Source organism: Chenopodium album, chromosome 10, assembly GCF_948465745.1.
Source record: "Chenopodium album chromosome 10, dcCheAlbu1.1, whole genome shotgun sequence".
NCBI lineage: Eukaryota > Viridiplantae > Streptophyta > Magnoliopsida > Caryophyllales > Amaranthaceae > Chenopodium > Chenopodium album.
The window spans coordinates 45134438-45206526 of NC_137843.1; the positions used below are offsets into that span (position 1 = coordinate 45134438).

The 72089-nt window shown below is 34.8% G+C and overlaps 3 protein-coding genes across 5 annotated transcripts in view; 1 reads left to right on the forward strand and 2 right to left on the reverse strand.

The window, feature by feature from the left end:
- Window positions 1–5593: 5593 nt before the first annotated feature.
- LOC145565248 (uncharacterized) lies at window positions 5594–31496 on the reverse strand. Its single transcript, XM_081625313.1, has 14 exons — window positions 31279–31496; window positions 30727–30821; window positions 30513–30620; window positions 28506–28616; window positions 27499–27570; window positions 15652–15773; window positions 15026–15094; window positions 13143–13224; window positions 12958–13029; window positions 12448–12548; window positions 11815–11932; window positions 11652–11711; window positions 11420–11530; window positions 5594–6166 (listed from the first exon to the last, which is right to left on the reverse strand). Exons 1-14 carry the CDS (start codon window positions 31370–31372, stop codon window positions 6041–6043), a joined length of 1341 nt encoding a protein of 446 aa, XP_081481439.1. The 5' UTR covers window positions 31373–31496; the 3' UTR covers window positions 5594–6040.
- Window positions 31497–38089: 6593 nt separating this feature from the next.
- On the forward strand, window positions 38090–39178 carry LOC145565249 (uncharacterized). The gene is made up of 2 exons (XM_081625314.1): window positions 38090–38864; window positions 39033–39178. Exons 1-2 carry the CDS (start codon window positions 38090–38092, stop codon window positions 39176–39178), a joined length of 921 nt encoding a protein of 306 aa, XP_081481440.1.
- A 23266-nt stretch (window positions 39179–62444) lies between these two features.
- The window catches only part of LOC145562466 (uncharacterized), a 22041-nt gene continuing 12396 nt past the window's right edge, over window positions 62445–72089 (reverse strand). For 2 of the 3 annotated variants that reach the window (XM_081622758.1, XM_081622760.1), the window contains exons 8-15: window positions 66143–66211; window positions 65525–65612; window positions 65353–65424; window positions 65163–65260; window positions 63755–63872; window positions 63624–63683; window positions 63405–63515; window positions 62445–63198 (exon numbers count right to left, since the gene is read on the reverse strand). In XM_081622758.1, coding sequence (XP_081478884.1) covers window positions 63091–63198; window positions 63405–63515; window positions 63624–63683; window positions 63755–63872; window positions 65163–65260; window positions 65353–65424; window positions 65525–65612; window positions 66143–66211 — 724 coding nt within the window. In that variant the 3' untranslated portion in view covers window positions 62445–63090. The remainder of the gene's footprint in view (window positions 63199–63404; window positions 63516–63623; window positions 63684–63754; window positions 63873–65162; window positions 65261–65352; window positions 65425–65524; window positions 65613–66142; window positions 66212–72089) is intronic. The other variant, XR_014094387.1, reaches the window with a different exon arrangement.

Consider the following 72089-nt stretch of genomic DNA (forward strand, 5'->3'; position numbering starts at 1 on the left):
ATATTTTAAACTAAGAAAACCAAAATCAAACCATATAATCCCTCCGTTTCTTATTTCTTGCAACAAAGGGGGGAGCATGGTTCCCAAGTCAAAACTTTTTAAGCACAATTAATGAAAAACAAGGGTATGTAAATGATGTAATTAAGGAGGAGAGAGGGTGAAAAATTAATCCAACTAAAAAAACAATAATCCAACTAAAAAAACAATTACACAACCTAAAGTCTAGCACACTGACGAATGCATGCCACCCACAACCACACACCACCGACACCACCAACACTAATAAAACCACTAGATCTAGACCCGGGAAACCACCAAAACCACGCCACCAAACCCACAAAACCACCAAAACCCCTCCTCCTCCCCTGTGACACAACCAAAACCACCGACACGACCAAAATTACCAAAACCACCGAATCTAGACCCATAAACCCACCCAATGAAACCGAAAACCACCGACACCACCAAACCCATGAAACCACCGATGAACCACCAAACACGACGAACCACCGACGACCCACCAAATCCACTAGCAATCATATCTGAAGAAAACCCGACGAACCACTAATTTGATTATGAGAGATGAGAGATGAAGAAGATGAAATTAGAGATGGAGGAGGAGAGAGAAAGATAATGGGTCTGATTATTTGGGTGTGATTTCATAGATAATTAAATTATGTGTAGTATTATGTGTTAAAAAATTTTAAATAAGGGAATATTGGGCATTTTGACAGAAAAAAATTTCCAAATAAAGAAAAAAATAAGTTTGTTGCAAGTAATGTGAAGCAGCTAAAAATGGCAAATGTTGCAAGAAATAAGAAACAAAGGAAGTACTTAACCAAAAAAACTAATAGGATGCAAGAAGAAGGCGGGAGGGAAGAGTCTCTCGCAACCACACAAGGTGGTTGGTTGGCTGGGTGGTCGTCGACTAGGGTGGTCGACTGATGACAATGAGGTCGCGCGACTGAATAACAACAAAAGGAGGGCTTCATGCAGCTCCTTCGTGAAGAGGGGAAGTGAAAGGAGAAGGGAGAAGCTGCGACGCCGGTGGTGGAGCTCCAGCTAGTAGTGGTGCCGGTTATGGAGGGGCGGCGGCTGCAGTCCTTACGCTATGGGGCTGTTGCAATTCACGGGAAGAAGGAGGGAGAAAAAAGAAAAGAAAATGAAAAGGAAGAAAAGAAAAGAATAAGGAAAAAGAAAATAATGTTTACCTCTTTGACTTCTTGTGTAAGCAAAATTTGGGGATTAAAGAAATAATATGGAGTAGGGTAAATTAGAGATATTTGGGTCTTATAAGAGATAATATGAAGGAGAGATAAATGATCCAAATAAATAAAAGAATGATTGGTTATACATAAGCTATAATTTGGTAGAGTTTATTAATCGAATATAAACCTTATTATATCTATAATTAAAATATTTTGTCCCAAAAATATATTTTATAAGTAATAAAATGATTTATAAAATATCTGAAAATATGGGGTAATACATTTTATTTCCTTAAACTATTTTCATGATCATCTTACTATTTAACATTTTCCATAATATATTTTCTATTTATTCTTCAAGCAAGCACTTGCCTTAATTTTTATTTTTCCGTCTATTTAAATTTTTAATTACCTTAAACCTACACTTTTCATATTTCTTCCCTCATGACCTTACCATAATTATTGTAATCCTACAACTATAAATACCCCCTCATACATTTCATATTCTTCACACCAAAACCTCTATCTTTCTCTTCTCTTTTACTTTTCTTCTCCCTAAACCTTTTTCTACTTTTCTTTTTCTTTTTTCATACAAATATTATCTCATATACCTTTGAAGCCAATTTTCTGAAACTTTTGGTCACTCTTAGGGAATATGATGTTTTATAGAAGATTATTCCTCTAAAAAAAATCCTTGAGATTAGGCTCAAAAATCACTCAATTCAGAGTTATATTGAAGGAGTTATGGCCTCTGCAAGTTCAGCCTATTTTTCCAACGCGAATTCAATTCTATTTAATCATATTCATTTATCTTTTTCATGGTTAGTTTTCTAAAATTTAATACTAGTACTTATTCAAAATTTTAATTTTATATTAAGGTATTATTTTTCGAGAGTTCGTCTTGTAGTCCATGCACATATAGATTTGAGTTTATGCCTAAAGATGTTGTGATAACCTTATGGTTATATTAATTGCAAGGTATATTCGTAATTGAACTTTGAAAGTACGAAGTGTTGATTTGAGATTGGGAATCAAGGTACGTTTAGATGGATAGATACTTTATTAAAAGTGTTTTGATTTGATCAACATGTTTTATGTGAATTGAATAATGATTGAATTAAATTGAGTATTATGATTTATGAAATAAAGTATGAATTGGATATGGTTGCTAAGCTTGATGATCCTTAGTGTGAGTTGTTATTTCTTAGGGCATGTACCGAAGTTTCTAAATTCTACTTTGTTTTGTGTACTTGTCCTCCTAGTACTTTTGAGGCGGCTCAACGCACATGCGATGGGGATCTTTGATCTTCCTTGGAGGATATTGTTACTGCTTCGGGGCCTGGGTTTTGCGATTGCGGTGGCAGCTTGCCACTGACAGGCTAAAGTCGTAATCACCTAATCAAAAATAATACCTAAATCCACTAACTATGTAGAAAGGGAAGAAGGGTCGAACCACAGGGAAACAAGTCAATTTATTCCTAATAAATCTATATAATCTAGATTATCAAGTAACCAATTTGTTATTATAAAGGAGAACTAAACTACTAGGAGTAAAAGTGGAAAGGAATAAAAGTAGGAGGAAAATTAAGGAATAAAAGACCTAGGGCATAGGTTCACCAATAAATAATATTCCAGGGTAAAACATAATAATCAATCATCATTGCATCAATTAATCAGATCATAAAGGGCTTTCGCTAGGTATTATAATCACATAATTAATCTACCGGTATTAAATCTCATCTCTCGAATCTCGACTTAACCATTTATAAATTAACCTGCCTATTGAAACTAGACCTAAACCTCAATTCTCATCTCTCGAATCTCGAATCAATATTGTCAAACTCATGCATAAAAGATCAGGCTTAATCTAGTCACAGAGCATTAAATCAATCAATAGGAAATTAATCAAGCATTGACAATCAACAACAATAAATTACCCCTTCATATTATTTATGGATCCCCATAAACCCTAGAAAGAAAACTACTCAGACATAATCGAACATAAACTAAACAAAGCAATTAAACAAGTCATGATGGAAGAAATAAAATAAATAGCTGAGATTAAAGAAGAAGAAATCGTTACCAAAGTTGAAGGAAACAAGAGATGGAATTAGACAAAGAGTTGCAGAGAGAGAAAATAATACTAGAGTTTTATAGGAGAGAGAGAGAGAAAAGTTAGAGAGAGAAAGAGAGAGAGAGTAAGGGAAGGGAGAAAAAAGAATACTCAACTCGCTTAACAAAAGCGTATCCTAAAAACTAAGCTCGAAAATCCTAAATTAAAACAACTTAAACGACGCTTAAACTTCTCCTCAAAAACACGCCCCCGATTGGGCGAGGCACCGCTCGATCGGGCCCGCCTTTTTTTTCCTTCGTGAGCTTCTCTTCTCGCGCCCGATCGGGCGCGCCATCGGGCGGAGACCCTTCGGGCTACTTGGACTCCTTGTTTAGGCTTGTAACTCGGCCCAAACCAAATATCCTCCTTGGCGCTTTAATCATTCGGTCCAATGCCTCATCTTCTCATAAGTTGAGCCCTTAATCACCGGTTCGATGACTCTAACCGATCTTGGACTACGAAAGATGGTCATGCTCCTCCAATGCTCGTAGTCGCTCCATAAAATCCCGGGAAAATGCTCCAAGAGTGCAATTCCCTATAAAACTCAACCAAAACTACGAAAACACTAGAAAACACATATTTGTAATAAAAGTGGCTCTAAAGAGCCAAAAACACTACCAATTATGACCAAGGGATGGGGGTAAAATACTATATAAATTGGACACATCAGCCACCTTATCATTTGCGTTTGGAGGGTTTGGTGTTCATTCCACAGGTGATGTTCACCAATTTCTTGTAAATTGTTTGACTTTGTAGTTTTTATGTCTTCAGGCGTGGTATTTGGATGACAACACTATTATTGGTGACACTTTGGTGGTGGGGAAGGTTCTGCAGTTGATTATGGAGGAAGGACCTCGTTTTGGGTTACAACTCAATGTGGAAAAAACTGAAATTTTCTAGCCTTCAGAGGACCCTCAAAGCAGGCTTGTGGGTGTCTTTCCGCCTCAAATTGCTCGACCTTCACATGGTGTTAAGCTGCTTAGTGGTCCCGCTAGTTCTGATCCCAGTTTTGGAGGTGACCTTATGATGTAAAGGGTGACCAAGACCATTTCTCTAATGGATAGGGTTGCTAAACTCGATGATCCCCAATGTGAGTTGTTGTTGCTTAGGGCGTGTACCGAAGTTTCTAAACTCTATTTTGCCTTGTGTACTTGTCCTCCAAGTACTTTTGAGGTGGCTCAGCGCGCTTTCGATGAGGCTCTTCGATCTTCCTTGGAGCGTATCGTTACTGCTTCGGGGCCTGGGTTTGGCGATTGGCAGAGGCAGCTTGCCACTTTACCATTTGCATTTGGTGGGCTTGGTGTTTATTCCGCAGGTGATGTTCGTCATTATGCTTTTCTTGCCTCTCGGTTACAGTCTGTTGGGTTGCAGACAAAGCTTCTACGGCATGTTGGCATTGTTGGCCTTGGTCAAGCCTTCGTGGATGCGGTGCATCTGTTTAATGGAACGGTTGAGTCTGACATTTTGAGTAATCCTAGTGAGGTCGTTGTCCCTAAACTCATGAAGAAATTGCAGATATATATTTCACAAAGGTTACCGCATTTGCAGAATCCACCTTCTCTTTATCTCCTTGTCAATCAGCATTGTGGAAATCGCAGCAAGGAGATCACACCTCTGCTTGGCTTCGGGAAGTTCTTATTTTTGGGTTGGGTCAGACGATGAACGTAAAGACTTACCGATGTGTGTTGTGTTACCGCTTGGGTGTTCCTTTATTCTCTGTCTTGTCGCCGTGCTCTGCTTGTTCAAGGGTTTTTTCTAGGGATATTTTCGGTGATCATGCGGTGTCGTGTGCTGGTATTGTAGGCATTAAACATCGGCATAATATTGTTCGGGATACCCTTGTTGATGTTTGCTATCGGTCTGAGATTACATCCAGAAAGGAGGTGGACTTTGGGTTATCTAGAGGAAATGACGGGGCCTTCAGGCCTGCAGATGTGTTACTTTATTCCTGGGATCGTGGTCGCGATGTCTGCGTTGACTTGACAGGGTATTCTCCTTTGACACAGTCTAGGCTATCTGGCTTTGTTCCTGGACGGGTAGTGACTGATGCGGCCAATCGGAAGCGAGTCAAGTGCGAATCCAGTTGTCGAGCAATTGGATATGACTTCCTTCCTTTCTTTTTCTCTTCTATTGGGGAGTTAGAAAAGGAGGTTGTTGCATTGCTAAAGCGAATCCAGAAGTTCTCGAAGACTCAAGACATTGGGGCTCGTGCTGCAGCTCATATCTTCACTAGGATAGGATTTGCTATAGCTAGAGGAGTGAGAGCCCAGATCGTATCTCGGCATCCCACTAATTTTTTGTAGGTTGTATGACTTTGTCTAATTTTGAGATATAATAAATTAATGATAATAATAATAATAATAATAATAATAAGAATAAGAATAATAAGAATAATAAGAAAAAATAAGTTCACATCAATCATAATAAATAATAAGTTTTCACCAAAAAAAAGAATAAATAATAAGTTCAGATCATATCATATTAGAAAAAATAAGTTCAAATCAGATCAAATTAGGTCAGATAAGTTCACATAAGATCAAATCTGATTAGATTAGACAAAAAGTTAAACTAAATAAGGCTTAACTCCATACAAATGTATGTTTTCCCAATACACGCTTCTACTGAGTCTCCTCAAAATCCCTTCAATTGGTGCCTTGTGCCTATCTATCTCCAAGCTTGAAACATACATTTAGATCCCAATGAAAAAGTAACATTGCCTTCACTCATCAGAGTCATCACACCACTCATTGCCCTGACTTGCTTTTTTAACGATTTCCTCTGTGGTGGTGCCAATGAAATCATTAGCCTTCTTCACATCAACAGACGAGTACCGGTCAGATTCATCCTGCGAAGATATAGATTGAGATAAAATCACTATATTTGTTATCTAATAAAACGATTTTGAAGAGCAACGTCACACTGTCACATGCTTTAGTCATTTACTTTCTTGTGTCTATAGTTTGTTTATTTTTTACATAGATATGACATAAAATTAGCTCAAAATGTATGTTCAAAGTATGATTTGTTGATAACTCATATACTAATCCAAAATACAAATATTGAAATTCATAAAATATATCGGCTAAGCTAAGGTGTCATCACCACAATAGAAAATTAGAATGTTAAATATTACTTTGTGTTTTTGTTTGCAAAATTAAGACTATTGTATTAAGATTTTTTAGATGAATAGAAAACCATTACATTCAAGAGTTATGTTTTGAAATTTATCTTATTTTTATAGGAAAAATTCACATAAATAATCCAAACTATGAGAGGTCTTCTCATATTAATCCAAACTATGAGTTATTATTGTATAATCTAAACTTTAATGTGAGTCTTCTTTTATTACTCCATTAAGACTGATTACCGGTTATGCAAGTAAATAGAAGATGTAGTGCTCAACTCCCTCCAAAAATGATTTACTTTTACATAAAAAAAAAAAAGTAAAAACAAAAACAATTAATAACCTATACTTGCCCCACTACCCCACCGTACAATGTAAAAAACCCCCAAAAAAAAAAATCAAGTTCTTCCATTTGACAAATTTTTGTTCATTCTTCACGCACAACAAAGAACAAATTTTTAATTTCATGGTCTACAATTATGCTTTTTAAAGGTTAGTTTGCAATTTTAATTTTTCCTTTTTTTTTAGTCATTTGTTGAAATTGAGTTGTAAGTTGCTTAAGGTTGATTTTATCTTATTTTTAATTTGCAGGGGTTTGTATTGGTTGATTACGAGTTACTTTGATTCGCTTATTACCTAAATTTCCATATAATTGAGTTTTATTTTTTGTTTAATTTGGTTTGACAATTGAGTAGAACATGGACATTGTGATGACTTTGAAAATGTGGTGTGGTGGTTTATTCAAGAAGGATAATGGGGTATTGCAATATTTTGGGGATGAATGTAGGACCTTTGAACTTGACTCTGATCAATTATGTTGGTTTTGGCTAGAGGAGTTTGCTAAAAGTTGTGGTGGGGAATCAAAAATTGAGACAATCTACTACCTAATTTCCAGGATTGATGGCTTAGAAAAAGGATTAAGGAGGGTTTACAGTGATGATGAAGTCAGGGAGATGAGTAAGATAGCTGTGAGGGATAAATGTGTGGAGTGCTATGTAGTATATGAGAAAGATGAGCTTGTAGAATCAGTATCTCCGAAAAACAGAGTTAGTAAGGGAAAACCATGCACCCCTAGAAGAAATAAAAATGTGAGTGGGACAATATGTGATACTTTGTTCTCAAAAGATGACATAGAGTCAACATTTTTGCACATGACCCCAACTAGCCAAACAGACCCCACCAAACAAAATTGGCAAAATAGTTTTTTTAATTTGCTCACTTGTAACTCTCCCATAAATACCAGCTTTAATGAATTGAACACAACAAAAGATGTTCTTCATTCAGTGAATAGCCAAGCTCCACCATTAACCCAAACACAACTACATTCACCTATCCAAAACAACCATGCAAAACAAAGAGACCACTTTATTCAACCTGTAGATCCTAATTACAGTTGGGAAGATCCAAGAGATGAGGAAGCAGTAGATTGGGGAACCTTTTTTAGTGGATATGAAGTAGATCCTGATGATTATGACAATGATGATCCAGATTATGAAGTTGACTTTGATTTAGCAGGAGGATTGGTAGGTGTACAAGGAAAAGAGCCTAATTTTGAAGAGGATTTTGAGGATGAAATAGAACATGAGGTGGATAATGAAGCTGGAGCTGAATATGAGGAGGAATTAGAAGAGCAAATACCTCCATCTGATGGTGGAACCAGTGATGAAGAGTATGTGAACACAAGAGAACAATTAAAAGGTTGGAATACCAAGGCGGTTGACATGGATTTACAGCTTTAAAAAGAAGCTGAACAAGGAAAGTTAGCTGGCCAAAGACAAAATACTCAAAATAGAAAAGGAGACGGGGTGATAGTTAATGACTTTCTGAGTGAGTATGAAGATTCAGAGGAGGAAATAGCCACACCAGATGAGCATGAGGAGGAAGACAACATATTACTTAGAAAAAGAAGAGTAAGAGTTCTTATTGTTGATAATAGTACAGATTTCAATAAATTACAATGGAAGGTTGGAATTAGATTTGAAAATAGAGAAAAATTTAGAAATGCTGTTGTCAAATATGCTATTGCTCAAGGTAGAAATTTATTTTGGTGTATAAGTGACAAAAAGAGACAACAACGGTTGGGGGCAAGGTGTGTTGGGAATTGTCCTTTCAAGATATATGCTAGCTGGGAAAACAGGAGGTCTTGCTTTGTGGTGAAATCTGTAACACTACAGCATACTTGTAACAGGAATATGGAGTCAAATAGGCAATTAAAATCTAGTTGGGTTGCTGAACAACTCCTTGAGGTTTTCAAGTCAAGACCTCATTGGCCAGCAAAAGATATCATTGAAACAATTAGATTAGCCTATAAGATAATTGTGAAGAAAAATTATGCTTATAAGGTAAAGTACCTAGCACATAGAAAACTACATGGGAGCATGAAGGAGCATTATAATAAGATTGGTAGGTACATTGAAGCCTAGAAAACAACGAGTGTAAGCAGTACTTTCACCATTAAGACTGATCCTTTTCAAAACATTTATCCACCTATTTTCCAGAGAATGTTCGTATGTTTTGAAGGTGTGAAAAAGGGTTGGATTGATGGATGCAGAAGAGTATTGTGTGTGGATGGTTGTTTCTTAAAAACCTTTTTAGGAGGACAACTACTAGCTGCAGTCGGTAGGGATGCTAATGAACAAATGTATCCCTTGTGTTGGGCGGTTGTTGAAGGTGAAACAAATGACTCGTGGAGATGGTTCTTTGCTGAGTTAAGGAAGGTTTTAGATGATACCGATGGGACAAGTATGAATTTTATATCTGATGAAGCACAGGTATATGTATTTTTTAGCTAGTTTTTATGCTTTATTCTAAACACCTATAACATCTTATGTTTGACTTACGCAAGGTTGTATGTATTTTTACAGGCCATTTTAAATGGAGTAGCAAATGTGTTCCCAAAGGCAGAGCATAGACATTGCGCTAGACATGTCTTTGCTCATTGGCACAGTGGTTTTAAAGGTGATGAGATGAAAATGTTGTTCTGGAATGTGGCTAAAGCATATAATAAGGCAGATTACGAAAATGCACTTGTTCAAATGGAGAAGGTAAGTCCTGCAGCTGTTGATGCTTTCAAGTCATACAATCCTGAATGTTTTTGCAGAGCATTTTGTAAAAAAAGACACACGATGTGATGTTATTGTCAACAATATGGCAAAGACCTTCAATGGTTATATCATTAATGCTAGGACAAAACATCTTATTTTTATGCTAGAAGATATTAGATCTGCATTAATGCAAAGACTTGTTTTGAAAAAACAAGAAATGGAGAAAATCATAGATGAAATATGCCCTAGAGTTAGGATTAAGTTGAACAAAGAGAAGGCATTAGCTGTTGAGTGTACTGTAATGCCTTCAACAATCACTCTATTTCAAGTGTCCTACAAGTTAGACACAGTTACAGTAGACTTGGTTAACAAATCTTGTACTTGTGGGAAATGGGATTTGTTAGGGGTGCCGTGTTGTCATGCTTGTGCTTGCATTTTTTTCATTCACGAGGAGCCAGAGAAATATGTGGATGCATGTTACAAAACAGAAACCTACTTGAAAATTTATTCAGCATCAATCCCGCCTAGTGTGGGGGAAAGATATTGGCCTAAAGTTGATCTCCCAATTAACCCTCCTCCAATTAAGATTGGTCCTGGTAGACCGAGAAAGAATAGAAGAAAAACACCACATGAGCATCCTAAAATTCCTAGAAAATTGACTAAACATGGGGTGGAAATGAGTTGTAGCGTTTGTAAATCAAAAGAGCACAACAAAAGAAGGTGTCCAGACAAAGGACAAAGGCACTCAAATTCCACCTCAGCTAAAAAGAAAGAGAGGAAGACCAAGGGCTATGGTAGTAGAACATAGCAGGGATGACAATGGTGAATCAACCCAGAACATGCATCACCAACAAACTGCTGAACCATCTACAATTGGTAGGAATGGGAGGATAGTCATAAGAGGAAGGGGTAGAGGAAGTAGAGGAGGTGGGAGGAGTGGGAGTGTTGATGGTGGCAGGAGTGAAAGGACTGTTGGCAGGGGCGGACGGGCTGGTGGCAGGGGTGAACGGGCTGGTGGTAGAGGCGGAAGAAATGGCAGTAGAGCTAGTAGGATTACTCATCAGGTACTACTCTTATTCCATCTAATTTTATTAATCAGGTTAATTATTAAAGGTTTATCAAAGGTTATTATTTTGGAAAAATTATTTTAACTAATCCTTTTCTTTTTTTATGTATTAAATCCCAAGAAGCGTGGGGGTGCTATTTGATGATGGTGGCAATGTTCTACAAATTGGAAGCAATTGACTTATTGGAATTTTTTTTTTTGACAATCATGTACTGGAAGTAAATGATCAAGTTTTTGGCATGTTATGTTGGTTTTTACGATGCTAGTGATTGTAATATTTATGAAACAAGATACTTGGTACTTTTTTTAAACAACTTTATGTTGCAATGATTTTGATTGTTAATTAAAATCGTGATTGATTTTTCCTTAATCAACTTAATTTCATCATATGCTACGTAATACAACCAATATGTTTTTTCTTAAACAAAATAAAGTTGCGTAAAAAAAACAAAACACAAATAGTTGTTTAAAAGTAGTACATCACAACAAATAGAAAATGAAAATATTGATATACAGCAAGAGCAAAATTAGTAAGAGTAACTAACAAATTTTTTCAAAAAAAAAAAAAAAAAAAAAATTAACTAGCAATTATATTAAAAAATATAAATAACCTGTTATAATAGGTTAAACAAGTAAATGGAGTAATAAAAGAAGACTCACATTAAAGTTTAGATTATATAATAATAACTCATAGTTGGGATTAATATGAGAAGACCTCTCATAGTTTGGATTATTTATGCGAATTTGTTCTTATTACTCCGTATTTCATTTTGTTCTTGGAGTTAGTGCATTTGTTCAAGTTTAATTATGAAAGCTAATTGGTATATAAAAACAAAACAAAAGGGTATCAAATGGATTTCTTACTTTATAAACAATACCTAGTTTCTCTAACTTGTCAATAGCATCATCTACATCAAAGTCACATTGTTCATTAAATTGCTCTAATATCAGCTTCTCACATTTCCGGTCAAGGTCCTGTTTCAACGTTTCATAGTCTAGTCGAATTAACTAACCAAGAGTCTTGAAAATATGTACAAATGATCTAAAAAATAAAATGAAATAAATGTAAACAGATTATAATGAGAATAAATCTTACTTCACAAGTAAATTTCCCATACTTCATCAGCACAAAGAATGCAATAATAACCTCTTTAACCTGTACAAACAACAAAAACCTTTAAAATCTGGGAATATTGATATGGAGTTGCATAAACTACCACAGAAAGCTAATATAAATGTAATATGAATTCACAACTTACTTCTTGTTTTAGAACATTATCACATAGATGAAGTAGAGTGCCTCTCCCAATATCTAGTTGTTTGTCATACATGGACTGGGTGATTAAACTATGATACTCTTTCAAATTTGCTTGAAACCTGAGAGCATTAGACTAGAAAAGAATGTTAAACAAGTGTAAAAGATAAGCATTTATGAAGTATTGTACTCCCAGCGTCCTTTTATTTGAAACCTATTTGTCATTTTTTTTTCGAAAATTAAGGTTTCTCAAGATTCCTTTATATTTCATGATTGGGAGTACAAATATGCATGTAAGGTTAGAAAGAGATAGAGAGAAAGAAAAAATGATGCGGAATTATTAAAGAGAGCGATGAAGTGTTGGGAATGCGATATAAAAAGTTCAAAAAAAGAAAAAATCACAAATCCTCAAAAAAGAGGGTAATATTGTTAAAAAAAAAATACAACTTTTAAATAGAAAAAGTAGTCTGTACTTTTGGACACTCAAAAAAGGAATACATGCTTCTAATAGAAGGACGGAGGGTGTATATTTTTTGGATTAGGTAGGTTACTTCCTTGAGAGTGAATAATTAATACAAGTATAAATATTATTAAAATTCAATAAGATTAACAAGATTTGGATGAACAAGTACTTAACGTGAAATATATCTTAGAACAATAACAAACCACCGCAGAGCAAACAGTAGCCAACACTTTTAAATTAGCTGTAGTCTGGCAAAGTTGAGTTATAACCGTCACCTGAAAATAATAGCACAATTTGTTTGGATGAGCAATGTACAAATCTAACAAGTCCATGATACTCGGTAGCTCACTAATTTATTAGAATTTGTTATATACATCCGAGTGTATCGTACACCCATATGTATTTTGTTCTCATTTTGATGATTGTTTTTCATTTAATAATAATCATCAAATGAAGAGCAAAACTAATCTTAGGTTAGTTAGGTGTACAGTGCACCCGGGAGTATATAACAATCTCTCCTAATTTATAAACAATAATTGTTTAAATTACTTAATAAGACAAATTTGGCAATGATAAATCCATATTTTGAAAGACATGCTCAAATTAATGGTTAAACACTCAAATTTTACAATTTTAACCTTCAAATTCAAATATGGCATATTACAAAGAAATCAAAGAAGTTACCAGTCCAATGGCAGCTGAAACAAGGAGTTTAAACCAGTCATATGAAGTTAATCCTGGACTCTTCTTTTCAGGCTTCCCAAAAAAAAAAAAAAAATAAATAAATAAAATTTGTGGTAGTGTCAAAAGTCATGCATACAACATAATATATATGGTTCAAAACAAGGAAAAGAAACGCTTGAACATACAAGAACAATTTTCATATCAGCCATGGGGATGTGTTTGAAGTGCTTCACATAAATTGCTCTTCCATCTTCATCTGAATTCAATCTGCAGGGTTTCTACACGTAAGAAGTTATATTATATGTTCTTTGCAGGTTACAAGAAAGCAGATTTTCAGTCTTCTTAAGCGATGATTCTACTGTGTTATTTTTCAAAAAATGACACTACAACATGCCAACGTGGCATGTTATGGCTGGTCAATTTTTTATTTATTTTTAAAAGATAAATTATATTATATATGTATTATTATAAATACATGTATTTTTTATAAAATACATAGTTATACAAGTAGTATTTAATTTTTTTTTTTTTACTTTATAAAATAATTTTCGAATCTTCTTCAGTGCACCTTCTAGATCTTCAATTGGAGCACAATTCGAAATGGTTGTTACTATTGAAGGTCGGAATTGTTGTAATTGGGTGGCGAATTGTTGTAATTGATGGTTGATTGGAAGTTCTAATCGTCGCAATAGTTGCTGCGTTTTAGTGTTGTTGGTGAAGCGTGGATTGAAGGTGGTGGTTGTTGCTGCGATTGGAGGCCAAAATTGTTGTAATTGGGAGGCGGATTGATGTAATTGACGGTGGATTGAAGTTCTAATTGTTGCATTTGGTGTTGTGTTTTGGTGTTGTTGGCGGAGCGTGAATTGAAGGTGGCGCTGCAATTGGAGGCCGAAGTTATTGTAATTGGGTAGTGAATTGGAGTAATTGATGGTGGATTGGAGTTTCTAATTGTCGTAATTGCTGCTGCGTTTTCGGTGTTGGTGAATTGATGCGGTGTGGATTGAAGATGGTGGTTGCGTTGGTGACTGAAAATGGTGATGTTGTGCGGTTGAGGGCTGGGCGCTGGTGATATATTACGGAGCTGAAGGATGCGGCAGATTAGGCTGTTGTAGCAGTGCGGTGGTTGGAGCGGCGAGATGGCTACTGGTGGCTGCTCTACTATCTGACGGTTAGAGGTGGTTGTTTTGCTGATAGGTGGTGCGACAGCGGTGAGTTGTTGGGTTGCAAGTAGCCTGGTTTGGTGGTTGTTGTTGTTGGTGGAAAGGTAGGGACACAAAGGTATTTTCATAATTATGATTATGTATTTCTTAAAAATACATGTATTCTAAAGAATACATAATATAAATACAATTTTAATATATTATGGACTTTAAAAATAATTCAAAATAAAAATTAAAATACTAAATATGGGCCAATCAGATTTCGCCACATCAGCATATTGTGGTGTTATTTTTTTGAGAATGACATTGTAGAATTTTCACTTTTTAAGGTCCCGTTCATTTCACCTTATTTTTACTGAACTGATATTATTTTTACTAAACTAAAATTATTTTTACTGAACTTACATTATTTTTACTGAACTAAAATTAATTTTATTGAACTAAAAGTATTTTTAGTGAATTGAAATTACTTTTTTCTGATTTTCTATTATATTTCTTCTTTAAGTTTACTGATTTTTACTGAACTGAAATTATTTTTACTGAATTAAAATTATTTTTGCTGAACTGAAATTATTTTAATTGGATTGAAATTAATTTTACTGAATTAAAATTATTTTTACTTAATATTAATTTTTAAAGGTGAAGTGAACAGGACCTAAGAAGTATGTATTGCTTTTGTTTTCATATTCTCAAGAATGACAGCTAAAGAGGATTCTTGAGAAGAGTTACAACCCTGTTTCAAAAGAGTAGTACCATTCCATCCTTTAAAACTAAAGATTTACTAGAATTTGGCTTCAACACATTTCACTGTAGTTGATCCAAACACATACACCCTCATTCATTGCCTCCAAAAAGCATCCTCCCCCAAATGTTGGCAAAAATAAAACAGGATTCCGAAGAAAAATTACCTGTATATAATGATAATATTCTCAAAGGTTGGCTCTTGGATTGTTGTTTTACTAAGTAGGTTGCAAGGGCTGAGTAAAATCAGAAAATCAAAAAAAGTCAACACAACAGATGTAAAATAGATACAACAACTTTATCTATCACCCTATTAGCTACCATAGCCTTAGGCCAACAGGCAAAGGTAGATACTACTTAAGGACCAATATTGCACAAATATCAACCGGAGGCTGCAGCAACAATAATCCACAACATGCAGCTTGGTCGCTAACCAGTCTAGACTAAGGAATCAATCAATAATCTATGTTATTAAAATATATATGCTCTCTAATTTAAAGTTGTTTCACTTTGACTTGCACGTGTGCCAACATAATTTTTGACCCTTAATATTTATAATTATCTTAATTCTAAAATAAATTTTTTTTTGAAAACATACATCAAGACAAATCTGATAACATTTACTCATACATGATTACATATCCACCTTCTTGACCTGCTATTGGAGGAAGGGATTAGGGAAGGTAAATGAACAAATTAATCTAAATTTTAACCAACACAATTTAACACTTTTTCTTATCTTTATAAAATTAGGGATTAGGGAAGATACTTACAAAATGTTATATGAAACTACCTGATAAAAGGTAAAATGTTATAAGATACTACATTTGATCGAATTTCCACCATTGACTTACTTATATGACGTTGATCCACCTTAAAACACCCTTGAAACCACCGTAAGGGTTGGTTTTCAAGCTGGTAAGGATATATCAGGGTGTTTAGAGAATATTCCAAGTGGGTGAGAGTAGATTATTAGTGCTTCAAGATGGTGGTTTTTGGGGTAAAAGGTGGTGGTTTTGGGGTTGAAAGGTGGTTTAGGTGTGGTGGAGGCGATTTCAAGCATGTTGTGTTAGTTTTGGGAATGAAAGCGGTGGTTTTGAGAGTGTTTTAAGGTTGTTCAACGGTGGAAATCTGATATAGGTGGTATTTTACAACATTTTATCTTTTCTTAGGTAGTTTTTACAACATTTTACCTTTAGTAGGTAGTTTATTACAACATTTATTATATTAGGTAATTTCTCACAAAAGCTGGGTTCTATTAGGTAATTTTTGACAAAAAGTCCGAAAAAAGTAAAATAATACTTCCTCTATTTCTTTTTAGTTGACACGTTTCTTTAGTCACGTTTTCCAATGCACAAATTCAATCATTAATATCTTTAATTACCGATAGGCAAAAATTATAAAAAGTTGATATTTTGAAATATACATTGTGACGAATCTAACAAGATCTAACCTGACCATATTTTTCTTCACATATAAATCACAAAACATGGTCAAAGGGAGGTGTGTGAATAGTAATAAAGTCAAAACGTGTCAATTAATAAAAAAAAACAGAGGTAGTATTAGCCCTATCAGCAAAAGAGGAATACGAGTATCTTTCAAACCTGAGATTCATATTCTGAATACGAATCCTTTCAATTAATAAGCTATGTTCATCACCACCATCATCATCACCCTCATCCTTTCCATCATTTCCTGTGACTAAAACTTCATGCAGTTCTTCATTTTTGACATGTCATAGTCTTCTCTTTCTTGAGAATAACTTTCTCATACTGCACCAAAACACATCCAAAAATAACAGGTTTAAAGTGTGGATATTATTACAACAAGTAATCAACCCCAAAGAATTATAATAAAACCAAGTGAATATCAAGGGAGAATGTTGATGGAATTATAAATCTATATTATATTCTAAAGTAATCTATATAATAACAATTGAGTATATATATATATATATATATATATATATATATATATATATATATATATATATATATATATATTCTCGAATATAGACATTACTATACAATTGTTAGGTACAATTAAAATTAGTCATTGGTCTAATAAGTAGACATAAACACATAACTTATTTGTTAAGAAATCCTAATAACATTCTTTTTTTTTTACAAATATATAAATCCTATTGATAACTATTTATTATTATATAATAATCTTTATAGCCAATAAAAATTTCTATCCTACACATATTAGTCAACTTTATATTACAATTTAGTAAAAAAAAAAAACTTGGTCAAAGGATGTTAACTAATTGTAATTTTGAGGACAGTGATGGTTATAGAGTAGAAATTCTATTAAGGGATAATAATGGAAGTATTTTTTTCAACAAAAGGCAGAAATTGAGTATGAGAGAATTTTTTAGCTGCAATAATATTATTGATGTCAAGAAAGTTATTTGAGCAGTTTTTGGCTAATGTCTACACTATGATTGAGGCTAATAGATTTAACAACATTTGAACACATAAAAAACAATTGAGGTCAGAATTGTATAAGAATTTGCCTGATGAAGTTTTAAGAGGAGACATTGATCCCGAATATACAGGATTACAGATTGTTTTGTCTTCGTCATTTACTAATAGTGCTAGATATATGATGCAAAATTTTTAGGATTCCATGGCTATATACATACATGTGGTATGGATATCAAGATCAATTTATCACATTTACATGCAATTTAAAGTGGCCAGAAATCACTAGATTTGTTCAAAAGATAGGACTTAATAGGATAGGCCACACTTCCTATGTAGGGTTTTAAAATAATAATATGAGGCATGTAAGTGTATGTGTACCACCCTATAAGAAAAATTATAATTTTATTTTTAATATAGATTTTGGTACTAATTTTATATGTGTAGCCAACCATTATAGGGTTACTCGGCTAGTGTTATAGGGGTTACCTAGGTAGTGTTATAGTTGTTACTTTGTCAGTGTTGCACTTTGTTATTTAAGGGTTACTAAATAAGTATAATAAGATTCTGTTCACTTCACCTTAAACTCTTAAAGATATAATATTTAGTAAAAATAATTTTAGTTTAGTATAAATAAGTTCAATTTGGTATATTTAATTTCAGTTTAGTAAAAAGCAATTACTTTAAAGAGGAAATATAATACAGAAACGATAAAAAAATAATCGACAAAAATAATTTCAATTTAGTAAAATTAATTTTAGTTCTGTAAAAATAATTTAACTTCACCAAAAATAATTTTAGTTCAGTAAAAATAATTTCATTTAAGCAAATATAAGGTGAAGTGAATCGAGCTTAGAAGTTACTCTATCAATATAATAGGGGTTAGTTTGTTAGTGTCATAGGGGTTAATTACTTCGTTTTTTACAAACGGTCACACAGTGTGACAAGCTGCACAGAAAATATGTTGTAAATTTTGTATATGTTGTCACGAGTGATATGTAAGAATGATATGCATTTTTTTGCATCTCTTATATGCACTCTTTAAATAAAATGACATATAATCAAACAATTGACAAGCCTAAACATCATTCTAAGATTAAAATTTAAAAAAAAAAAATTTATACTTCGTACTAAGCTTTTAATTTTAGACGACAGGTAAATTTTTTGTTATAGAAGGTGCAATACGTGTGTGGTGATGATCAAGTGACATCATGTAATAAAATTAAGGTAGTAAGTGATGGGATCAAAAATCCTATTTTTAAAAGTTTCATGTTAAACTTTAAGTATTTTTAGAGGCCATAGAGGAGAAAAAAGATACGAAATTATTTGTTATATACAAAGTACAATATGTAATGATCATAATGTTATTATAGTGGTAAACTTTTCCAAAAAATATATTGAGTTAGAGGACAGAGATAGTCATTTAAAAGGCAAATTTTTATATGTGGCTGGCTACACTCCGTGTTGTAGGAGGTACTCGAGTTACTTGATCAAGAGTTACTTGAGGGGTTCGGTTATAAGTTACTTGAGGGGTCGGTCAGGGGTTATTTAAGAGGTTACTCGGTCAGGGGTTACTTGAGGGGTTCCTCGGTAAGGGTTTAGTTGAGGAGTTCGGTCAGAGGTTAGTTACTCAATCATGGGTTACTCGGTCAGGGGTTTTTCGAGGGGTTACTCGGGTTACTCTGTTAGGGTTTAATTTAAAGGTTACTTGAGGATTTTGGTTAGGGTTACTCGGTCGTCATGGGTTACTTGAGGGGTTCGGTTAAGGGTTACTCGGTCATGGGTTACTCCAGGGGTAACTCGGTCATGAGTTACTCGAGTTACTCGGTCAGGGGTTTAACTCGAGGGGTTCAGTCAGGAGTTACAAGTTACTCGGTTAGGGGTTATTTAAGAGGTTAATCAATCAGAAGTAACTCGAGTAACCCTTTACTGAGTAACTAGAGTACCCCTGGCCACACGGTGTGACTAGCCACACAGAAAAATCCTCCCATTTAAAAATGAGGTGGCCAATGGCGCAAGTAGAATTGAGGGGAAAAATATGACTTAGTGTGGGTATTGATTGTTAGTTCATTGAGTTGAATTATTTTTCAAATCTTTCCATACAATTTAAGAATTAAAAAAAAAGGTTGTTTTTTAGTAGTAATTTGTATATCATTATTTTGAGGGTTAAAAATATATGATTAAGACATATTTATAAATAAATTCATTATTACTCATTAAATTATTTTATTTTTGAAATTTTTGTGAAATAAATATGAGTATCAAGGTTTGTAAGTCGTGCATCGCACGGGTGCTATACTAGTTATATTCTAAAGTAATCACCAAAGTTATCCCAAAAGTACACGTGTCGCATCAGCAAAAACTTTCAACTTACAATAATTTATAACAATAAATTTTTTTTTTCTTGTGAGTTCACATCCAAGCATGCTCGGGAAAGTGCGTAAAAAAAATAAAAAAAAGAAGGGCATGCTCGGGATTTTACTTTGAACAAAAAAGGGCTCTCAGAATCGAATCGTAGAATTGTAAAATTCTCAAGATATGCATAATCAAGTCGTCATATCCAAATTTAATAAAAAAAATATTTAAATTATGAGTTTAAAACCTAATTTCTAATGGAAATTAGTTGTTTACCCATTAAGCAACCAATAATTGACATTATATATTTATAAATAACTTTCTAAACATATTTTAAACTTGTATGGATTTTTCGCTAGTTAAGAGAAATATATAAAATCGAGTAGAATTGTAAATCCAATCGTATGACATATATAAATCGTAAAATCATCATAAGATTTTAAGATTTAAATAGGGATTTTAATAACAATGGTTTTAATATATGTAGCTACACCATTTACTTACAAAGTTACAAGTCAACCAAATTTACCATAACTATATACTACCTCCGTTTCATATTAAATGCAATGCTTTTCATTTTCGACTGTTTCATAATTATTGTAACACTACTATTTTTTACAAGGATCTACCATTATTTTCTAATTTCTTTCTCCAACTAACCCCACTTTCACAATATTTTATCATTTCTCTTTCTTACCAACCCCACCTATGTCCTGTTCACTTCACCTCAAAAAAATAATATTAAGTAAAAATAATTTCAGTTTGGTAAAAATAATTTCAGTTCAGGAAAAATAATTTCAGTTTAGTAAAAATAAGTTAAGTTCAATAAAATTCAATAACTGTAAAGAAGAAATATAATAAAAAATCAGTACAAATAATTTTAATTCAGGAAAAAATTATTTCAGTTAAGAAAAATTAATTTCAGTTCAGCAAAAATATTTCAGTTTAGTAAAATTAAGGTGAAGTGAACGGGGCCTTATACTACTTTTATTTTATTATTTCTCTCTCTCCTACCAACATGACGTAGTCGGAAAGAAAGAAGGAAAATCAAGCGCTAATCCATACACGATCAAACAGATTCATAAGCGATAAATCTGTAAAATGCTCCAAAATCCGCCAGAAAAGAGTAAAACTCTTGAGAATATCATTAAAATGTCAAAAACTAAATATTAAAGATAGCTAAAGCGTTTAAATAGTCTAAACAATACCCTGATACGAAAATAAAACAAAATTAAAATTCGGAAAATGTTTAAACGCTTTTTTTCGGGCCTTAAACGAACTCGGATGGCTTAAAAAGCCTATTAATCACAGGGTAGCTATGTGTTGGACTCGTTGGCCCGTTTTTATTTCCGAAAATATATTTTATTAAGCAATCTGACTTCGGGAGCTCAAATCATTACCCTTAAAAAACTGTAAATCAAGTTTTACGACATTGCACTTCGTCGTCGAATTGAGCAGCTAATCTCCCTAAGTCACAACAATAATTTATTCTATGAAAAAAAATCCTCTTTTATGCCCGACCCTATAAATTTTCTTAAACTTTGTGAACACCCTAGTGATGCATTTAATATGAAATAGAGGGAATAGTAGCACGATGTTCTGTTGTTGATTCTTTTTTTGCTGTTGCTTTCTTTTGAGAAAAAAAAAAAGAATCAACAACTAGTGGAATACAAGAACAGAAGAAAAGATGTCCTTTTAACAGGAAAAAAGGAAAAAAAAAAAAAAAGTAAATTATATGCCCAATACCCCCTAAACTACCTTAACCCACAAAGAAGCCCTACCCACAACAAACCATATAGCAATAGGAGGAGTAGTCCCTTAGCCTTATAAAACAATTAACTCTGTAAATTCTTGGCTCAGTGAACTTTAGCTATTTAGGGTCCTATATCGTAGCCCTGCCTCTGATACCATGTTAAATACAGGTTTGGGCCGCAATCGCAATCCAAGAGATAGAGTACACTTTACAAATCGAGGTTTCATCCCAAAATTATACGACAATAGGTGGAGTAGCCACTTAGCGCTATAAAGTGGTTAACTCTCTCTTCTTCAACTAATGTAGGACACTTGGTGATACTTGGGAGGTCTGTTTTTTCAACAAAAAATGAAATCCGGCTAATACTAGGGGTGAGCAAACCGGGTATCCGGTCAAAATTTTAGGAGATCCGGAATTGGTTGGGACTGGGTCCTAAAATTCGGAATTGGAATTGGAACCGTCGCGCACTGGTTTTGGTTTCGGGTACCCACCTTTGTACATAAATGTTAAAATTAAATACAATTATAATACTAGTATTTATTTTGATCCATTTTCATTTTTAGAGTTTAATTCTTATATTTATATATGCATGAAACTATTTTATTTATGTTAGGTTTTAATAATATAAGGAGTATATTTTTATTTTTCTAAAAACATACATTCAACATATTTTTGTTTTTTTTTTTCTAAATATATTTGGTTTAATATATAATGGGTAATTGGGTACCCAACCGATTTCGGGTCCAAAAGAATAAAAATTGGAATTAGAACCGGTTGCAACCCTTTCCTTAATTTATTACTCGAAATTGGAACCATCGGATCCATCAATTACAGTTCCGAACCCGCTGATTCCTAATCGACTTCGGTTCCAATTTCGGATATCCAGAATTTTTGCTCATCCCTAGCTAATACAGTATGAGTGTGCATCATGTCTACCTCTACCGTAAAATGACATTTTACTACTCGTATAATCTTTTAATTTTATTCCTTCCATCACCAACACTAGGTCACATCAAACTATTGAGAGCAAAGATAAAATTAGAATTAATTTTCTAATGAATAACCACCACAGATCATGTTTGACGTATGTGTGAGAAGGAGAATTTGTAAAAAAAACCATTTTATAAAATATAAATTTTTCTTATAAATTTTATTTTGTTAAAGCACATCTGTTTTAATAATTTTTTGTCAAGCCCCACCACACCCCGGATTCCGGTGATTGACTTAACTTACTGATGTTGACCAAGCACGTATAAGTCACATGACCAACTAAACCCCACTTTTTCCTCCATTACTTTCCTTCATAATCTTGAACACCTCCACCACCACCACCGTTGCCAACAGCGGTGGTCGTCACACTTCCAAATTTCTCTTTCCACGGCTTCTACGAGCTCTTGAGTTCACTAACCGATGCGCGCTTCTTGGCGGCCTAACCTTGGGTTTAACCTTAGTGTTGGAAACAGAGGATTCCCTCTTTGATGACCTCTTGATGAGTTCTCTCTTGGGTTTACTCTTAGCGCCTAAAACAGAGGATGCAAAGTGGGTTGTCTTCCTCATAAGAGGAGGGGTAATTATTCTGGGAAAAGGCATTTTGTTGCCGGAGGTGGTGGTGGAAGAGAGGGCTTTCTTGCCGCGGAGGCTTGCGATGGTGGTGGGGTTGATGGGGTTTCTTCTTCAGAGGAAGAAGCGGCGAAATTGGAATTCTCTTCTACCTTTGGTTCTTGGGTTGAAGTAAGGGTGGTTTCTTTAGAGGAATTAGCCTCTGATTGGGTTTCTCACAAAAATAGGTTTTGTTGCAAGCTATTAATGAAGAGGAGAGAGAAAGAGCAAGAGGAAGAGAGAGAAAGTAGGAAGTGTAGGATTTGGGAATTTAGGGGAGGGTTTGGTAAGCCATGTGACTTACACGTGCTAGGTCAAAGCTTGTAAATTGAGTTAACCATTGAAATCCAGGTAAGTAGTGGTGGGTTTTGGAAAAAAAAGGTGTACTTTAATCGAAAAAAAATTTAAGATGGTTTTTTCACATAATTCGTGTTTTATAAGATGGTTTGTGAAAATTTTCCGTGTGAGAATAATGAATCCAAACGCTTAGAGCTTTTAATAACCAAATTTCATGACGCTTTTCAAAGGTTTTTTAATTCGCAAACATTTTTCTTTTTACAGTACCAATTTTAATATTCATGTGCAGCAGTATTAGCTTGGTATTAGATCTTCAAAGATAAGAGGTACCATTGTACCAACACAATATTAATTTCAGAAAAGAGCATCAATGAGAATTGAATTGGGTGGCTGACATTGAATCATAAATTTTCGGTATGCGTATTGTTAGTTTAAGTTCATTAATGAGTCCCTTGATAGAATTTAGACCCTCAAGATAGATTGAGGAAGACAACAAAATCAATTACATTGTAGTTTATTTATTTATTGACTTACCCAGTCAATCTCAAGAAGCCTTGCACGATTTGTGACAGAAGACCATCAATTTTTCATATGAATAACTCACATCCTGCAATTGATCAAAGCACTATCAAGTATCAACCATGCCAAAACATGGCTCTTCAGTCATATATTAATATGTTACAACATGATATGCCAAAATGAGATTGAGGGATATAGAGCTTTCCTCCCAATCCCAAGAGATTTTGGGATCAATTTTCATCACCCGTGCCTCTCTAAACAACAAAAAAAACATGATATGCCACATTTTTAACCATTTATCGTTAAAGTCATAGAAAAGTTGATATATTTTGAGAAAATGAATGGCCTGAGAAAGGGAATCAAATAAAGGGGTCGTTTGGTTCATTAAGCAGGAATGGATTGGGAGGCAAAATGGATTTTATATCTCATACCAATTCAAAGTTGGTTATTTTAATCATGAAATGAATTCTCATACATGAGTGATAGTATGGATTATGAATCCTTGAAGGGAAGGTGGGTATGAGATTCCAAGGGAATGAGCTGAGGGTGGAGTTAGAATCCACCAGGTATGGGATTTCATAGTTAAATAGCACTACCAAATAAATAAAACCATCAAATAAATTTTAAATCTATTCTAACCCATTTTAAGAAGTTCAACCAGCAGCCCCTAAGAGAGTTGGGGCTGGAAAATTCCCCGGCAAACTCCTATATTTTCTCATTAGATATAAACTACTTTAGGACCCGTGTTACATACAGTAAGTTAAAAAACAATTACTTGTTAATTTACTTATTTATAATAAACAGAGAGTGAGGGATAGCTCAAGTGGTTAAAGCTCTCAATATTGAAAATAAATTAACATTAATTACAATGATCTACGCGTGATTTTGTCATAAATTCTCAACTTAATTTCATTTTATGAAGTATATTTAATGCTTATATAGCGCTAAGAGATATATCATTTCCCTTTTTTATACTCCTTAAGAGTTATATTCTATTAGCAGTATTTTTTTGTTGACGGGAAATTAGAAGTAGTTGGTGTGATCACAAAGTCAATGTTGATGCTAATATGTTCTTCAATGGTAGTAATCTAAATGGTACCCATTTATTTGATCTGTAAATTTTAAAACTTATGTAGATTTATAGAACGTATAACACTATTATGCATAACATGCCCAAAAAGTAAAAAACAAAAGCATTGTAAGTCGCAACCATTTTTCTAATACGTACCTTTTACACAAGTATGAATGACTTAATTTTAGATGGAGATGCATTATATGGAAGTTGGAAAGTGAGGAGTTCACCTTTCCATTAACTTCTCTATCTATAATCTATACTAATATATTAAAAAGCGTTACTAAATCTTTCATTATGCCACAATCATCAGTACTCAATGAACCTAAATCATTATGCCATGTCACCCAATATTGGGTGATATGGTAATATAAAAAGATGATAATAAGGGAATTCGAACACCCAACCTTTTATAAGAAAGATGATTATTTAACCATCTAAGCTAATTATCATGTATGCCATGAACATAAAAATAAATGTATATAATTGATAATCATAAGGTCATAAAAAAAAAAAAAAAAAAAAAACCTTAAATAAAATACATATAATCACAAGGAATAATTAAAGTAGCAACCCGATGCAACGCTCGGGCTACACACTAGTTAGTACTCTTATTTAAAAACACAAACTAATGCAAACCAAAGTGCCACGTGTCTTCCTTCCCTTTTACCCTTTTTTTTTTTTTTCATGTGTTCAAGTAATGTTTTTATCTTTTTGTATGTTTTCATTGGATTTCTTCAGCTTCCCCTTTATTTCTTAACAACTATTTATATTTAGTAACTTCTAATTTAATTCAACAAATTTAATTTCTTAACTTTTGCCTTTTCTCCATCCATCTTTTTAGTGGATTTAATCACATTTTTTCATTCAAGTATTTGAACTCTTATCTTCCACCAATAATCCTCCTAATATAAATACAAATTTTCAATAAATCTTTTTTCACATCACCTAAGTTCCAAATAACATACATTGGAAAAACAAAATTTTTATGTAAGTTAAGGCTGCAAAAAAGGAAGAATTGATTTCGACAAGAAAATGAAGAGTTTTGTTTAAGAAAATTATGAAAACTATGTTCCATAATATATATGACATTGCTTGCATGTCATAGGAACGTTATTTCCAAGATAATTTGGTAAATAAGAATTTTTTAATTTAATATATATTTGATGTAACAATGTAAAATTACAACAAAGGTTTGGTAGTTAGCTTTTTGATAAAAATTATTGATTAGCTGTAATGTAATTAGAGAGTTTGATTTTATAATTAAGCCATTTTTGTTTTTTTACAATTATTACTTTGCTGATTATTTGTTGAAACATTAAATCTGGCTATTATTTTGCTAGGCTTTAAAAACTTGCAAATATACAACAATTATAAGGGATCACTAACAATTAGTTAACAAATGAGCTCAAAAGCTATTTCAACATATTCTTTTTCTATAAATTACACTATGTGGATCTGTCAAAATTTCCATTAGTATAAATAAATAATAACTAATACAAATTTTTTTTTTTAAATTTTGAGTTATATCAAAAGTTCTTAAAAACAAAAAACGGTTAATTACAATAATAAAACATTAAAACCTAAACAATTTGTAAAAATGTTATAAGATGTGAAAAGTCAATTAAATTAAGTTATTCAAGTAATTTGTAAAGTTTTAAGTATAAATAAATAATAATTTATGCACACCTCGTACGTAAAATGGGCCTAGTAGTTAGTTAATTGTAACAAACCAACACACAAGCTCAGCCATCCTCCACACCAAATGACCACAAAATTTATGAAGTATGTAATTTATTTACATAACTAGATTAGCTCCCTTGTAATGCACGAGTATAATAAAAAGAGTTTATAATTGTGTAAACTTCAAAGATATATCAATCAAAATAATAAAATCTTTGTATAACATACAATATTATTAACATAAACCAAACTTCAAAAAGAAAATAATATAAACAAAAAGAAAATTCATGTCTACAATAAAATTTAGCAAACTTTGTAATTAGATGGAATAATCACATATATAAAAGGTTGATATTTGTTTTCCTTAATGTTTTTAAAAGGTTTTTAAAAGAAAAAGTAATGAAAATTAAAAAGTTTAATGTACTTCCTTAATTTACTTTGCAATTAGTATTTAGATTTTTTATTAAAAAGAATAAAAGAGAGATAAAAAAAGTTTAGGCGAGAAAAAAATAAAGGATAAGCTAACACATGTATAATTTGAAAAAGAGATGATGTCAGCGGTTGTTATTTTAGTACTATTTATACATTATTTATTTGGCAAACAATAGCCAAAAAATAAACTAATAAAGACATCAATTCTATTTATAAGGCCTTGTCCACTTTACTTTATTTTTGCTGAACTGAAATTATTTTTAATAAAGTGAAATTATTTTGATCAAACTGAAAATTATATTTACTAATTCTCTATTATATTTATTCTTTAAAGTTATTGATTTTTATAACACTAAAATTATTGACATGGTACTGAGATTTATTTTACTGAGTTGAAATTATTTTTATTGATTTTTTAAAGGTGAAGTAAATAGGGCCTTAATATCATGGTACGTGTCAAGGAGTAAAAATAAAAAAATAAAAAAAGATATTTTTGTTATGTACCTTGTTAGCAAAGTAGGGAAGGTTATCTTGGGGATGCTTGGCAAAAAACCTCTTCAAAAGATTTGAGTCTAGCTACAAAATGAACAAATGTAAAGATTTAGTCGTTAGGAATAATAAACACCAGGTAAACAAACCTAACTATATAAATACGAAGTATATGAATAGCAAAAGAAGACAACAGACAACCAAAGATCATAGTTCAATTAAATAGTTTTGCTCACTGATTCCACTTAAGAATTTTCATTATTGTATTCAACTACAACATGAAAGACCAAAGATATTAAAATCAGGATTGTATTATGATCCAGAAGGGCTGTTAGAATTGAATCGTAAATATGAAATCGTAGTAGAATCTATGGATATGCATTATTAAGACGTCACATCTGTTTCTTTATAGTTGCAACACTTCTCTTTTCACGCTTGCCGATGCATGTAATATTTTTAATAACCAATATGTAAAAATTATAAATGTTTGATATTAAAATAGTATAAATCGAGACAAATCATATAAGATTTCACATGACTATATTTTTGCATAGCTATAAATCATCAAAGCTAGTTAAAGTGTAACACATGAATAGTGTAAAAGTCAAACTGGTGCAAGTATAAAAAAAATAAAGGAAGTATAAATTATTAGCTAAAAACCTAATCATCAATAGAAAATACTTGTTTACCCACTAAGCAACCAATAATTGACGATAATATATATTTATAAATAACTTTGTAGACATATTTTAAACTTGTAAGGTTTTCGATAATTAAGAGAAATATATAAAATAGGGTAGAATCGTAAATCAAATCTTTGAACATACATGAATCGTAAAATCGTAAAATTTTAAAATTTAAATTGGAGTTTTAATAACTATGTGAAAGGCACTTAAATTTCTTTTGAATAATGTAGTCTAAAAAATTCGACAAGGAAGATATTATATATTATGCAATGTCTAGGTACCTAATCTATTACAAAGCACTGGTGAAAATTGATGAGAGCATGGACTACAACAAACCTTAGCTTCATCAACTTTAATTGGGAGATTTAAACAATAATTTTGAGATGCAGCAACTTCAAACTCCTCATTTGTCACCAACTTGAAATTGCTTTTATCCAACATCTTGAAAGACAAAATTGGAAATAATTATCAGAAAAGGATTGTAATCTTAATTTTCACTTTAAGAAAAAACAAGTAGTGCTTCATGTGATAATCTACAGTACCATAAATCAAATTGCAAAACCCAGTCCCTATTGACACATCATTTTTTTTAATTGGCCTTTTATCCTACAATAACTATTAGAAAAGATAAAAAAAAAATTACATGTATAAAATATATAATTAAACCTTTTAAGTTACCAAATGATGCAACTTACATTTTTTTATTTTTTTTTACATCGTGTGAACGTCTCGGATTGTAATTTTTTTTTTCCCATTTTTATAAGACATTTGCAATTATATACATTTATTTTTGTGTTTATAACATGATTGACAATTGGCTTACATGGTTAAATAATACTCATTCTCCTTATGTTGGTGGATTAGGTGACGTGGCGTGGCACAATGCTTAAGGTTGATTGAGTGGTGATGTTACATAATGAGAGGTTGAGTAAGTGATGTGGCGTGGCACAATGCTTAAGGTTGATTGAGTGGTGATGTTACATAATGAGAGGTTGAGTAAGTGACGTGGTGTAATGAAAGGGAACAATTCATGTGGATACTTTTATATTAAAAAAGAGGGAGATAGAGAGTAAGATATTTATTAATTAAATAAAATTGGGCCGTACAAAGTGAGGTTGTGGGTGATAAAAAAAATAAATAAAAATGATTTCATTAAAGAAATAAAGCAAAAATGAGTAGAAGTGAGAAAAACAGATGTTAATTTTTTTTTTTTTTAGTATCTCTTATCTATATAACTATTTTGAAACAAACATGTTTTGTGATGCATGTGCATTTATCTCACTACCTTGGGCAGAATTTCAATATAAAGTTCTAAAATGATTAAACTGTCTTTGCCTTATTCCCACTCTGTAGAATCATTTTTATTGAGCCATAGCTTAAGTGACTACATACAATTCTTAAATTTTTCAATATGGCTGATGAATTAGCTAGTTACTAAAGTGTAATTCAGGCAAGACATTTCAAGTCATTATAGATCTTTTTGCAACCAAACCGCAATAGATATAATTGTTACTCCCTTCGATTTCCCAATCCTATTCAACAAGTTAGAAAAGAAAAAGTGTGTCCATGGTCACACATTAAGAAAATAGATTCCCTATAATTACTTGATGATGAGGAATATCTACATGCTTAAAAAGGTAGGTTTAAAAAAATTATTTGAAAAATAATAAAATCTTCAATATTTCCTATGTTACAAGATTTACTACATTTTAAAATATATTTTAGTTAATTTCCTAATACAACTATTTAAAAAATATATATATATTGCAAGCCTCATGTTAGGCAGCCTCATATACATACACTACTACTCCATACAATATATTTCTTCTTTTTTTTTTTACGAAACCGCAAAATTTGCCTACTTTTTTTTCATCTTCCCTCCTACAATATTGAACAATAGTATTTCATCCTTTCTTCTTGCATTCAATGAATAAGGCACGCAAAATATTTTGTTAATTGAGCTTATGCAATAGCGATCTCAAGACCTTAATCAGGTTAATTTTATTTTATTTTTTAGGTGAAAGAGGGGGACAAAACCCAAACAAAAGCAAAACAAACAGAAATAACCAACAGAAAAAAAATTGTATTAGAAAATTGACTAGAATATATTGAATAAAATATTTGGAAAAAAATGTGATCAATCTTATAATATAGAAAATAATGAAGATTTTATTATTTTTTAAATAAGTTTTTAAACCACCTTTTTAAGCATATAGGTATTCCTCGTCATCAAATAATTACAGTAAATATGTATTCTAATGTGTGCCTTAAACCAAAAGTAAAAGGCTTGTTGGTTGTATAAAATTATTGTGCACTTTTCTTTTCAAGAAGCGTTCTTTCATATAAAAGAACAAGAAACTTTTGCTCAAGTTCATCAATTTCGTCTTCAGAAAGATTACGCTCTTCTAATTTACGAGCTCCAACAACAGGTTCAAAAAGGGTGAATAGTTGCTATGATTACAATTCAAAATATATTCATCAGAATATTTGTCAATCAAAATTATCTTAATTAAATAATTATTATATATAACTTAATTGCATTAAGCCATAAAATTACCATCATCTCTTCAAATTGTACAAGATACCAAGCTCGAATTGTGTATTGAACTCTCTTACAAAATGTTAAAAATTCTTCCTTTTCTGCCCTACTTTCTGCCAAAACATATGAAAGATATATTATGCATAATTACTACTTCGTATTACTTAATCAACAAAATGTTTACTCTTTTGCAATATATTTAACTAGGATAGTTTTATAATCATGGAAAAGTCGAATAATTAACCCTACAACTTATGTTTTACAAAAAAATAAAAATAAAAATAAAAATAAAAATAAATATAAAATAATAAAAGTAATAAATAAATAAATAAATAAATTAATTAATTAATTAAAAAAATAAAAAATAAACATCACAACGTTAAATGAAGCAACTTAACCCGTCAACATGTCTAACATACATTTTACTTGCAAAATTCATTTTTAGCAAAACTCCACTATAAAGTATAGTTTTCTCTTGGAAAGATACATAATTCTTGATATTCTAAAATAAATTAAACAAGAAAGTAACTACAAAATGAAAAATCATATTAAAAAAAAATATAATATTACCAATGTGTTGTGTTAAACCATCAATCAACTTAGGTTTGATAACAGGAATTACAGACTCTCGATCTAATTGAATGATTTCCTTCTTCTTTCCCATTTCTTCAAGTCTCAAAGTAATGATGTTTAACCAAAATTTATGCAATTATTAGAATCCAGTTGCACAACAATTTCCTCAAAAATGTGAAAGAAAAAAGGGAAAAAAAGCACAAAAGAAAACAAAGTTAGGCACAAAGAGAGAGATAGATGGTTCGTGGGTGCCAAGGTGTGATGGGTAAAGCATAATATTAGTAGATAAAGTGGGTGAAATATGTGTTATGTCAATTAAGTCTATAACAATTGGTAACAAATTGTTAAAATCCTTGTATTTCTCTTCCTTGGAATTTCAAATGGCTTGCTTGTTATAGGAAAAAAAATAAATAAAAATATCTAGGTACTTTAAATTTTATGTGAAAAATTGTGCGTATAAGATTGAAGCAATCTTAACGAAAACAATTTATTTCAATTATCTAGTGAGATCAATACATTTCGTGCATAAAACCAAGGTAGACCTAGTCACAAAAAACACAAGTTGTTAATTCGATTTTCCATAGCTAAATAAGAATAAAAGATCCTCCAAGCATACCAATATATAGGTGTGGTGATCAATCACAAACATTTAAAAAAAAATCGGATGTATAATAAAATATTGTAAATCCGCTATAAAATTGCCTTAAAATGATCAAGAGTTACCCTTTAATGAGTGAAAGTTACTCAGTTATCCTGATAAATAAAAGTTATTTATGCTTTATTGATAAAATTTACCCAAAAAAGTGTTAAAGTTACACTAAATTCAACAAAAGTCATCCCGATGTACAATAATTATTATACATCGAATGTATACAAAAGTTTTTGTTGATCAATATATACATTTTCTAAAAGGATAGATCAAATTATTCTTAAAAGTGAAATATAATTATTGAATTTATATCTCTATATCTAGTTCGAAAAATAACAAGTACTCCGTATATCATATTCCCATTATTATGCTCTCTTATCCTAAACAAATTTTTATTAGAGATCATCCAATGATATGATGATAATCCTATGATACATCTACATATATGATAAAAAAATTAAAAATTTGCTTGATATGGAAATTACAAATACCATCAAAGTTAAAAATTTTCTTGTAGAACTTGGAGATAATGGTTTTCTTTTAGAGAATACCTTGACTACCATTACATGTATTAATGTCCTTTGTTCATATTCGCAATAAAATCTAGCAAAACATCTCTTAATCTCTCATAAAAAAAAGTCTTATATTTCATTTGTAAACTACGTACGTTTAAAATCACTTATGGTTCTAGGCTTTTATTGTTTGTTTGTTTGTTTTTTTTTCTTTTCTTATTTTTTTTATACAACAGCAAAAGCAAACAAACTATAGATAATTAAACGAAGTAAAGCGACATTTCCTAGCAATATCGTTAGCCCTCTGGATTTGGTCTCTTTGAACCTTCGGGATGGTGCATTTCTCGAAAGATGCTCCCACTTCCTTTATTTACTTTATCATCCCAGAGATCTCAATACCCTTCCCTAGATGGTCTCGAAGATTATTGAGGAGGGAGATCGAGTCCGAGAGGACAAGGATTCCCTGCCTGCCCTTTGAACGAGCCCATTTTGTTAAATTGAGCGTTTATGGTGGGAAGAAATGGTACGGAGCCATGAAAATGGCTTAGCTTGAAGGTGGTGAAGTTGTATCAGAAGAAATTGATGATATAGGGAGAAGTGGAGAGAGAAAGAGTTATGTGATATTATTACCAAAATGAATATAATGCTTCTGTACTTCTAATTACAAGAATGTATTTATACTAATCTTACCAAACTACTTTAGCCCTTAACTAATTCTACTATGTATTAAGACTAACAAACTCAATTAAGGTGATGCTCCAACTGTATACTCCAACAGCCCCCCCTCAAACTGGAATTGGTGGAACAACCATGACAGTTGGAAACAGAGCTAAGTGAAGTGGAGTGATGATGCTGAGCTTGAGCTATCAACGAAACAGGAGCTAGCAATGTAGTACCATGGACTGCTGAGCTGACCAACTGAACTTGCTGACATCCAAACTCATAACCATCCACTAAGACAGCAAAAAGACCAATTAAACCAGCCTTGATAAGCAACATATTCTGCCCAACAGTGGGCAAAACAAGCCTCAATGGGCAATCAATAAGCCTCAATGGGCAAAAACAAGCCACTATGGCAAATGACCAACTATGGGTCTTGAGAAAAAGGACCACTATGGGTCAAAATAGATCACTAAGGATCATCAGAGAAAGCCTCTAAAAAGGCAAGAAAAGAATAGGATATCTATCGAACTCTGTGGAAATTTAACCTCGGCAATTTGATTAATAACCCAAGAAGAACAAAGAAAATGATCAAATATGTTTGGGAAAGACTAACAAACTACTTTATGTATATATACTAATCTTACCAAACTACATTATCCCTTAACTAATTGATGTGAATCAAGAGGGGAATTCTTTTGAAGGATTTAATGTACTTTTAGAAGGTCTTAATAACTTCATTATAGATTGTCCAAACAAGGAAATAAACAAGGAAAGGTTTAATAGATCAATTGAGAAAGAAGGAAGCTTGATCACCAAGGAAGAAGATTTGCAGCAGTTCACTTCCGGCGACGATGGCGATGCACACGCGCCGAGCTGGGTCCCACGTGCCGGCATCCCGACACCGGATTAAGGCCAGCTACACGTCGGTCAGGCGCGTGTCACCTATGGTGGCGCGTGAGGGTGTTTTTAGGCGGCGATGTGAAATGGTAGTTTTTTAATACTTAGTTTTTTTTTAGAGTTTTGCTTGCAAGTTTTTACCTTTCACTTGAAAGGGTTTTTCTTGGTTTAAGCACTTAGGATTAGGTTTATTTTCTGATTATTTAGTTGCTATAAACTTCCTAAGTATATTAGGAAAGTTTTTAGTTAATTAAGTAAAGTTTGTTTAGGATTAGTTTTAGTTTTCCTATTCTAATTAGAAGTAGTTTCCTGTTCTAGTTAGGATACTTGGGGGGCAAGGTTAGGGGTTTGTTCTAATCCTTGTAGGGATGGAATTAGCTTATTTTTAGTCTATAAATAGGGGAATTTTGTGGCTCTTAGAGACATAGAAAATCAGATTAATTTCAATAAAAATTGTTTAACTTTGTTTAAACGTTTTCTTGCTAGTTTTCAATTCAAGGAGTTGTTTTGATAATTAGAACGTGCAATTCTTAATTCTAGGAGTAGTCTAAGATTTGTTCATCAAAATACTTAGTTTTAGGTGTAGTCTAAGTAGTTTGATTAGGCATTGAATTCGTTCCAGGAGTGGTCGTTTTCAAGGTCATATCCGGTTACTTTCAATCGTTTTTGGTTCGAATTTCTTATCAAGAACGAAGCTTTATTCTTATTGTGTGATTTTAGATTCTTTATTAATTTAAGGGGTTTAAATCCACATCACTAATTCTACTATGTACTAAGACTAACAAACTCAATTAAGGTAATGCTCCAACTGTATACATTTCATTGCTTCCAAACAAGCCCAAGCTTCACACTGAAGAGCTGAGTTTGCAGCCCCATGTCTTCCTCCTTCATCTGTGTCCGATCCATAACAACGCCATTTTCCATGACTGACCACTACACCTAATCCCTGCCCTCTTAGTCTTTTTATCCCAAGAGTCGTCCACTCCCACAATGAAGTCTTCAAATCCCTCCTTTTCTTTTCCCAATTGAACATGATTTCCAATTGAACATGGTTGAACTCGGGTGGAAGGGAAGAGCCTTCCCTTTCCTCGTCCGTATTATTGTGATGCAGGTCTTCAATTTGGGTGAAGGTCTCATTTCATGCCATATTATTGTGATGCAGGTCTTCAATTGGGTGAAGGTCTCATGGTCATGCCGTATTATTGTGATGCAGGTCTTTAATTTGGGTGAAGGTCTCATGGTCGTGCATTGCTTGGTTAATGAATTCCGTAACCAAACTTGCTCCCCCAATTTTACCATTGAAGCTTCTTGCATTCCTAGTTTTCCATAGTCCCCATAAAGTTGCTATAAACAAAACAATACAGGTACTATACTTACCATCCTCGCTATTGAACACCAGGATAATAGATTGGATCCACATTCTCAAAGAATTGAACCCAGCAGAGTCAGAGCAAATTGCCAGGGAACTATTCTCCCAGACCTTCTTTGCTAGATTACAGAACCGAAAGAGGTGTTGGTTGTCTGATAGGGGGAAAACTAGGTCGTTAACTAATCTTTCCTAAGCCAAACAAAATTTATAATCACTTAACAAACCTAAATACAAGTATAGAGGTAAGTCAAGGGTCGAACCACAAGGAATGGTTATATTCAAGTGTTTTCAATTGTGCGCTTAAGCTAGGTCGAAGTCAAGGGGGAAGAGGTAACACTAACAACTACCAAAACAAAGAATCAAACAAATAAAACGCTAGGGAATGGGAATCAACAAATAATCATGACAATTGCAACAACTTTGAAAGAACATGCCAATTAATGGTTACGACTAATGATAAGAGCTATCAATTAGAATCAAAGAGCTATCTCCTAATCGTTAAGCTAGTGGTCTCTACGAATAACAAACTAGGAGAATCACAATCTAAACCAATCAACAATTGCAATTCCTAAATCAATGTAGTGTCATTAAAATCACAATGCAATCTAGCATAATTCTCAATGCCTAATCAAACTACACACATGCAAACTTACATTAATCACTTTAATCTCAACAATCAATAAACATAATTCCCAAATTAATCATAATCAATCAATCATACAAGTTTCACCCAATCCCTACCGAAACAACTACTGAAGAATCATCATCTAATCAACAAGCAACTAAGAAATCAAGAATCAACAAAATATGAAGAACAATTACACTAGTCATGAATCAAACATCAAAATTAAATCAAACAAACATGAAATTAAACAAAGTAATAATATAAGATAGAGTTATAAATCCTCATTGATTGATTATGGAGATCTTCAATACAATTGTCACCTTGAATCTTCAATCTCTCAAATCACCAATGAAATCTCTCACTTACTCTCTCTAAATCTACTCCTAAAACTAGAGAGAGAAACTCTCAACTAAGCTAAAATTATAAGGAAATTAAAAGAGAAAGAAATAAAAGAGAAAGAAAATAAAAGAGAAAGAAATAAAAGGAAAAAACAAAAGAAAAGGAAATGAAATAAAAATAATTAAGAAAACAAAAGTGAAAGAAAAAAAAATTGGAATATGTTATAAAATAAGGTGAATGTCAAATTACCAATTATTGATTTGATTTTACAATATTCATATAAGTCCAAATACTTGTGAACTTATATGGCAATATATGATTATGATTGTACTCTTAGTGTAGGACTCTTGGCTATATATATATGTAGGATGTCATGCAAGCAAACATTACAGGCAATACTACTACTACACTACAATTTCACTCATCTCCTTTTACTCCTTCTTTACTTTCCCTTTCACTAATTAAAAGACTTTCTATCTGTAAATATTTAACACGTTATCAGCACCAATTTCTAGTCAAGTATATTTATACCTACTTCTAAAATTTATAACAAATAATACTATCTATTTCTAAATGTTTTGAGGAGTATGCTCTATACTTGCCCATATCTGGGATCCTCTATACAAGAAACTCAAACATTTACTGTATTATATATACCTCAAAAACAACGGTGAAAAATTCTCTTACGTATGAATTCATTACTATCTTCCATTGTTTTATTCATGTTGATATATTGGTTTTTGTTTGATTTATGCATGTTACATGCTTATCTTTTACGTAAAGTTTAATTTTTAGTTATAATAATTGCTTAGTAGTAACTTTGCATGCATATTATTAACTAGATTGACAAAAAGATGCAGCCTTTTTATTCTTATTATTTTTCTTACTTTTACACACTTTTTGTCTTTTCGTTTTCGAACTCATGATCTTTTATACATATTAGGGCTCTCGGACCACTGTGGCTTGTATTCCCAGTGTGATAACCTTTTACAATTATATATATATATATATATATATATATATATATATATATATATATATATATATATATATATTTGGACCATAATTTTTGCTAGTACATTAGACTATTATATGATATTTTTACAGTTGTACAGAATAGTAACGGATAAACCTATCACTATAAAAGGTAGATTTTTCCCCCGATTTCACCAAAAATCCCTTATCCCTTCCCACTTTTTATCCAAAAATCACCTAAAAAAAATTTCATCCCCTTCTTCTCCGACATGTTCCCCGACGACGGCAACCAAAACACCCATACTTTCACTTTTGAGGAAGATTTAATAAAGATAAAACAATATTTCCTTCTAATTACGGCGCTTGTAGTTTTATTAGTAGCAATATTAATTTTTGTCATTATGTACAAGTAAAACTCTCTTATTTTGTCAATTTAGTAGATTAAAAGCTTGTTTTTGTTTTATTATGTTGGTTTGTTGTTATTAATCATCATTGTATAATATTATCGTTATCATTATAATTATTGTTACTACTGTTATTGTTGTCGTTTTGCTGTTTTTTTTACAACTAACTTGATTAATTTTTGCTTAATCCTATAATTACTCACAATAATAAACCAAGGGGGAGAAAAGAACTATATTATTTATGGTTTATTATTGTTAAATTTAATTATCACTTGTTTTATTAACCTAACTATAATTATGGAAGGACTAAACATATGTGTTGTACATATGATTTATTATTATAAACTAATTATCACGCAATTTGTTGTAGCTAAAATGGGAGACCTTATGAAAAGACAGTTCAACATCTTAGATTTATCTGGAAAGAAATTTCTGGAATGGAAAGTGGATGCAATGATGAATTTGATTGCTCAAGGCTTGGAGTATACTGTTAAAGAAAATAAAAGTCCCTCTGGTCAAACAACTGATACTACCACTTCTGCAATGACAGTTGTAAAACCCGTTACTGAACAAGATAAGGCAAAAGCCTTAGTGTTGTTAAGGCATCATTTACATGAAGGCCTTAAAATTGAGTACATAATGGTTGAAGATCCCAAAGAATTATGGGATTGCCTTAATGAAAGATTTGGACGCCATAAAAGGGTGCTCCTTCCTAAGGCATTATTTGACTATACAAATTTACGGTTCCAGGATTTCAAATCTGTAATTGATTACAATTCAACCATACATGAGATAGTATCTATATTGAGATACTGTGATTATCCAGTCACCGATGAACAGATGATTGAAAAAACACTCACTACCTTTCATGCAAGCAACATACTGTTGCAAGAACAGTATCGTGAAAGAGGTTTTAAAAAGTTTAATGAATTAATGAGTGTGTTGCTTGTTGGGGAACAAAATAGTGAACTTTTGTTGAAAAATCATAATCTTAGACCAACTGGGTCTTTGGCCACTCATCATGAGGCAAATGCAACAAATTCTTATCCACCCGAGGCAAATGCTACACGAAGAGGTGGACGTGGAAATTACAATGGCCGTGGAAGAGGCCGTGGAAATTATCGCGAACGTGGCCGTGGTCGTGGTAGTGGTAGAAACAATTTTCAAAAAAATAGTAATTTCAAAAATTTTGAAAAACAGAAGGGACAGTCATCTGGAAGCCACAAACAAACTCCTTCGAAAGGAAAAGACACATGTTACAGATGTGGCATGACAGGGCATTGGGGACGTACTTGTCGTACAACCAAACATTTGGTAGACCTTTACCAGGCTTCTGTAAAAGGCAAAGAGAAAAATGTAGAAGCAAATTATGTTAACGAAGAAAATGCTCCTTGTCCCAGCCTTGACGTATCTGATTATTTCATGGATAATGCTGAAATTGGAAATGATTTCATCCTTGGATAAAATAATAATGCTTAGGTTTCCCATCTACTAATGTAACATATATTATGTTTTAATGTATTTCCTTTATGTTCTGTATTTTAAATTTCTAGTCATGTACATTAAATTCCTATCATCAATAAAAGTTTGTATGATACTATTCTAAACTAATCTTAAATTTATTTTATGAAGATATGGATCTGCCTGAAGTTAGTTCTGAATATCAATGCCTTTTGGACAGTGGAACAACACATACTATCTTGAAGAATAGAAAATATTTTTCACAATTAAATTTGTTTCTAGCAAATGTAAATACTATTTCCGGGTCAGCAAAATTAATTGAAGGATCTGGAAAGGCTTGTATAATGCTTCCAAATAGGACAAAATTGATAATCAATAATGCCTTATATTCGAGTAAATCTCGAAGAAATCTCATAAGTTTTAAAGATGTACGCCAAAACGACTATCATTTAAAAACAATGGCAACAAATCAGAAAGAGTATATATGCCTCACGGCAGAAAAACATGGTGTAGCATTCATCGGTGGTATGACCATTTCCTTGATGGTACTTGCAATAGGAATTAGGATCCCATCTTGAAGATTGCTTTTCTGGCGTTGGATCCTCGGTAGGGCCAATGGGTTTGATTAATCCTCGATCGTAGAGACGATCGAAAGCAGCATCGTAGGTCATTCCAATGGGTGTGAACTCTCTCCTGGGTTTCTTTTTATATCCTTGATTATCCATAGCTAAGACACCGTTATTGTCAAAGGTGCTAACATTGTTACTGGAGTGGGCGTTTCCAAAAGAAGAAGGATTGTCGTTCTTCTTTCCTTTCCAGCCACTGTGGTTACTATTGTTAGTAGCTTTTTGCTTTGCGAGGTCATCTTCGATTTCAATACCGATATCATAGACGGCCTTGAAAGTATTCAAATTATGTTGATACTTTAAATGTTTTGAATACTTCTCTTGGAGGTTCTTGATAAACATCCTCATAGATTCTTTTTCGGAGGGCACCTCAATCATCTTAGCGGAAGTTTCCCTCCACTTATTAAAGAGAGAAGTAAAGCCTTCATTCTCTTTTTGTCTTAGCATCTCAAGTTGTCTATAATCGGTTTCGACTTGAATATTACATTTATATCTATCAATGAAAGCGTTTACAATAGCATCCCAAGTAGAGGTTTTCTCTTTATCAAGAGAAAAGTACCATTGCTGACAAACGGTTTCTAAAGATAGAGAAAACACAGAATGAAAAGCTTTCTTATCTATTCCCTTAATATTCATTACAGTTTCAAAGGCTCTTAAATGAAAATAAGGGTTATCCATTGCCTTGAATTTCAGGATGTCGTTGGCATTGAACTTCTGCGGAAGAAGATCCTTGTCCACCGAAACCCCTTGTGAGCTAATGCCCTATAATCTGCAGTATTATGGTAAGATTCGATTTTATAATTTTATGAAATTTTGAATCTTTCGCAAGCGCATCACTAGAGGTTGCGCTGGGTGTCATGCGCAACCTTGTGAGTTGCGCGCACCAGACCAACGTGACTCATTGTGATGCGCACGGATTTTTCTGCGGCAGCATTGATTTTTAACCTAGGCACCACTAAATCCGTCATAATTAGGTTTTGACCTCGGGCTTAAGCCTAATTATGATCGGGCTTAGTTAGTTTTGACCTTAATTCATTTTGTTTTTGGTTAGGCTAGTAATTTTGCATTCTTGTGACTTAATCAGTTGTCCATAAGCATTGTTCACGTTGATCCAACACAAAGATGGTTTTATTTATCGTCATAGCACATCCTGTCGGGACAGGAGGCCAAAAGTAGATGTCTACAGTTAGCCCCCACTTTGATCGAGTCTAGAATAGACGATGATCAAAGTAACCAAGGAAATAAATCCGAGACTCATTCTGCGAAGCTCCCTAAGAATAGAGAATCTTTCAGTAGTGTTAAGGATATCAAAACGATCCTTGATTTGCTAAATGTTTGAGACAAGTAGCTATTAAGGCTAGAAAAAGTATTTTCTAGTCTTAACGCGCTAAAGAATCTAGATTAATCCTTTGCAAATGTAGAACTCTTTTACAAGTAAAGGTTGTCCTGGGTGATGTCATGTCATGAGAAGATATCGGTTTTAAAAAAGAGTAAAGAGGATGATATCCTCTCAATTATGGCATCGTTGATCTAAAGTCCCTCAATATGTCATTGAAACTTTAGTCTATGATTTTAACAAGTTAAAATATGATAAAAGGAGAGGTGTTTCAGCATTCGTAGCCTAACACGTGAATAAAATTCTTAACACTCGCTTGCCAAAACGCAGTATTCAGGGTCCACAAGATGGAAATACATGTCTCAAGACTGGGGGCATTTATCCAAATCCAGTGAGAGAGAAGAAAATCGGCAACTCTCTCAGCAGTTTTGTCCACAAGATGAGAACACGTGTCTCAGGACTTGGGGGAACGTGTCTGAAGAGATGCGACATCGCACGTCGCTCTTTATACATGGGGTGGATGGACACCCTAACTGCCCGGTAAGCTAGTAAGCTCACTAACTACCGTATTTGCTTCCAATCGAGAATGTGCCTTGTCCTTGATGGTTCGGCGCGCCAGTCGACTAGTTTAGCTAACGCCTAAAGACAAAAACTCTACCGTTTTAGTTACGAGAAGTAGATCACGTTGCTAGGAAGAGGTGAAATTTTACGCAACACCTACGCCATACAATTTTACACTGTACGATACGCCATGCAATTTTACGCTGCACGATATGCCATTCTTTTTGCTGTGGACGCCAAAAAGAAAGAAAAGAACGTGACATTTCTAAAGTCAGTACAGTAAATGACAAACCTGTCTATGGGAGCTTTTACGCAAAGCACCACTACGGAACATTTTAAGACACACTTACGAAAAACGTCTAAAACGTATGCTTAGGGTAGGCACAAATCACGGTGTGCATGCAGGATGATACAAAAACCTATCAAAGAAGAAAATAAACTACTGGATGCAAAGCAATTTTAAAAGATTTTGATATTCGTGCGTCATTACGTCTAATAACGTACAAAACTGTTGGAAAAAATTCAAAACGGATCGAAATCTGAGTACCGGTCTTTTAGGTGACCAGTATCCGCGCGCAACTCAATGGGTCGCACTGGCCAGGCGCGCGCAAGAAACTGGGTTGCACTGGGATGCCACGCGCAAATTGATTAGTTGCGCGCAACATTTTGAATTAGTAAAAAGAGTTGGAGAAGTGCGATCTGTAGCTCACTCTGTTCTTCTTCTTTTTTGCCATTTTCGATTCCATTTGCTTTGTTGTCATTTAAAGCTAAGGAAAGTAAATCTTGCTCCTTTTACTGTACCAGACTTTAAACTTGGTCAGTAAAATGGAGAAAGCCAAACGAAGAACCGTAACTTTTAGAAGTTGAGGGCTTTCAAATTGGCTTGTTTTCATGAATTTGTTTGTTCTATGTTGTCATGAATTAGGAAAACTCATAAACCTAATTCATGCCTTTCTCCCAAGTAGAGTTCAAGGGATATTTGGCATGAATCGCAAGTTTACCCATGCCCAAATTGGTCTACGTATACCAGAAATGAGTTCGGGAGCGAGGGTACTAAAATAACGTTCCTTTTAGGGAGGAATCGTTATTTTAGCCCTAGTGCGGCCTCTACAGGCTCTTCCTTTTTTCACAATTTCATCACCAAACATATATGCAACGTGGCTCCTAAAAACTATGTTAGTTGATTTTATTTACAAGCATCAATCACGTAGGAATTACATTGTAAAAGTCGTTATTCTTATTTAATCAATATTCGTGAAAAGAACAATAAATAAACAAGATTCGCCTTTACTTAGGTGATCAATCAACAATTAATTATTTAATTCTATTCTTTATTTAACACAAGATACTATGTGGAATTAATTAACTAAAAGTTCGTTTAAAGTGATCAAACAACACTAATTAATTGATTAAAAGTTATTTAAACAAGAAAAGTAAAGGTGATTGATCCAAGTGCTCGGGAATATACCACTTCTCCTTGCTAGATCTTCGTTTAGAACACTTATGGACTCCTTCTTGTTCGGGAACCTCCACCGTAGTAACAAGTATTAAAGGGGTGAGTGTTTAGAACAAGAGGGTTGGTAGTACACAAGTTCACAAATTTCTGCTAGAGTTTTAGGTTAATTTATGTCTCTTTCAGCCTCGTATTAAGCCTCTATTTATAGGGAATGGATGTATTTAGGGTTTTGAGTATTCTACCGCAGCAGCTGTCGCACGTATCAGAATGGGTTGCGCGCGTCAGCCAAGCGCAAGTGATTTAGATGCGCTTCTATTGGCAGCGCAACTGAATGTGTTGCCCGCAGTATTATGGTAAGATTCGATTTTATATTTTTATGAAATTTTGAATCTTTCGCAAGCGCATCACTAGAGGTTGCGCTGGGTGTCACGCGCAACCTTGTGAGTTGTGCGCACCAGACCAGCGTGACTCATTGAGATGTGCGCGGATTTTTCTGCGGCAGCATTGATTTTTAACCTTGGCACCACTAAATCCGTCATAATTAGGTTTTAACCTCGGGCTTAAGCCTAATTATGATCGGGCTTAGTTTGTTTTGACCTTAATTCATTTTGTTTTGGGTTAGGCTAGTCATTTTGCAATCTTGTGACTTAATCAATTGTCCATAAGAATTCTTCACGTTGATCCAACACAAAGATGGTTTTATTTATTGTCATACCACTTCCTGTCAAGACAGGAGGCCAAAAGTAGATCTCTACAAAAGGCTAGAGCTAATTAGACCTCCTGACAATATTGAAAAATACACTCCTAATTGTCTTGTAAGAAGGAAAAAGCGTTTCTCCATCAAGATGGGCTGTCGGAGTAGAGTAGAATCTTTGAAACTCGCGACTTCTCCATTAAGTGGGTCATTCCTTGGTGGAAAATTGAGAAGATGGTTGGTGTTAATGGTCAACCCTTTTGCCGTCTTCCAAACTTATCAAAGTTGACTTTTTATTACCCTTCTAGGGTGAGAAGACAATATGGCCTTGCTCAAACCATTCCTTTAGGAGATCTTCATCGCACTTATGAATTTCCGGTTTCACAGGATGTGGAAATATTTGATGACTAACTGTGTGCTACACCTTTATGGAAAGTCGTTTCCCACAAAGTTCCTCCTCCTTTATCTAGAGATGTAAAGCAGTGGCTACTTGGTAGATCTCAAAAGGACAAGAACAAGGTCCGGAACACGAATAAGGACCAAACAAGTATTAAAGACCGCCTAGGGGATAAGAAAATTCCTCCTAAGGATCTCCTGGGTTCAAGAGTTGAATTCAAGACTCCTATGATGCCTAAGAAGAAGAGCGCTGCTAAAGGCAACGAAAAAAGAAAAGCTGACTCTACAGAAAAGAAAGTGTGGGTTGAGAAACAGATTGGTGTACTAGCTAAGGGGGAGACTATATCTAACAAACTTGTGTGTAGATCATCTAATGGATCCTTATTTGTGAAGGAAATGGACGATGAAGAGGAAACGGACAAGAATTGGAAGACGGCTAGAAAAGAGAAGACCGATTAGAGCATTGCTTTACTTTCAATTAAATAATTTTTAATTCAATTCAATTTTATTTTTTAAGCTTTCTTTAATTCCATCAATAATGTAATTTTTACTTTATTTATTAATGCAATTTTCAGCTTTAAAAATTAAATCAACTCATTATATTGAATTCTTTTTTTTTAAGCAATGGAAAACAACTTGAAATAATTTAGAAAAAATGATTCAAGTGCGGAAGTTGAAATTTACGAAATTCACCGAAACTTGCCCAGATTGACGAATACTTTTATACGCTGGAAATTCAGATCCATCACAGTGCGATGCTCTTGTCACGGCGCGATAATCATTTCGCGGCGCGACGGTCTTTGTCACGGAGCGTTGACTTGAATTTTCATGCGATGCTGATTCTAATTCGACGTGCTGATGTAAAAATGCGATATTTGTAAAATTTAAAGTGGCTGCACCCCGTAAAGGGTTTCCTATGTATCCTTTCTTAAGGAATCAGGCCAAACGTAGCTCTTATTGAGTATAATTCTCAAGTAATCATGGGTTGAATTTCTTAAGTAGGTCAAGATTCGTCATATTTAAGAACTCGTTACCTTCCATATCATTTAGTTTTGCGGCACCTCCTAATAGAATAGTTTTGACGATGTATGCTCCGGACCAATTGGGCCTAAATTTTCCTATTGGGTCTAGAACATTTTTCCTTAATGCTTTTAACACCAAGTCTCCTAATTTGATGTTTCTTGTCTAGACCTTCTGATTAAAGTGTCTAGACATGCGGGTTTGATATCATTGAGTATGATGTAGAGCTTATAGTCGCTTTTCATCGAGTAGAATTAGCTCCTCATGTCTTGCTTTTGTCCATTCGACCTCATCAAGCTTACTTTCCAACGCGATGCGTAAGGAAGGTATTTCCAATTCTACATGTTGTACGACATCCATTCCGTAGACTAAGGAGAATGACATATTTCCTGTGGATGAACGGATTGACGTGCGATAACCCCAAAGAGAAAAATGGATTTTGTCAAGCTAATCTTTGTAGTTTTCGGTCATCTTTTTGATGATGGTCTTTATGTTTTTATTGGCTGCTTCTACTGCGTCGTTTGCTTGAGGCCTATATGGAGAAGAGTGATGATGTTGAATGCCATATTTTTGCAGCAATTCTTCACATTCCGCTTGAAAGTGAGTTCCATTATCACTTATCAATTCATATGGGACTCAATATCGGCATATGATGTTTCTTTCGATAAAGAGTAATACATGTGTTTGCGGTGAGTTTCGCATATGATGCTACTTCAACCCATTTTGTGACGTAATCAATTGCAACAAGGATGTATTCATGGCCTCCTGTCCCAGGAGGGCTGATTTTCCCAATGATATCTATTCCTCATGTTGAAAATGGCCATGGTGATGTATAAGTGTAAAGTAGAGTTGGTGGAACATGTTGTAAGTTAGCGTATACTTGACATTTAGGGCATCTCTTTACATATTGATGGCAATCCAAATTCATGTTGGTCCAATAATATCCTTGGCGCATTATCTTTTGGACTAGCATTTTGCCATTTGTATGAGTTCCACATGCTCCTTCGTGGATTATTCTCATCGCCCTTTGAGCTTCCTTTTTGCCTACACATAGGAAAGCTCTTCCTTTAGGTACCCTTTTGTGTAGCTCATCGTTTATGAGCATGAATTGGGAAGCCAAAAGTCTTAGAGCGCGTTTTTCTATCTTGTTAGCATGAAGTGGATATTCCCCATTAGTGACATAATTAAGGATGTCAGTATACCAAGGTTCCTCTTCCTCTTATTCTTCTTGAATTATTTCATCATCTTCTATTACTTGGATGTAAGCTGGCTTATGCCTTTTTTCTATTGTTAAAGGCATTTGCTCAATTTCCTTAGGAATTCTAACCATTAAAGTTAGTCTTTCCAAGGCATCAGAAAATTGATTTTCTTCTCTTGTAGATATGTGTATTCTACCTTCTCGAGTTGGTTAGTAAGGGTTTCTAACTATGTTTGGTAAGGAGCCAAGCTTTCACTTCTTACTTTCCATCTTTTGGAGATCTGATTGATGATGAGGGAAGAATCTGCAAATATTCGAAGTTTCTTTACTCCCAATGCCAAAGCAGTTTCAAGGCCTACCATACATGCTTCGTATTCCGCAAAATTGTTGGTAATGTCAAAATCAAACTTTATCGAGATTGGAACGTGTTCTTCCTTAGGTGATACTAATAATACTCCTACACAACATCCTTTCTGGTTTAAGGCTCCATCAAAGTATAATGTCCAAGTATCATCTTCCGTGACCATTAATTCTTCGTCCGGAAAGTCATTCTCATGCATTGGTGTCGAATCTTCAATTGGGAAATCCACTAAGAAGTCCGAAACTACTGATCCTTTGATTGCTTTTTGAGGCATAAATCTTACACCAAATTGGGCTAAGTTGACTATCCATCTAGGTATTCGCCTGTTGAGTGTAGACTTCTCAAAGAGGCACTTAAGAGGATCCATTCGAGATACTACATACACCATATGGAAGACCATGTAGTATCTTAGCTTGGATGTGGCCCACACTAATGCGAGGCACAATTTTTCAAGTGGTGTGTAGCGTACTTCATACTCGAGCATCTTTTTACTTAAGTAGTAGATGGTGTTTTATTTACTTTCTACTTCTTGTGCAAGCATAGCCCCCATTGTTTCTTTGGTAACCGTTAGGTATAACCAAAGAGGGATTCTTGGAAGCGTAGGTGCTAATACAGGAGGATTAGCGAGATAGGCTTTGATCTTATCAAAGGCTTTTTGACACTCATCGTCTCATATTATTGGTACATTCTTTTTGAGCTTCTTGAATATTGGTTCACATATCGTAGTGAGTTTAGATATGAACCTACTTATGTACTGCAACCGACCAATAAATCCTCGGATCTATTTCTTGGTTTTGGGCGGCGGCATTGACATGATTGCTTTGATTTTGGTTGGATCTATCTCTATTCCTCTAGAGCTAATGACATAACCTAAGAGTTTTCCTGAGGTGACTCCAAATGCACACTTGACTGGGTTTAGCCTCATGTTATATTTTCTTAACCTCTCAAAGAATTTTCTTAAGGCTATTTGGTGTCCTGGACGGTCCTTTGATTTTACAATCATATCGTCCGCATATACTTCAACCTCTTTATGCATCATGTCATGGAGTAAAGCAATCGTTGTTCTTTGGTAAGTGGCACTCGCGTTTTTCAACCCGAATGGCATCACCGTGTAACAGTTTGTGCCCCATGGTGTTATAAAGGTAGTCTTTTCCATGTCTTCTTCAGCCATGAGAATCTAGTTATATCTTGCGTACCCATCCATAAACGAGAGAAGCGTATGATATGCTGTATTTTCTACTAGAATATCGATGTGTGGTAAAGGGAAGTCGTCCTTTGGACTTGCCTTATTCAGAACTCTGTAGTCGACACACATTCTTACCTTACCATCCTTCTTAGGAACGGGTACCACATTTGCGACCCATTCGGGGTATTTGGATACCTTGATAAAACCTGCAGTTATTTGTTTTTGCACTTCTTCTTTTATCTTAAGAGCTACGTCGGGTTTCATTCGTCGTAAATTTTGTTTTACAGGTTTCATTCCTAGAATTAGTGGTATAGTGTGTTGAGCAATTTCTCTGTTCATTCCTATAATATCTTCATATGACCAAGCGAAAACATCGATGAATTCTTTTAGTAGATTTATTAAATCGGTTCTTTCCTCTTGATTAAGGGTTAAACCAATTTTAACCTCTCATCTAATAGTTGGATCTTTTGAGACATTAACTGTTTCGGTGTATTCAATTATTGGTGTTTTATTTTCAAGTGTTTCCACTGCTTTAATTATTTCTTTATCGTTTTCATTGTTAGCAAAACAATGCTCATCATCTTGGGTGAGAGAATGACACGAGAAGTAAGCGGAGGAAGACATATTATTAAATTCTGAAACCATTACATCAAAACGCGATACGTCCGTTGGGACTTGACTACTGACTATCCTAGGAGTAGGTTCTATACTAGAAGGAATAGAGGGAGACACAACTATAGAAGATTCAGAGGACTCAACTACAGAAGACTTGAATTCAGACTCAGACTCAGATGACTCAGACTCATCGAAATTGGTCCTTGTCCTGTGGTGATGGAGATTTTTCTTCCACTCGGCGTAGTCACCTTCACAGTCTTTCGCCATCCCTGAACTAATCCTTTCGCCGGAGTAATGAGCTTTGAAGGGTCAAAGTTTTCACTTTATAACACCGTTGGGATAAGCGCGGAATTGTCGTTGACACGCTTGGGCTCATTTTTCTCGTACCCAAAGAGGAGACCCATGAAATTGAAGTCGAAACATGGAGGTGCTTGCTCCTTGTATATGGGAGTTGGGATCTCATCTAAAAAATTACAGTCCAAGAATATTTCGAACCCTGGTTATCTTATCCCATCTTTGACAAAAGGTTCGGGGAAATCATGGAATGGGTAATCCTCACCCTCTTTTATGAATTTTCCATTTAGAGTGAGGGGATAATAATCCATTGGGATAGCTTTGTTTTGGGTACGAGCATTTCTCCGTGCGTTGAACTTTTCTAGGGCTCGCTTATAGTCTTTCGGAGTCGGTTCGAAACCAATTCCAAAAGTATCTAATTTAGGGAGGCCATGCAATCCCATTTGCTTTACTATTCCTTTCTTCTTTCCTAGAGTCATTCTTGGAAAGTGTCCTTGTCTTCTGAGAATAACGTTGACTATCATGTTTGAATGGAGGTCATAGCAAAGATGGGTCTTTTCATCTTCCTCGATTAAAGAGACCTCTTCAGCATTAAAGCCCCATAAGTATTCATCGTTTCCATCGTGCTCCACATTTATGATTGGTTTATCAATTACTTTGATTCTCATAGGAGAGGCATTGATGGTGACAAGAATTCCTCCAACTATAGCCTTGACCTATTGGTGTAAGGATGAAGGGACGGCCTTAAGGTCATGAAGCCAAGGGCATCCCAATAATAGGTTGAACAAGGCCTTAATTCTACTACCTGAAAAGTAGTAGCATGCTCAATTACTCCTGTCGTGCCATTCATGGTGATGGTCCCATGAGCTTGCCGACGAGTGTTATCGTAACCTCCTATGCCTGGTGTTGATGGAGACAAATCCTCATCTTTTATCCCTAACATTCTCGCAGTACAGAGTGGGCAAACATTAATTGCCGACCCATTATCTACGGGGGTCATTGAAACGTTCATCCTTTTGCAAAAAACCGTGAGGTTCAAGGCTTTATTGTGCTTATCACCTTCAAGAGGTAAATCCTTGTCGGAAAAGGCGATCAAGTTGATGGGACTAGGAAGATCACTAGTGAGGAAGTTAGCTAAACCTTCCGGTGAGGATTCTGAATTTATCCCTACTTTAGCAAAGGCATCCAATGTTGTGAGCCTATGTTCGTGGGATGTGGCTAGGAGTTTCCATACGTTCATCTCAACCTTAGTCTTTTTCAATTGTTTTATAACATCGTTGTCTTCTATAATTGGATTTGGGACTTGCTGAGTAGTAGGATTGGGTTGATTTGTGACGGGAGGTTGCATTCTTCCTGATCTTGTGAGGACGTCTATAAGGGAATCTTCTTCATCCCAAATATCATCGACCGGATAAATCGTAGAGAGTGGAGTTTCTTCTACGTCCTTGAGGTAGACATCCTCATCATCACTTTCCCAAACCCCATTGATGCTGACATCCCTTTTTGGCTGGATTTGAACCAACTTTTTACTATCAATCAATCCTTAGACTAGGTCCTTGAATTTGAAACAATGTTCTATGGTATGTCCTCCAGATTGATGGTATGGACAGTAGAACCTATCTGTCATTTTCAATGATTCAAATGGTCTTGGTCGAGAAGTTTGATCTTCCCATTCTCGAAGAGCATTTTGAACATGTTTGCATAGGAAGTCCCAATAGGTGTATATGCTTTATTGTTCCTTTTGGGTGGTTCGACTACATTGAGAGAAAATGTTTTTCTTTCAATAACTTTAGTGGGCATCATCTTTTCAGCGATGCATCTTTTTTCCATCATCCTTGCTTCCTGGATGGAATGATCAAGTTGGGTCATTGCTGCCCTCATTGTGTTTATGAGAACCTATACATCTTCTTTAGAGGCACTCATGTCATCGAAAAAGGTTTCCTCCTCTTCTTCGCTAGCATGAGATTCTTCAACTAGTCTGATGAGGAGTGATGGGTCAACGTGATTTTCTTCATTAGAAATTTCCAAGGCGTCTGAAAGTGGAACACTAATGATACTTGGCTTCTTACTAGCAGGAGGTCACAGGATCATCCTCCAATTTAATATTTTTGCCATAACTTCCTCATTATTCTTCGGAATTGGGCTTATAATATATTGTTGGAAAGCTCTTTTTGAGCCCCATCCAACTACACATTTATTGGACCTATATCATGGACCAAACTAAATTGGATTGGACATTTTCATAAATAAGGTACGAAAAGAAAGATTTTCGAGAAAAGAAAGAACTATTTTTATTAAAAATAGAGAGAATCACGAGACTCTTTCACATTTCACTTCGTTCGATAATTAATGACGTGAAAAGTACTCATCACTAGGTTTGGTTTTTGGGGAGACACAATCAGGTGTCTACAATATGCCACAGGGTTGCATCCCTTTATGTACTCCTGACAGCAGCAACTGCGGATTTAGGTGCATCCTTGTTGCCTGTTTGAATAGTAGGGAATCATTTAGAATTGAGATTCCCCTTATGCCCAGGCCTCCCATGCTTTTAGGGAGTTGAGTGACGGTCCTACTTACCTAGTGCATGCCCTTATTACCATTGTTGGACCACCAGAATCTTGTAATTAATGAATCAAGTTTATTGGCGATGCTCTGGGGGAGTTTTAGACATTTCATAACATGGGCTGAGATACTAACCAAAACCATGTTAATGAGGACCAGCTTTGCAGCTTGGGACAGACGCAGAGATTCCCAAGAGACTATTTTCTCCGACACTTTTTCAACTAAGTAATGGAAGGAATTACTTTTCTTCCCATGGATATCAATTGGATCTCCCAAGTGAATCCCCATATTATCTGTTTTAAACATAGCTAGAATCCTTCTTAGTTCTAAACTTGTGCCATTATCAACTCCTAGGGAAAACTTAACAAAGGACTTTTGGAGGTTTAATAGTTGACCAGAAACTATGCCAAACCTGTGGAGAATGTCCCTAATGCACATACACGCCCCTTCATTATTTGCTTTGAAAAATAACATGGCATCATCTGTGAAGAACAACTGAGAAATGGAGGGGGATCTTCTTGAGACCTTCAAACCTTTGAACTGGTTGATGTCCTCTGCCAGGGATAACATTCTAGAAAGAATGTCCATATAAAAAATAAAGAGATAAGGAGATAATGGATCCCCTTGCATTTGACCACAGTTGGGAGAGAAAATGATATGTAGCTTTTCTATTGATAATTGTCTTGTAACTCACTGTCGAGATACACTGTGAGATCATCCGAATCCAGTGCACTAATGAACCATATGCCTGTAGGACTTTAAGAAGAAAGAGCCAATCCACTCTGTCATATGCCTTTGACATATCAATCTTGACTGCAGTGAAGTTTTAGCCTTTTTTAGAGTTAATAAGATGCATTAAATCGTGGCTCAAAAGGATGTTATCTTCCATGTATCACCCTAGAATAAAGGCAATGCTGATTTTCCGAGATTAACTTCGGAAGGATGACCTTGAGCCTGTTGACTAGACACTTAGAGATGCACTTGTAGACAGTGTTACAAATGCTAATGGGTCTGAATTGATTAGCAAGCTCTGGAACCTTGACTTTTGGTATTAGAACTAGAAGGGATTGGTTCCACTCTTTGAGCATGTTTCCTAATCTCATGAATTGGTGAACACTGTCCAACACCAATTGCCCTACCTCCTTCCAGTATATATGGAAGAAGTCGGCATTAAACCCATCCGGCCTCGGCGATTTGGATCTGTGAATGCTAAACATAGCCTTTTTTATTTCTTGGTTTGTGAAAGGCTTGTCAAGCCATTCCCAGTCTGCAATTGAAAGGTTAGAGATATCCAATTCCCTAAGTAGCAGGTCAATATTCCTTCCATAATCGACTGGAATGGCTGGATTATAGATACCTTCAATGGAAGTTAAAATTACCTCTTCCATCTCCTTTTGTCCTTCTACCCACGTGTCACTCTCATTTCTTTAGGTCGCAATCTCATTATGTAACTGTCGTTGCTTCACTTTCTGGTACATTGTGGGGGTGGGGAAGTCACCATATCTGAGCTAGTTTGATTTCATTCTTTGTTTTTAGAAATCAAAACTAAGTTGGTTCTCCGAGATGAGCCGATTCATGAGTTGTATGTACCCTCCCCCTTCTTGAACCGAGTTGATATTCATCCCTGTGGCATGTAGATCCTTGGTAACTTTCCTCCAATTGATCCCCCAAAGTTTTTTGTTTTCCACGCACCAATATTGCATCTTTGTTTTCCGGTACATTGTGGGGGTGGGGAAGTCACCATATCTGAGCCAGTTTGATTTCATTCTTTGTTTCTAGAAATCAAAACTAAGTTAGTTCTCCGAGATGAGCCGATTCATAAGTTGTATGTACCCTCCCCCTTCTTGAACCGAGTTGATATTCATCCCCGTGTCATGTAGATCCTTGGTAACTTTCCTCCAATTGATCCCCCAAAGTTTTTTGTTTTCCACGCACCAATATTGCATCTTTGTTCTTACCCTATTTAATTTCCTTGCTAGTTGGAACAAATGCAAGCCATGGACTTCCACATTCCATTCCCTTTCCACAATTTCCTTAACTTCTAGAAAACGGAGACAACAATTTTCAATTTGATATGGACTGTTAGAAGTATAGGTGCATCTCTTTGAGTTGTAGGTAATAGTCGCATGATCGGAACAAATAATGGGTTCGTGAATTATCTTCCCATCTGGAGAGTGTTGAAACCCTTCCTCAGTGATGTAAGCACGATCTAGCCTTTCCAAAATGAGATCATTCCCATCCCTTTTGTTTCTCCAAGTAAACCTTGGCCCTGATGAGAAGGGAACCTCCGTAACATTGCTACTAAACCTCCAATCTAGAAAGGAGTTAATCCCTCTAATTTGACTCAAACCCCCTACTTTGTCACTTCCACTTTCTACTTGGTTAAAATACCCCATTACTAGCACATTTTTGAACTCCTCCAAGAACCATTGGAGTTGTTCCAAAATAATTGCCCTATTCTCTACTTGAGGCTTGCAATAAAGAAACAAGACATACTTAAAACTTCCATTAGCTTCATACATTTTACAAAGGATAAAGTTTTTTGAAGCATACAAACATTCAACTACATCATTATACCAACCTAAGAATAGATGCCCTCTACTACTTCCTTCCGAATTGCAACCAAAAACTGAAGTAGGGTGCAAAATACCTAACTTACTAGCCGCACTAACAAAGTCCATTTTTGTTTCCGAAATAAACATAAATAAAGGTAACTTCGAACGATAGAGCCACACTAGATAGGGAACTGCAAAAGAGTGTGGGTCATTTAAGCCCCTGCAATTCCACGCCACAACCTTCATATTCCTTGCGGGGGCTGATTTGGTTCAGCCGCCTCACCATTTGTAGAAATCTTCACTGATTCGAAGATAGAGATTTGCAAGTCAATGTCCATGTCTTCTGTCACTACCCTTAGAGCAGAAGTCACCTCTTCACTCTTTTGTCTCTTGAACGATTCTGATGATGAAGATGAGAACTCTTGGTGCCTTTTGTTTTTCGCCCTTTTCTGTATGTCATCCTCTATCTCAACCCCAAGCTCACGAGCCATGTCCGAATCCGATAAAGCCTTTGAAGCAAATTTCCTAGCCCCTTTGTCACCTTTTCGCCAAATGTTAAAGCCCCCTTTTTCGAACCACTTATGCAGCCGCTTGAGTCTCTTACGTTCAACCCAAGATTGATCTGACTCACTGTACCGAACCGAGTCACCGTCACAAGTGTGCAGGAGATGCCCTATTTCTTCCTTTATCCTTTCCTTGTTGTTAGCACTATCATCATAGTTAAACAAATCAGTAAAATTGAAGGAGCTAAGATGTGATACCGGAGTGTTAGGTGGATCATAATCCGTGAGAGGAAGACATGGTAGCCCTCCTAAATCTTCCAGGGACAGTTGCAAGAAAGGATGTGTGGTAGCTCTTGCCATACGATGAATTTCCTAGATTTCTGCCCTTCTCGCATTTCGAATGCCTGATGCGAGAATCGTACTAGATTCCATGATACTCGCATATTCCCCATCCGTTAAATTTTCCTCATCACCCCTCCGTGTTGACATTATTGTCGAGTCAGAGAAACCATGCATGTTGCGGAAAAAGAACAGCCCTGGTGTAGGGAATATTTCAAGCATTAACCCCAAGCTTGAACCCCACTGTGATCATACACTTAAGCATGATGGCGTCCAAAGGGAAGGAAGCTAGAGCAAAAGAGTCGCCAACAAGTTTTTAGGAACTTGTAAACCGTTCACAAGGTGAAGATTACACCCCTTAACGATCCATGAGATCGTCAACTCCAAAAGGTCTTGAACCAAATAGGGTTCGAGGATGAAGGTACAAATCCAATCTAAAAGAGATTGAACCTGCCCTAATAATACACCTCTACTTCATTCTTCTCGTATTCATGTGCGCTTTCTGACTAGCATGCAAACAATAGATTAACCCTAAACCTGTTTATCTATGTTGGTTGAATTTAATGCACAAATAAAACTATTATTGGCGATCACTTGAATTATAATCATATTAGCCCTAAACAAGATTATTAATTATCTTATTAAGCGTGATTACAAGTACAAATTCCCTTTAATCCTGCAAGAGAGGGCGTGATCAAGCAATAATATATATATCAAGCAACATAATAACAATCATCATAATCATAATCATAAAAATAATCATTATAACCATCATAATAATCATAATTATCATAATCATGTTAAAGCACAATAATAGCAAGATCCTAGGCATGATACTAACAAGATTAATAACAAACCCTAGCATGTCACTAAGTATTAAAGATTAAAGTTTTAGCCCTAACATGATACTAACATGCTATTAGAAAAGAGTAAAAGGCACCCTAAACATGATACTAGAAAGCAATAATAACATCCTAACATGATACTAGGAATTAAACAAATTTAAACATGCTTTCTACAAGAATAGAGCAATAAGATTACATACTTTGATGCCTCGTACCTCTTTCTAATAACAAAATACACGCGTTAGTAACTTCAAGGAAAATATAAAATCAAACAATCAAATCAAATAATTGAAATAGAGATTAGGGACCAAACCCTCAGAAATTATAACCTTTCACGTCTAGGGCGAAGGCAACTTCGAACTTGGCTAGATGTTTCTAAATCTCGTGAATGCGGAATTTTGTTAGAGGGAAGGTTTAGAAAAATAATAGAGAGAGAAAGCTTCTAGCTTTAGAGAGAGATGATTATTATTGATTCCTTAAAAACGGAGGTTCAGGACCCTATTTATAAGAAAACAGTCCGGAAATAGGTAGAATTTGATAAGGAATAAAACTCCACTCTGTCGCTGCAAAACCAACGACAAGGCTTGTCGCGTGGCGATAGGCCTGTCGTCTAGCGACAACTTGGATTCCTACGCGCTTTCAAACACGGAGTCCTCATATGAATCAAAATCGATTTATAAAGTCCGTATGAAAACTGAAATCGTATTTTTCATAAAATAATATTTTATTTCAAATAAAACTTTATCAAAATCTAATTATTAATTCTAATCTTATTAGGATTAAAGAGAACCTTCTAGAGAATTCTAGAAGACTATAATTAATTCTAATAACTTTAGAAATAATAATTAACATTGGGCCCTCCCCTAGATCATTGGGCCGCATGTAAAGATCAAACCGGGCCTAGTTTAGTGTTTTGGCCATAACTTCCTCATTATTCATCGGAATTGGGCTTATAATATATCGTTGGAAAGTTCTTTGCAAACCCCATCCAACTACACTACTATCGGACCCTTGTCGTGGACCAAACTAAACTGGATTAGCTGTTTTCATAAAATAGAATTGTTTTTCGAAAACAGAAAGAAAGAATTTTTAATAAAAACCAACCGCAACACTTGACTTTTAACACTTTCACCTTATTCGATAATCATTCGACGCAAAAGGTATTCATCACTGGGTTTGGTTTTGGGGAGACACATTTGGGTGTCTACACCTGGACGCGTCAGCGTTGTTGAACCCGCCCCTATTACCAATCGAGCCCATATGGTGTCTTTCAAACCCTTCTAGTGTTGAGGCCCAATCAGAAATCCCCAAGGTATGAAAGATGGTTCCTAGGCTTCCACCCTGACCACCCCTTTGCTGCGCTGAAGACGACTCCCCCACCTCATATGTCGAGCCCACAAAATTAGGCCTTGGTGGGGGTGGTAGGGTGGTCATTGGAGACGAAAGAAGCCCCCTACCTGCAGCCCGTATACCATTACTAAAGCCCGCATTGTTTCGTTGTGCTTCATCACGTTCATTATTGAAAAGTTGTCTTCTTACAATTCTTGAAGAAATACCCAAGTTAGGGTTCGGCTGCCTTGGCTCAATAAATTTAGCATTGGATCGTTGCCTAACCCTAGCCTTCTTCAGTGAGAGAAGGCAAGATCCGGTTGCATCGGGTCTAATTCATCGAGCTCAATTATCGAGCTCAATCATCTCAGAATCATCAGTCGAGAAATCTTCGTTTCCTGAGTGGAAACGATCACTGTCATTGCTATCTGGCGATGATGAATGACCCTCAAAAGGGTGTTCTGCCTCAAAAGCCGCATCTTCTCTTGGTACTCTCCTGTAAACTGGGTTATCTTCCGGGTGGTTCTGATGCCTCAAATCCACACCTGTGTTGCGAAACTTGTACCATTTCAGAAAACCACGAATAAAGTTAGAATAAAAGGGATATTCGGGCGGACCATATATAGAGTACTCTTATCCCATCTGCTTCCACTTCGTTCGTCTAACTCTTCTTCTTGCTGTGATTAGAAGGAGGGGGCAACGGGCTGTGGCATTCCCAGCACATCCACATAATTTTTAGAATCTGTATATACCCTCGTATCTCAAGTAGACCAATATAACCCTATTTCCTTCCAAGGGTATGAAACACCCAGGTGTAGACACCTGATTGTGTCTCCCCAAAAACCAAACCCAGTGATGAGTACCTTTTACGTCTTTGATCATCGAGCAAGGTGAAATGTTGAACAGTCTCGTGAATTCTCCTTTTTTCTAAAATGTTTTAAAGAAAAATAATTCATTTTGTATTTCGAAAATCATTCATTTTGTGTCCTATTTATAAAAAACGTCCAATCTAGTTTATTTTGGTTCTTAATCTAGGTCCAATAATTATGTAGTTGGATGGGTCTTGAGAAGATCTTTCCAACGATATATTATGAGCCCAAATTCGACTTATAACGAAAAATTTATGGCCAAAATACTAAACTTGGCCTAAGCCTACCTTACCTACGACCCAATGATCACGTGGAGGGTCCAAAGGCTTTAATCCCATTCCTAAACCAATTAGGATTAATTAGAAAATTCTATGATTTTCTAAAATATCTTCATTATCCTTTTTGAAAAGATAAGATTCAAGAGTTTGAAATTGAATAAAACCTCTCTTTTTGAAAGTTCTAATTCTACTCGAATTGAAAGACATTCAAAGATAATCAGATATTTTTTTTGTGCCTCATAATTTTTATCCACATATTAGATGGTTGGATATCCCTTGAAATTATCTTTCCAATGATATATTATAATATTAATTCCGAGCTATAACGAAAAAGATATGAAAGAAATACGAAACTCTATCAAAAATTGACAACCTTCCACTATTTCGGCCATATCTTTTATTCTACAAAATATTTTAATCTGATTCTAATTGGGTTGGAAATTAGACTTCAAGAGCTTTTCAAAGACATATTATTTGCCTTATTCAATTACTGGATCAAAAGTTATGATAAAAACAAAATCCACAAAAAAACTGTTTTTATCGCGCCGCGATGGATTTGACACGCCACAATACTTCTTATCGCCCGCCGCGTCAAAAGGAGTTTTATTCTGATTCGACTTTTGACTCTTTTCTGATCGTTTTTGGTCGTTTTTTTCTATAAATAGGGACGATTTTCCTCCGTTTTGAATCATCCACAATCATCATCTCTTCTCTCTCTCTAAGCTAAAGCTTATTCTTTCTCTCTCTCTTGATTTTTTTAAACCTTTTCTACACCTTTTATAACAACACATCATACGTCCTTCACAAGACTTAGACACACCTAGGCAAGCTCGAAGTTGCCTTAGACCTCGACGTGAAAAGTTGATAGTTCTGAGGATTTGGTCCCAAATCCATATTTCAATTCTTTGATTAGATTTATTGTTTAATATTTTCCTTGAAGTTACTAACGTGTGTATTATTTAATAGAAAGAGGTACGAGGTATCAAAGTAAGTAATTTGATTACATTTTTTTTTTTGATATAGAAATCATGTTTAGAATATTATTTGAATTCCTAGTATCATGTTACGATGCTTTTATTGCTTTCTAGTATCATGTTAGTGATAAAGCTTTGAATTTTATTGTTTAGTGACATGCTAGTATATGTTATTAATCTTGTTAATATCATGCCTAGGATCTTGCTAATATTATACTTTGATGAAATTGTTATGAAGATGATGATGATTTGTGGTATCAATATTATTATGTTGCTTAATATTATTATTGTTATTTGCTTGATCACACCCTCTCTTGCAGGTTTAAAGGGAATTTGTATGAAATCACGCTTAATAAGATAATTAATAATTTTATTTAGGCTAATATGGTTTTAATTCAAGTGATCGCCAATAATAGATTTATTTGTGCATTAATAATCAACTAACATAGGTTAAACAGGTTTAGGATTAATATAATGATTGTATATTAATTGGAAAGCGCACATGAATATGAGAAGAACAAAGTAAAGGCCTATTTAGGGTGAGTTCAATCTCTTTTAGGTTGGATTCGTACCATCATCCCCGAATATTCAGTCATGGTTCAGGACCACAATGGAGTTAGCGATCTCTGTGATCGCGAATGGGGTGCAACTTTCACCTCGTGGACGGTTTACAAGTTCCTAAAACTTGTTGGCAACTTTTTTGCTCTAGTTTCTTTCCCTTTAGACGCCACCATGCTTAAGTGCATGATCACAGTGGGGATCAAAGTTGGGTGTTTGAAATATTCCCTACACCAGGGATTAGTGGAATTGACAAATCCACTAGTACTCTAGCTCTGAGTTCTGCTTGAAGTGGTAAGTTTTCCCCTTCAAGATCTAACTCCTCGATGTAACCAAAGTGTCAAAAAATCTGTCTAGCCTAACCTTGCGTAAGGTAGGCTAGAGGGAGCCCATAAACCCTAACCTAGAGCCTAGTTAGGATTAAGCTTATTTGGTGTGGAACGTAGTCAATTTGATACCGTCTAAAATTGATGATTCTTCCATCAATTATTGCAGTGCTAAAGCGAACCAACGCTTGTTGATCTTCACCGTTGCTGCATTCAAACAAGAAGTAAGGTCCCGATCTATGGACCCTTATTTCACCACTTCTTATCCACCTTGAGTTGACTATATGTTGCACAAATGAAACAAGTGAGGGTGAGGTCCTACAAATAGACCTATCACACTCAAGTTAAAATTCATATTGATGTTTCCAACATTAAATCTGGTAAATTATGTATCAGAGGTCCCCCTCTTAGATCCAGATTTTGCTACTCATTATGAGCGTTTGGAGGTTGATTGTTATTACTCATGGCAGGAGCAAGAAAAATGAGAATAGGAGGAGTAAATAAGGGAATATCAGTCTGAGAACAGACGAAGAGAAAAAGACAGAAAAAAGGAATGAGGAGTTGAGTTTAGCTTGCTGAAAATTCTTTCACATTTATAGCCAAACCAGTAGTTCTTGGGAGAAGGAGAAGTTTAAGCGTGGAGAGCAAGAAAATGGAGATAATAAACAATAAAAAATAGCTAGCCGCCTCTAGCTATACCTCACTGCACCAGTAGAAATTTGGAGCAATAAATGCTTGGAGGGTATTGGCTACATGAACATATAAGGAGCGCGCACAACTTTTTTGAAAAGAGGATTAGCTTAGGAAAGGTTACAGCCTTTACTTGGAAGCCGAGAAGTTTTTTGTAATAACAAGAAAGTTTCTTGAACAATGAAAAAGCTGATAAGTAATCCAAAACATAAGCAAAGAGATTGAGGTACTCTCCTACCTAGAGGGAGCTATAATAAAATCCTCACCCACCTATTCAGAAGAACAAGTGCAGTGGAGCAAATTTGCATGCATGCAGAAATTTCAAGCTTGAAGCTTTGATAAACCCTAGCAAGGCTAAGATGAACTCACTTTTTTAGTGAGAGATGCTCTCATTTTTAGAGAGAGAGATTATATTTGACTTTATGTACTCCGTATCTAGGCTTTTATTCTCAGGAATCAAAGTAATTGAATTTACATAATTATGGTCTAAGCCTCTTAGGGCCATGTCTAGTATGTGTATTCTCTAGCACAATAGGGCCATGTCTCTACTCTCCAGAGAACGTAGCACTCTTTACATTACATGTTTAGATCACTACATGTCAATGTTAATCATATGACCAATTACAATACTAAGAATTACATGAATCCAATTTTGTACAGCTGTGCTAAGAAGTTGCTTGTACCAAGTCAAAATTTCTCATTTGATTTTGTTGGGGGTATCTACCCACTTATCATCACTAATATGAATTGCATGAATAATATTTTGCATTATTTTTTCTCTTTGTTGAAGAGTCTGAGTTTGTATCACAAATTATCAATGCAATAATTTTAGACTTTTTTCCTTTGAAAAGAAATATATCCACCCACTTTTTATTACTATCGTGAAAACTGTTGGGTTGATCACAGAGAGAAACAAAATTTATTTATCAAATGACATTTTCCGTAAATACAGATTATTGAAAATCGTGTTGCTTATTTTTAAAATTATACATTTTTCCTTTTTTTTTCCCAATTGTGTATAAAGTTGATAAAGACTCCTCTCCAAGACATTAATAGAAGGGTGGCAATGATAGCTGACAGAGTTAAAAACAAGTTATTAGATGCAGAAAAATGAAGACCTAGCCTCATCTTCTTCAAAACCTAGGTTCTCCCTCATAAAGTCTCAAAGATTATTGAAAAACTAGGAAATTTCTGCAGCTTTGTCGCCAAATTCAAAGAAAATATGGAAATTCAGGGAATTGTTAATCCTAAGGGGATTGCGTTCAACAATGGTAAGTGGCCATGATTTTCGGTTAGAAATTCAGTGGCATGCTGCTTACAAATTTTTAATGGTGTTGAAGGAATGTTTTCAACAATGGCGGAGGTTTTAATGGTGAAGGAATATGAAAACTGCTCACATATATTAATTTAGCTATATTTACTTTCAATAGCAGAAATTATATCCCTTAGAATACACTTGAATTTACTAATTGACCTCTTGATAAACATCGAGGTTATTAACTTAAATTTTCTCCTATAAATTTTGCATGAACTAAATTTTGCGTCCTCTTTTGTTTGACACTTTAATGTCTTATTATACATTAAAGCTTTTGCTACCATCTTTTATCTATGCAATTTTGGCCTTTTGCCTTTTGAAAGAAATACATGCATTATCTGAATGATTCTGAATTCATAATGTGCAGCTACCTGAAAGTCAACTCCAAAAAAAAGTTATAGCTCTCATTCATGAAAGCCAATCATCTACACTATGAGCATTCATAAATGAGCTAAATTCTCCTTAAATCAACCAAGAAGTGTCAATCCCACCATTATTATCCAAAAATATTGAATGCCACTCATTATGGCTTTCTATGCTTATCAATGTGCAAACCATACAGCGTTATTAATAGAGAATGACAGTTGCCCTGCAATCTCACATACAACCTCAAAGCCCAGCTAAACAGCCTCAAAGCACCAGATATTGAATTGAAGCCCTGGCGCAAGTTGCATAAGAAATCATGTTCCTCCAAACAGTTTTGTGTCAAGCTAATAATTTGCAACTCGAGATGGTTTACTTTTGAAAAAAAATTTACAAGTGCAACAAGAGGACACCCTACAATATTCAGCAAATTTTTGCCAGGTCCAGATAAAGATGCCTGTGGCACATCTGTGGATTATGTACTGCATAGAGCATAGTCATATTCATAAGACCACCAAATAAATGAATTATCCAGTTTTCTCACCTTGGTTACATACAAAGGGGCGAACAGGCAGTGCACGCAATCTTCCCTACTGTATTTAAATTTAAATCGAGCCATTAAAGACAGTGTATAAGTCCTTCCCTTGCGAAAAAGAGCATCAAGAATTACTGAAGGCCAGTTTGTCTCGCCTTCAAAACAAGCTCCTCAGTAGTTGTTCCGATTATCTCATTAGCTCGCTTAAGGCTCACAGCAAAATGCCTGCCAATTGAATCCTGGTAGTTCAAACCTTAAAACGCATTAGAATAAGGAAACTTTAAGTTGAAAAGAAAGTTTTGACATGGTTTGTATAGATGATTTATACAGAATTAAACAATTATTCAATTACAAATACAATGCAGGAGAGGCTTAAACCAGAACAAGATCTCTGAAGCTTGATCAGAAAAGACACCTAGTAATGAAGGTGGGAAAGGAATCTCACCCTAGAAACAACACCCAACTTCTCTAACTTCTGAACTGCATCATCTACATCAAAGTTGCAGCTCTGACCAAACTCTTCCTTGATTAATTCTTCACAGTGTAGATCAAGATCCTAAGCAAGTCATTAAATTTCAGAAGTTTGATTATTAAAAAGGCAGAAGCAAACTACAGTCTACAATGAGATCACAGAGGTTAAGTTTCATTTGGAGTACTGGATTACCTCTCTAGTACATTTACCCTGTTCCATCAGTATGAAAAACGAGAGAATTACTTCCTTGACCTGCAGAACAAAAGACTTGGTTAGAAACTGCAGTTAGCAGATCCATCAAGATGAAGGATGCAAAGACTTACTTCTTGTTGAATCACGTCATCACATAAGTGAAGAAGAGTTCCCTTTCCGCTGTCGAGTTGTTTGTCATACATTGACTGAGTTACTAAATTCTGATACATGGCCATGTTTTGCTGAAAGCTGAATTAAAGGCCATAAATATGGAGAACATACATAAAATTTTAGCATTGAAACATCAAGAATCATGCATGATTTTAGATAATATGAAAAATAACCATACAAACGCCATAAGTAGGGCTTCTACTCAGAAGCAGGAGGGTAAGGTTTGGACAAAGAGACCTAGCAGATAAAGTGATCTTAAGCACAAAGATAAAATCTCCCCTAAATGTCATAAGCTGATCAGTTTGTATTGTTTGATTCTGAAAAAATGAAAAATTTTAATGGTACATGTTTCATCCTTGAAACCTCTTCCTTAGATCAGCTGATAGTTAAGTTTTCACTCCTATACCCACTCTGGATATCAGAAATTAGAGGTACTATGACAAGTTGACAACTTCTTACAATTTGCAAGCATATGAATCTTGTCAAATTTGTAGAAGCTACCAAGAATAATGGGTTTGCAATCACTAATTATCCAGAAAAAAATAAAGACAAAGAAGCACACAAGTTACAAGAAAATTACCGTGTGTGCGTGCGTGGAAATGTGGTGTGGTCAGTAATGGACTGTCAACCTTGTTACTTATTGAGAGCAAAGATTAAACGGAGGAAGAATAAAGAGTAATGAGTTTTCACGGTTGAAATTGATACTTTAAAGCCATGATTATGAATAAAAGAGGTATTGCTCATCCTTAGTATTGATTGCTTTCTTGGTTGGGTGGATTTTCGTGTGGGTGGTGGGTTTTTAAGGTGGGTGGTTGACTAATTTCATGGAATTTAAGGTGGGGGGGGGGGGGGATTTGGTGGGTTATGAGTGGATTTTGAAGCAGTTTAATTGGTTATGCATGGTGGTCGTGTGGATTAAGTGGAGGGTAGGTGGTTTTGTGGTAGTTGGTAAGGCAATGATGGTGGAGAAGTAGGACAATGGGTGGTTTTAGTAGAAAGTTCGGATGGATGGTGGGTTGTTATGGTGGCTGAGCAAAGTGGTGGTGTTGTCAAGGTAACCATGGTGTGTACAGGAGAGAAAGGGTAAGTGAAACCCTTTTATTTTGGAGGTGGGGGGACTATCTTGGAAATCGGTAGCCTCAAGCTAATAGCTTTGTAAGCAAGTCTTGCTAATAAAAGTCAAAGAATCAACCTTTCCATCTATACTATTGTTATTAGAGTGTATGAGTTAGTAAGGTTTTGGAATCCAATATAATATGATATATGTAGCATAAAAGCCTGTACATGATCTTCAAGCTGGATAAAAGAAAAAATTTCAGCAATATCCAATCAAAAGAGAAAGAGAGGTGAAGTCATGACAAAACATACGCAAAATATGTCTTTGCACAATAACCAACTAATGTGGAAAGGACGGCTATGATAACCCAAGGATCAGCATTGATCTCGAGTGAACTTACAATAGCAACCTGCGACAATAGACAACTCAAGAAAAAATTAAAACGGTGGGTGAAAGATTACAAGAATCAAGTCATCGGGATTCTTAACTTTAAAAACTAACCAGCCCAACAATTGCAGTTCCAAGAAACTTGACCCAGTCCATTGGTGTAAGACTTGGATTCTTCTTCTCCGGCTTTTAATAGAAAACACATACGCATGAACAAGATTCAAAGGTGACTTATAGGAAGTATAATTTATTAAAGCTTCACACAGCTATAATAAGAAACACTTACAAGAACGATTTCCATGTCAGCCATTGGAATATTTTTAAAATGTTTCACATATATCCCTCTGTCTGATTTTCCTTTAGGACTTGCTTTCCTATCAAATTAAACAAGCTATTAGCTATTTGTAAAAATCTCCAGAAAGTTCAACTTCAACAATCCCAATTCCCAAGATATGAACATGAATTGTGTAATGGAATCATGCATCAATGTAAAACAATTTGACAAGCAAGCCACAGCACAGAGAGCATTTATTTTTATTGGAAAGCACACACTGCTTTCTTTTCTTCCGGTGACAGAAATTACTAAAATATGAGAACCAAAACTGAATACAGAACCAAAGCAGTGATTAATACAGTTCTACAGTCAAACATAACGTGTGAGATTATCTGGAGTGCTATTTTATAAAACAGAATCATTTCAATCTTTGAACCTCTAAATACCCTATCACGTAGGCACCCTACAATAGTTAAAGGTATATCATATGCTGGACAAAGGTACTAGATAAACTATATTTAGTATATGGCAGAGATAAGTGCTCGCTGCCAATAAAAAAATCCAAAATATAACAAATTAAAACAGAGAACATGGGCACGAGAAGAGAACATGAGCTCATGAAGCTGATACCTGTAAACAACAATCATTCTATCAAAAGTAGGTTCCTGGATGGTAATCTTGCTCAGCAGATTGCGCAAACTGAAGAAAAAAGCAATGTAAGACGCTGTCTAATAGTTATATACATAAAAAAAAAATAACAATAATAATAAATAAAAAAAATTAAAAATAAAAATAAAAAATAAATAAATAATAATAATAATAATATAATAAAAAATAAAAAATAAAATAAAATAAAATAAAATAAAAAAACCCAAACAAACAAGAGAGATGATGGAATTGTATGATGAAGCATTTAACATTCTATTTTGCATCAAACTTCACAGAGGCACAAAATCGACTTAAAACAAGATTCACCAGTCACTTACTCTCTATATTCAAACTCGTAAAAGAAATCCAGAAAATGCTGTGAAAATCCTCAGTAAGAAAAGTTGGAACTGAAAAGAAAAAACAACCAAAAGATCTCTGCATGAAAATGGCCAGCTAGGATGTTACTCCAAAAATAAAGGAATTTCCAATCCAAGCTAAAAAAAAAATAGGTGTCTTCCCCCAACAAAAGCAGAAAAGATCCTTACAATTTAATAAATTCTTCTATCCTACCTTCCCTTCTCTCAGAACTCAAGCAACCAAGTCCAAGGTCCATTCACTTAGTGTCAGGTGAGTCAAAAGTTGCCCAGAAACAGGTTTGAAAAAGCTGAAAAATGCCTTTTATATATGAACTCCCTTAGTTCCAAAATAAATGCTTTACAAAATAAATGTCCCACTTTGAGTTTTGTATTATTCACAATTTCACATACATCACTTTGACCTCCAGTTGTGCTTTATACATAAGATGAAATATAAAGTCATATGGTACCTGTTAAAAGCATCTAAATGTATAGATTTCGAATATCAAATTTTTTTTTTTTTTTAATTTATACTTTTTTATGATTAAAGATATTATTGGTCAAAATTCCACGTTGGCAAAAGAGCCGGTCAAACTGGGGCATTTGGTTAGGAACGGAGGGAGTATTAAACTAGGTGGCAAACTGGCAATCATTGCAAGGAGGATGTAGTCATGGTAGGTCCATGAGCTATGCATAATTTTAATTGCAAGAATACACTGGAAGAGTCATCAATTCCTTTGACGGTTTCCAGCAAGTACAATGTTTCATAGAGGAATGGGGAGGCGATTCAAGGGAGATGGGTGTGCAATAGAGTACTCACTCGATTGAGGAAAGGGTAGATATGAGAGAGGATTTTTTACAACTCCAACTAAGCAACAATGTCATACTTGGGTTCCCGGAAATACTAGGTTAAGTGTCTCCTTGCAAGGTAACCCTGCACTCGTGAGATCTCAAATTTCCATCTTGAAAAAAGGGGATGAAGCACAATCAAACTGAAAGGAGAAAGAGAAACAAGGGTCGTACTAAAGGGAGGGCAATTACCCATAATTCGATGGGGAGTTTTGAAAGGATAATTAACTCACCAAAAAGGGATACCACCAAGGCACAGCTAGCAATGAGAGTACAACCATACCATTACCCCCAATATCAGATTAGGATCATTAGACCATTAGTGAGCCCATTTTCTAGTCATATGCTATTAGTTATAAATATAATATACATTTTTAGTAGAGGTTTCATGTCAATATCTTGCCTTAACCAAAGAAAATGTTTCCTACAAATTAACTAATGAATCTCTAGCTAAGCTTCATGGGGTAATTGTGCTAACCTAATCACACTTGAAGACGTCAGTTAGGGGAAACAAAACTATCCGAAGATTTGATCTAATAATTTAAAAAATCCAATGTGTAATTTCGGATATCGGATACCTTATTGGATATCAATTTTCGGATTTCGGATAACGGATGTCTGATATCTAAAAATATCCAAAAAATATTTCACATTTCGGATCGATCCGAATATCCAAATTTTTTTTCTATTATTTAGATTTCTCTGGAAAAAAAATATATAATATAAACAAAAAATTGAAAAAATTTCGGATCGGATTTGGATATCAAATATTACAATTTTCTGAAACTGGATATCCAATCTAAAATCTATAATCTATTTTGAATTGGATATTCGATTCGTGCTCAACCCTAGAAGGCGGGGCATCAAATTTTGGTCAAACCCAAGGACACAAATAAACCAATCTTTAGTTAGCTATATGAAAACCTGAAAAAATGTGTATGGGGATGTCGGAGCAGTTGTATCTAGGGCATATAATATCTAACAGGGGTGTGGCGGTTGACACGAGAAAGGATGATGGTGGAGTGGATAATTCGAGAAATTTGAAGGAGTTGTAAGATGCCAAGAATTCACCCAAATTGCTGACCTCCTCATTATGCAATTAAGGAAAGATTTAGGTGGACAGAGAGAGCCACCAAGGCCTTTCATTAGCTAAAGGAAGTAATGGTCTTTGCTCTTACACTCTCTATGCTGGAGTCTGGAAGGAATTTGTGGCAGAAACTTTCATTTCGGATGATGGTTTATGTCAAATCAGCCTATAGCCTATTACAATAAGATCCAGGCCGGATAGCAAAAGAGAAGTCAACTTATGAAAAAGAATTGGTCATATATCTCGCAATCATGAGATGAAAACATCATTTGATGGGAAGGCACTTTGTTGTAAAAACCAACCGACAAAGTATGAGATTTATCACTTAACAGCGTGAGATTAGAATTGATTATCGAAGGTGGGTGTGGTAGTTAATCGGATTGAACTTGGAAATTCAAAATAAATGTGTCCTTCAACATAGCAGCATATTCGCTATCCAAAACAAGTATGGGTGAGGTAGAGTAGGGAGACCTAATTACGATCCAAGGAAGGGAAGGAATTAAAGGAGGAGAATGGAAGAGATGAGCTACTCAAGAAGATCAGGAAGTCAATGAAGGTTAAGTGATGATAAAATACTATACAGGGGAGGGTTGGTTTGCCTAAATCATGTCCTTCATCCCCAGCCTCGTGAGGTTATACCATAACTCACCGATGGAAAACACATATTTGAAGATGGCAAGAGATGGGATGCGAAGGGATGGGGCAAAGTATGTGCAAAAATGTGGGATATGACTGTAAACAATTGCAGATTTACAGCAGAGTCTATCTAGGTTAATACAATCTTTACCAATCTCTACATCAATTTTGGTCTTTCGGATGACATTGTGATGGACTTACCATCGTCAAAAGGAGTGGACACTGTTTTATTGGTAGTTAACAGGCCATCGAACTTTTCTCACTTTATTAGGCTGAAACATACTTCAATGATTTTTCAGGAGTGGAAATCTTGTTAAAGAGATCAAATCGCATCTTTATAAGCAAGATGGTGAACAAGACCTTGAGACTGTTATATTCTAACAACACGACTCCGCAAAACTCCTTTAAATTGACTCTCTTCGGGGTTGCGTAGAAAAGACACCCACCAAAACTGATCAAACTTGGGGGAGGGCATATTTCAGTTAACTCTTAGGAAGAGTGGCTATAAGAGAGAGATTTCACACAAGACACGTCTCTATTAAAAGCACAATATTGAATGAAAGAAAATGCAGACAAGATGAGAAGGGAAAAGACTTCCGAAGTAGGGGATAAGGTCTTCTTATATAGACGAGGTCATTAGCAAAAAGGGCCTTATGAGCTAAGAAAGTAGCAGTAAGATTCTATGTACCTAAACTGTCTTGCAAAAGATAGGGTCATAGCATATAAGCCTAAGTTACCCAATACCCTCAACATGTAAGATTCACATGGTCTTCCATGTATCTCAACTTAAAAGAGAAATCGATAATCACCCGCTCAATCCCATCAAATCTCAAAAATGGTGGAGCTGTGAAATTACTGAATGTGAGTAAAAAATACAAGGAAAACACCTCAAAAGGTGAAATGCTTATTGAGTGGAAGGGGTTGTTGGAGTTTTGAAGCTATTTGGGAAGAAGCCACAATGATCCAGAAGGTTACAGAGAAAGAAGACATAAGAAGGGAAATTTTTTAAAAATTGTCCTAACTTTTGGCGATCCACTATAAACAATCCCACACGGGAAAGGAGCGGATGCGGAAACAAGCGACCAGACCTTTCAAATATTCTTGAATGGGCCCGACTTTAATATGTATTTGAAATAATAGACCTTGACTCCTTGTGGCCTGTTTACATTCCACACTAGGTAAAAAAAGGATCACGTGACATGCACGTGACTTTTAATGAGGGCCTTTTTTTTTCCTTTTACACTTTTTACTTTTTTCAATTTTTTTTTTTTTTTTTATCTTTTTTATTTCTCTTTCTTTCTCCTTGCTTTACCTCCCTAAGCTTCCTCCCTCAAATCCACCACTCCTTGTCATCATTATGTTCATCATTGCAACTACCTGTCTACCCCCTGGTGGGAAAAAGAAAGCTGAAATAAAAGAAAGGACTTGGCACCACTAGTTTTATTTTAAGTGGCCTCCTTCCTGCTTAATCGAACTCAATCAGTTAGAATAGAACAGGCAAAATAAGGAGCTTTCCCTCCTTCATTGTCACTTTTCACTATAACAACTGAAAGTACAGCACAGTCTTCAAAAAAAAAAAAAACTGAAAGTACAGCACATAATCATCTCCATCAAGTCATTTTTCGCCTCACCCCCCCCCCCCCACTTAAATAATACTACGTAGTAGAAAGGGTACTTTTTAGGGGTGATTTCTTTGCTGCCAACACCACCACCCTCGCCATTTCATCAACACCTCTTACTGCCACTACCACCACTACCACATTGTCGCCGCAACCAACACGACCCTGATCTTACTACCGTCATTTAAAAAAAAAAAAAAAAAAAAATTAGAACCACCTAAGAATTGAACTCGTTCCATTAGTTAAGGAGAATTTGAAAGTAAGAGATAAATTAGTTCTATAAAGTTACCTTGAAAAATTCAACAGTTCCATAAAAGGGAAAGAGAGGGGGAGATTTAAAGTAAAAATACTCGCATTTACCTGCTATAGTAGGTAAACCCTGCAAGACCATTTGCATTAAAATGATCATATAGTTGGGCCCATTCAGGAATAATGTGTGACTGTTTATAGCGGATCACCAAAAGTTGGAATAGTATAAATCAATTTTTTTTCCTAAAGAAGCACTCAAGTTAGTGGAGACTGCCATCGCTGAGCTGGAATATGGAAAAAAAAAAAAAAAAAATCATGGTAGGTATGTAATTTGGGGCTGTAACGTAAAAGGGGAATGTAGCTAGGTATTGAGGGCATTCAGAAAAAAATGAGACTTGAGATCTTGGTAGAGAAGTAGCATCTCGAAAGTACCTTTGTTTCTCTATTTAACACTGTTCTTAATCAAATTTACATTCTTTTGTAAGTGAGTCAAAATTCATTTAGTCTGAACCTAAATGAACTTACTATGTATTAAAAGAGAAAATAAGTTGAAACAAACAGGCCCTAAATAAATAAATTAAAAAAAGAAACCAAAAAAGTTGAGGGCATAGCTCCCCTGATAAGGAATATTGCTGTAACTGAATTTTTTTACTTCAGTTGGCCTTTGTTTGGTCATAATCAGTTCTTGTTAGTTCTATGTAGCCAGATTTAGCTCTATAAATACTCCTTTAATACTTTTACTTGTGATCATTCAGAATTTCCTCTTCCTTATCTCTATTCTATTTTCTCTCTTTCTCTCACTACTTCTTTCTTCTTCTACTCCTTCACATTTTATCAGTTTCTTTGATCAATTTCTGATCAGAGTTTATCAGTGATCTTTGATCCTGCAACATTCTCCTTTCAAAGCTTCAAATTTAAATTTTGAGGCTTTTATATACCTGGAGTCAAGTATTAGCTTCAAAACAATACTTGGCTTTTCTTGATTCTATACTCTATAGATAATTTTACTTGATGATAGCTCAAGGGTATACCTGTATAATAGTCCTCCTATAGTGTCACTCCATGGTATCCTAAGCATACAGTTCTTTTATAACTTTTTGAACATACCATGCAGCATAATGCGTACATCATAA

Coding starts and splice junctions, on each gene's coding strand:
- LOC145565249 (XM_081625314.1), top strand. CDS start 38,090: ATGGGAGACCTTATGAAAAGACAGTTCAACATCTTAGATTTATCTGGA. Junction 38,865..39,032: donor TGGCCGTGGTCGTGGTAGTG/GTAGAAACAATT, acceptor AACATTTGGTAG/ACCTTTACCAGGCTTCTGTA.
- LOC145565248 (XM_081625313.1), bottom strand. CDS start 31,372: ATGGGAAAGAAGAAGGAAATCATTCAATTAGATCGAGAGTCTGTAATT. Junction 30,621..30,726: donor TACAATTTGAAGAGATGATG/GTAATTTTATGG, acceptor TTGTAATCATAG/CAACTATTCACCCTTTTTGA. Junction 27,571..28,505: donor TTAAAGTTGATGAAGCTAAG/GTTTGTTGTAGT, acceptor TTCATTTTGTAG/CTAGACTCAAATCTTTTGAA.